Source organism: Nerophis lumbriciformis, linkage group LG12 (assembly GCF_033978685.3).
Source record: "Nerophis lumbriciformis linkage group LG12, RoL_Nlum_v2.1, whole genome shotgun sequence".
Classification (NCBI taxonomy): domain Eukaryota; kingdom Metazoa; phylum Chordata; class Actinopteri; order Syngnathiformes; family Syngnathidae; genus Nerophis; species Nerophis lumbriciformis.
Genome location: NC_084559.2, coordinates 21,119,414 through 21,191,502, shown reverse-complemented (window position 1 = coordinate 21,191,502; position 72,089 = coordinate 21,119,414).

Genomic DNA, 72,089 nt, shown 5'->3' with positions numbered 1-72,089 from the left:
TTGGGATGTATTTTAAAAGCAAAATTTACCACAGAGCAAAATGAGTCTCCTCATTGATTAATCTGTGTTTATTTTGAGTATCTAGTTGATATAAAAGCGCTATATAAATCTAATCATTATCATTATTATTATAATCATTATCATTAGAAATTTGTATTGCCATATTTTTGTGATTAATGTATGCATGTGTTCACACTTTAACTTTGAAAGCCCTGTTATAAACACATGTATAAATAAACAAAGACGACATGACTTAATAAATATTGATAAATGAATGAAATCAGGAGAAGTGTTTTTTGATGGAGCATGTATAATTGAATCATCATTATTTATATTGCACTATTCTTACCACATGAAAGTTTCTCATTCCCAAATCCTGACTTGAGTTCCAAGATGTGTCTGTCTAACATGCTACCCACCCTAAAAAATAAAAGACTCGGGTATATTTGTGGAGATAGGGAACTAACTTAAAATGATTTAGAGAGTCCGGTGGGATCTGATTGAAAGCATCAGGTGGGATTTAGTGCCCTCTGATGGCTATGAAAAGCTCCTAAGTCAATAAAGATTTGAAGCGAGCGATTGTTCTTACATGTGGTTGCATCAGAAAATAAATTAGGTTTACATTTTAGCTTGTTTCATCACCAGCAAGCTGACATTCGTGCCCCCCAACCAAAGTAGTTGCTTATATAGGTGCAACTTGATAAAAGATGCAACCACTTTTATAAAACTTGGAAGTTTAACAAACAAAATGCGCAGTGGCAAATGAACTGCTTTGGGTTTGAATACATTTTACAGCATACAGTATCCACACCCACAAAACAAACTAGTGCTGTGTGCCTACTTGAGCTCCTCCTTCCCACTGCAGCACTGTGATAACCATTGTGCTCAGGTTGCACCAGTGGGCCGTAATGCTGCTGTGGGACGCTTCAGATCCACTCATATTTCTGGTGGCCTTTCACCCTCTCATGAAGAACCAGCAACATCACAACCCTTATGGAAAACTTTGATTGACCTCAAAATATGGTCCTGAAGTTGTAACCTTTCATACTGTGTCTAAACGCCATCGCCAACTAAGAGGGTGTAAAGTGAAACCTTGTATTAGAAACACATACACACAATAAAAAATGTCGGGTTAAAAAATAACCCAATTTTAAAAAGGACGAACCCCTTATTTGAGTTATTTTAACTCAACTTTTGCATTGAATTATTGAACCAAAAAGTTGAGTTATGATAACTTCATGTTGGTTGATTCATAACCCAACTATGGGGTTGAATTTATTTAACACAAAAACTGAGTTGTGCTCACTACAATGTTGGGTTATTCCAAAAAGTCGGGATTTTTTCTTTCAAAAAATCGGGATTATTTCTGTCAAAATGTCAGGATTTTTTCTGTCAAAAAAAATCGGGATTATTTCTGTCAAAATGTCGGGATTTTTTCTGTCAAAATGTCTGGATTTTTTTCTGTCAAAAAATCTGGATTTTTTTCTGTCGAAAAATAGGGATTTTTTTCTGTCAAAAAATAGGGATTTTTTCTGTTCAAATATCTTGATTTTTTCTGTCCAAATGTCGGGATTTTTTCTGTCAAAAAGTCGGGATTTTTTTCTGTCAAAAAGTTGGGATTTTTTCTGTCAAAAATTCTGGATTTTTTTCTGTCAAAAAATTGGGATTTTTTCCGTCAAAAAATCAGGATTTTTTTTTGTCAAAAAATATGGATTTTTTTCTGTCAAAATGTCAGGATTTTTTCTGTCAAAAAAAATCTGGATTATTTCTGTCAAAATGTCGGGATTTTTTCTGTCAAAATGTCTGGATTTTTTTCTGTCAAAAAATCTGGATTTTTTTCTGTCGAAAAATAGGGATTTTTTTCTGTCGAAAAATAGGGATTTTTTCTGTTCAAATATCTTGATTTTTTCTGTCCAAATGTCGGGATTTTTTCTGTCAAAAAGTCGGGATTCTTTTCTGTCAAAAAATTGGGATTTTTTCTGTCAAAAATTCTGGATTTTTTTCTGTCAAAAAATTGGGATTTTTTCCGTCAAAAAATCAGGATTTTTTTTTGTCAAAAAATCAGGATTTTTTTCTGTCAAAATGTCGGAATTTTTTCTGTCAAAAAGTCTGGATTTTTTTCTGTCAAAAAGTCTGCATTTTTTCTGTCAAAAAGTCTGAATCTTTTCTATCAAAAAGTCTGGATTTTTTCTGTTGAAATGTCGGGATTTGTTCTGTCCAAATGTTTGCATTTTTTCCGTCAAAAAGTCAGAATTTTTTCTGTCAAAAAGTCTGGATTTTTTCTGTTGAATTGTCGGGAATTGTTCTGTCCAAATGTCGGGATTTTTTCTGTAAAAAAGTCGGGATTTTTTTCTGTCAAAAAGTTAGGATTTTTTCTGTCAAAAACTCGGGATTTTTTTCTGTCAAAAAGTCGGGTTTTTTTCCGTCAAAAAATCAAGATTTTCTTTGTCAAAAAGTATGGATTTTTTTCTGTCAAAAAGTCTGGATTTTTTTCTGTCAAAAAGTCGGGATTTTTTCTGTCAAAATGTCTGAATTTTTTCGGTCAAAATGTCAGAATTTTTTCGGTCAAAATGTCGGGATTTACAATTTAGCAATCCTTGACCCAATAGTTGGTTAAAAATGATACATTTTACTGCTTGTTTGTCCTACTCCTTTCCAACTGCTGATCAAAATTATTTTTATTCCATTAAAATATACTCAAAAACCAGATATGAGTGACTTTTTTTTTAACAACAATTTCCGTGTATGGTAACTCATATTTCTAGTGGCCTTTCACCCTCACATGAAGAAACAGCAGCATCGCAATCCTTATGGAAAACTTTGATTGACCTCAAAATATGGTCCTGAAGTTGTAACCTGTCATACTGTGTCTAAACGCCATCGCCAACTAAGAGGGTGTAAAGTCAAACCTTGTATTAGAAACACATATACACAATAAAAAATGTCGGGTTAAAAAATAACCTAATTTTAAAAAGGACGAACCCCTTATTTGAGTTATTTTAACTCAACTTTTGCGATGAATCATTGAACCAAAAAGTTGAGTTATGATAACTTCATGTTGGTTGATTCATAACCCAACTATAGGGTTGAATTTATTTAACACAAAAGCTGAGTTGTGCTCACTACAATGTTGAGTTATTCCAAAAAGTCTGGATTTTTTCTGTCACAAAGTCGGGATTTATTCTGTCACAAAATCGTGATTTAGGGATTTATTCCGTCAAAAAAATCGTGATTTATTCCGTCACAAATTCGGGTTTTATTCTGTCACAAAATCGGGATTTTTTCTGTCACAAAGTCGGGATTTGTTCTGTCGAAAAAAATCGGGATTTTTTTCCGTCAAAAAATCGGGATTTTTTTCTATCGAAATGTCTGGATTTTTTCTGTTGAAATGTTGGGATTTTTTTTATCCAAATATCGATATTTTTTCTGTCCAAATGTAGGGATTTTTCTGTTAAAAAGTCTAGATTTTTTCTGTCCAAATGTAGGGATTTTTTCCGTTAAAAAGTCTAGATTTTTTCTGTCACAAAGTCGGCATTTTTTATGTCAACAAGTCGGGATTTTTCTCTGTTAAAAACTCAGGATTTTTTCGGTCAAAATGTCGGGATTTACAATTTAGCAATCCTTGACCCAATAGTTGGTTAAAAATGATACATTTTACTGCTTGTTTGTCCTACTCCTTTCCAACTGCTGATCAAAATTATTTTTATTCCATTAAAATATACATTTTTTTTAAGAACAATTTCCGTGTATGGTCACTCATATTTCTAGTGGCCTTTCACCCTCACATGAAGAAACAGCAACATCACAACCCTTATGGAAAACTTTGATTGACCTCAAAATATGGTCCTGAAGTTGTAACCTGTCATACTGTGTCTAAACGCCATTGCCAACTAAAAGGGTGTAAAGTCAAACCTTGTATTAGAAACACATACACACACTAAACAATGTCGGGTTAAAAAATAACCCAATTTTAACCCATCTGCTGGTTCAGAAAAGGACGATCCCCTTATTTGAGTTATTTTAACTCAACATTTTGGGTTAATTTTTTCAACCCAACTTTTGCGTTTAATTATTGAACCAAAAAGTTGAGTTATGATAACTTAATGTTAGTTGATTCATAACCCAACTATTGAATTTATCTAACACAAAAGCTGAATTGTGCTCACTACATTCAATGTTGGCTTATTCCAAAAAGTCAGGATTTTTTCTGTCAAAAAATCGGGATTATTTCTGTCAAAACATCAGGATTTTTTCTGTCCAAAAAATCGGGTTTATTTCTGTCAAAATGTTGGGATTTTTTCTGTCAAAATGTCGGGATTTTTTTCTGTCAAAAAATTTGGATTTTTTTCTGTTGAAAAATAGGGATTTTTTCTGTTCAAATATCGTGATTTTTTTCTGTCCAAATGTTGGGATTTTTTCTATCAAAAAGTCTGGATTTTTTTCTGTCAAAAAGTCTGCATTTTTTCTGTCAAAAAGTCTGAATTTTTCCTGTTGAAATGTCGGGATTTGTTTTGTCCAATTGTCGGGATTTTTTCTGTCAAAAAGTCGGGATTTTTTCTGTTGAAATGTCGGGATTTGTTCTGTCCAATTGTCAGGATTTTTCTGTCAAAAAGTCGGGATTTTTTCTGTCAAAAAATTGGGATTTTTTCTGTCAAAAACTCGGGATTGTTTTCTGCCAAAAAGTCTGGATTTTTTTCTGTCAAAAAATCAGGATTTTTTTTGTCAAAAAGTCGGGATTTTTTTCTGTCAAAAAGTCTGGATTGTTTTCTGTCAAAAAATCAGGATTTATTTTGTCAAAAAGTCGGGATTTTTTTCTGTCAAAAAGTCTGGAATTTTTCTGTCAAAAAGTCTGGATTTTTTTCTGTCAAAATGTCTGAATTTATCCTGTAAAAATGTCGGGATTTTTTCTGTTTAAAAAGTCTGGATTTTTTCTGTCAAAAAGTCTGGATTTTTTCTGTCAAAACGTCGGGATTTACAATTTAGCACTCTTTGACCCAATAGTTGGTTCAATATCATCAATGTTACTGCTGGTTTGTCCTACTCCTTTCCAACTACTGATCAAAATTATTTGTATTCCATTAAAATATACTCAAAAGCAAGGTATGAGTGACAATTTTTTTTTTTTACAAGAATTGCTGTGTATGGTCATAATTGTCAAGCGGGGCCGCATTTTACTGCATGGATCGTTCCCCGAGGATGCCGACGGGACTCCAGAGGCAAGGTGCAGGTAAGGAAATGATTTATTACCCATAAATCATGCGGGATACAAACAAAAGAGCACCAGCGTGCCGAAAGCACGGAAGCTAATGGAATAGTGAACAAGAAAAGCTTTGCATGTAAACAGGCAAACAAAAAGGCAAAGCTTAGTAAGAAAGTCAGACTGAGTGTGGCGAAAAGCAGGGAATAAGTAGCTCTCTGATTAGTGCCCAGGAGCAGGTGAGCGTCCCCAACACTAATCAGAGCCAGGTGAAAACAATCTGCAGTCATGGCAGCTAAAACACAAACCCAGGGATGCTCAGAACAGGAACTGAGGAAGTCAAAAACTAAACAAACATGATGGATCATGATATTAGTAGTTCTATACAGCATGCTCAAATATGTAAATAATGATAATGAGATTAATCCTTCATAAAATTCCCTTCAAGAAAAAAGTACCTTTTTAATAAAAAAAAGCCTTTTACCCAAAAATGTGTTACTCATTGAAAAACAACCCAAAAATGGTTCAAAGTTTTGAAAACTCAGAAATTGAGTTAAAATATTACCCTCATAACCCAAAAAATGGATTGCTCTTCATAAAAATAACTCAAAAGTTTAACCCAACACTTGCAACTCATAAATTGGGTTATCACAATAACCCAGCATTTTTTTAGTGTGCACATGAAGGGAGGAGAACTTTTTTTCCTACGGGTATTCGTTTAATCTCTAATAAAGCTCACCAGGTTGTTGTCTATTTTCAGATTCACCATCTTAGATTTATTTTACAGTTTGACTGTTGGAAGCAAAGAAATACAATTCCCCCATGGCCACAAGCAAGGAAGGGAAGACAACCCGCCACCTCTGGCATCTCACAAAATGTCTGTCTTCTCCTTTTCCACAGTCTGATAAACTGTTCCAAAGAGAGCTTGGGTTGTCCATGTCCCATCTAACTCCGGTTTCTATGGTAACTGCTCCCTTTGTGTTGGGGTGGCCAAGGATGTCATCATGGCTTGTGCAACCCTTTGAGACACTTGTGATTTAGGGCTATATAAATAAACTTTGATTGATTGATTGATATTATATTAACATGTCAGGTTCAAACACCGAACTTTCTATTACACAAGACAAGAAGAAGGAATCAGGCAGAGACAGAGTTCAATTTTGCTCATGAGGAGAAAGGTCTGGGGCTGCACAGTCAGTTACAGTCTCCCACCACGCTCTGAGGGGCAGTCCCACGTGCTCCTCTATTTATTCGGGAGTTCCCTAGTTAACATCACTTAGGCTGCCTCTAAAGAGAGTGATCACACATATTATGCAAGCAGGCCCAGTATCAGAATACATCATTACTCAGAATGCAAATGTAGTTGAGCTCGAGATTTCGCCCTGGCTCTGCTTTGTCTGCGTTGAGGTATTTGAAGTCCGTAGCGGGCTGGAAGACAACTTGCAGTGGAAGATAAGTTGTGTGCCTTTGCACAGATAGAACAGTACAACTTGAACACAATAGATGATAACTATATCAATGGCCTTTAAGCATAAGAGTTGTGTGATAACTTATACATATTTATTGTAACACAACAGAGCAGTATCTCATCATCCGTGGAACACTAGTGCAACAACAACAACAACACCACTAGAAATGTGTCCCGTGACTGGAATTCTCTAAAAATAACTTAAGTTCCGTAGGTTAATTATGTAAACGCACTATACCAGTAGTTTTTAGCGCTTCCGTAGCAAACTACTGACGGATAGAAGTTATCGGGAACATTATCACAATTTCAGAAGGGTTAACACCATTAAAAATCAGTTCCCAGTGGCTTATTTTATTTTTCGAAGTTTTTTTCAAAATTCTACCCATCACGCAATATCCCTAAAAAAAAGCTTCAAAGTGCCTGATTTTAACCATCGTTATATACACCCGTCCATTTTCCTGTGACGTCACACAGTGATGCCAATACAAACAAACAGCAAGGTATAGCGACATTAGCTCGGATTCAGACTCGGATTTGGCAACAACATGCACTTTGAGAGTGCAGACAGCCCATTTCAGGCGCGCTAAGAACATATATTTTTCCACGATTTCAGCACTCAGGTTAACCATACCTAAATAGACACACAATACTGCATTACACAAGACTACCCGAATGTACTCGAATGATTGGAAAAAATAAATGTTTTTAAGCTAAATTATTGGTAAACACAGTTTATGTATAATAATTTACGTAAAACCGCGAGTAATGAATAAAGTTTTCATCAATTAATATATTCTGTAGACATACCCTCATCCGCTCTCGTTTCCTGAAAGCTGATCTGTCCAGTTTTGGAGTTGATGTCAGCAGGCCAGGGAAGCTAGGGTCGATAGGGGGTTTAGCTCGCTCGTCTGCGGGAACAAACTGCCGCCATTGCATGCCGTGCTACCGAGGCCCTTTGTCCCTGAATAGCTCACACACTCCGCCAGATTCAATGGGGGTCTGGCGGCAGATTTCTTTGACTTTATCGTTGGAAATGCATCTGCTTTGAGTGTCGCAGGATATCCACACATTCTTGCCATCTCTGTCGTAGCATAGCTTTCGTCGGTAAAGTGTGCGGAACAAACGACTGACCATTTCATCGGCTTTCCCCACACCCTCGTATTTTGAACAAATTTCGTCCAATTTCTTGCCACTTTCACATCTTTGGGTCACTGGTGCAACTTGAATCCGTCCCTGTTTGTGTTGTTACACCCTCCGACAACACACCGACGAAAGTGAGAAAATGGCAAATTGCTTCCCAATGTGATGTCACGTTGTGACGTCATCGCTCCGAGAGCGAATAATAGAAAGGCGTTTAATTCACCAAAATTCACCCATTTAGAGTTCGGAAATCGGTTGAAAAAATATGGTCTTTTTTCTGCAACATCAAGGTATATATTGACGCTTACATAGGTCTGGTGATAATGTTCCCCTTTAAAGCTAGTTTGTATTAGAAATGGCAACAGCAGAGGATGAATGCCCCACAACAAGAAGATAGAGAAAAAAGGAGCTTATTGACTACGGTGTTAGCACGGACTACGCGCATATTTTCTGGACTGCAGATCCCAAATATACATCAGCAGGAACAATAGGTAAGAAAAGTTGGTTTTGCATAATATTGCGGAACAAAACACCAGTTGATGTCTCTTAATTGGTGCCAATTTTGGGGTCCTTAAAAGTTTTGGGGCTATTGCTTGCTAACTTCATCTTGCAGTTATATGTAAAATTAAACCATGTATCAAATAAAATTGCTTCGAGGTCAGTAAGCACAACCTGAATTAATCTGTACATTCGGCGCACTGTTGATTTTTGAGAAAATTAAAGGATTTTTTGTGCGCCTTACAGCTAGAAAAATACAGTAAGCTCTGCTTCTTCCTCCTTTTTTTCAAAAATGTTTAATTTTGCAAATGTAACCAATGTAATCGAACGTATTAAACATGTCTAAAACAAACAATTTTTAACCAAGAGCATACATATGTAGTTGGTAGGTAGGTTTGTGTAAAACAATGCCTAAAATATGAATATAAAATAAATATGAAGGGTGTGTGGCAGCAACCCCGTCTCACACTCGTACACTTGCGCCACATGCCATGAAATCTCACTCCAAGATTTTCTCAGAAGGTAGAATCTCCCCAAGCTAAGAAAAAATGGGAGCCAAGGCAAAGAGAATAACTACAGATGCCAGTAATGTTGGAAGGCAATGAGTTAGACGGGTGAGCCAACAGACAAGCTGGCATCGATTGGCTTTGACCGTGGCAAGCTTTTGTCGAGGAAATCAAGCGACATTTTACAGACTTTTTCTGATTCACACGCTCATACAATAAAAAGTGTCTCCACCAGATGTGTACTTTTGTTACTAGATACCTAACAATTCTGTTGTTCAAGGAAGCCACACACTGAACAAACACAGCTCCTTAGTGTCATACTTGCCAACCTTGAGATCTCCGATTTCGGGAGGTGGGGGGGGCGATGGCGTGGTTAAGAGGGGAGGAGTTTATTTACAGCTAGAATTCACCAAGTCAAGTATTTCATATATATATATATATATATATATATATATATATATATATATATATATATACAAGAAATATTTGACTTTCAGTGAATTCTAGCTATATATATATATGTATAAATAAAATAAATACTTACATTTCAGTGTTCATTTATTTACACATATACACACACATAACACTCATCTACTCATTGTTGAGTTAAGGGTTGAATTGTCCATCCTTGTTCTATTCTCTGTCACTATTTTTCTAACCATGCTGAACACCCTCTCTGATGATGCATTGCTGTGTGGCACGCACAAAAGTGCTTTCATCAAATGCACTAGAGTCTGGAATCTTCCATCTCTCCCTAGCATGGCCCAAAACCAGTTAATCCTTGCTACCTGAAAAAGATATTCACTGCCAAGCACTTGGTACACCACTACTTCGTCCCGGAAGCTATCCAGGTCCAATCGCAGCTGCGACTTGGAACTTAGAAGCGTATTTCTTCATCTTACTCGTCGTCGGCGTCGCCATGGCTGTATCTTCCTCGTTCTTCTGCTTTGTCTCCTTGTTGTGTGCGCAGTTGTGCACTGCACTCTAGCGGACGTGAGAACAAGCTGTCGACTGTCACTCAGGTCCGCATGGAGCTGGAGAGGGCGTGGCTCCAGCTCCAGCTGAAAATCGGGAGATTTTCGGGAGAATATTTGTCCCGGGAGGTTTTCAGGAGAGGCACTGAATTTCGGGAGTCTCACGGAAAATTCCGGAGGGTTGGCAAGTATGCTTAGTGTTAAAGCTAAAGGGTCACATATAGACGAACAACCATTAAGACTCCTATTCATTGCTAAGGACAATTTAGAGTCTCCAATTAAACTAACACGCATGGAATTTTGGAATAACAAAGTGACCACCTCGGTAACCTCTGAACTGTGAAATGTTCTTCTGGAGTGAAACATCTTGTAGAATGTCATCCCTGAGAGGTGGGAACTGATGTCTATGCCAACAGACGTGCCCAATTTACTAAGATCCTAATACCACCCACTAAGCAACGAGTGCAATCTATGAAATAGCGTGTAGCGTGTGATCTACTAAGACTGCGTGTGCAAGTGAAAATTGGTGCGGACTGTCTTATTCTTATTTTAGGCTTCATATCGTGCCACACATTTTCAAGGGGAGACAGGTCTGGACTACAGGCAGGCCAGTCTAGTCCCTGCACTCTTTTACTAAGAAACCACGCTATTGTAACACTTTGCTTGGCATTGTCTTGCTGAAATAAGCAGGGGCGTCCATGATAACGTTGCCTAGATGGCAACATATGTTGCTCCAAAACCTGTATGTACCTTTCAGCATTAATGGTGCCTTCACAGATGTGTAAGTTACCCATGCCTTGGGCACTAATACACCCCCATACCATCACAGATGCTGGCTTTTGAACTTTGCGTCGATAACAATCCGGATGGTTCTTTTCCTCTTTGTTCCGGATGACACGACATCCACAGTTTCCAAAAACAATTTGAAATGTGGACTCGTCAGACCACAGAACACTTTTCCACTTTGCATCAGTCCATCTTAGAAGAGCTCGTGCCCAGCAAAGCCGGCGGCGTTTCTGGGTGTTGTTGATGAATGGCTTTGGCTTTGCATAATAGAGTTTTAACTTGCACTTACAGATGTAGCGACCAACTGTTGTTACTGACAGTGGTTTTGTGAAGTGTTCCTGAGCCCATGTGGTGATATCCTTTACACACTGATGTCAGTTTTTGATGCAGTACCGCCTGAGTGATCGAAGGTCCGTAATATCATCACTTACGTGCAGTGATTTCTCCAGATTCTCTGAAACTTTTGATGATATTACGGACCGTAAATTCCTTACAACAGCTCGTTGAGAAATGTTGGTCTTAAACAATTTGCTCACGCATTTGTTCACAATGTGGTGACCCTCGCCCCATCCTTGTTTGTGAATGACTGAGCATTTCATGGAAGCTGCTTTTATACCCAATCACGGCACCCACCTGTTCCCAATGAGCCTGTTCGCCTGTGGGATGTTCCAAATAAGTGTTTGATGAGCGTTCCTCAACTCTCTTAGTCTTTTTTGCCACTTGTGCCAGCTTTTTTGAAACATGTTGCAGGCATCAATTTCCAAATGAGCTAATATTTGCAAAAAATAACAAAGTTTTCCAGTTCGAACGTTAAGCATCTTGTCTTTGCAGTCTATTCAAATGAATATACGTTGAAAAAGATTTGCAAATCATTGTATTTTGTTTTTATTTACGATTTACACAACGTGCCAACTTCACTGGTTTTTGGGGATTGTACATTTATTTTACCGCCAAAGGTCCACCCGTTAGAGGGAGGCTACATTTACTCTCATCATGATGAAGTTGCTTTTCATATAAGGAATATTTTAATAATATATATTCTATTTGAAAAAACTAATGTCATTAAAAAAATATTAAATGACACCAAAATGCCTTAAAATTGTAATCAGCCTCTTCAATCCTCTAACAGCTATAAAATTATGAAATGATGTTGCTGAATAGATGATATGTCTATCATTTAATTCTGACCATCCAAAATGTTGACAATAGAGATGTCCGATAATATTGGACTGACGATATCATCGGCCGATAAATGCTTTAAAATGTAATATCGGAAATTATCGGTATCGGTTTCAAAAAGTAAAATGTATGACTTTTTAAAACGCCGCTGTACAGAGTGGTACACGGAGAAGTACAGAGCAGTTGCGTCTCCCAGTCACACTCCCGATTTTCCCGGGAGACTCCCAAATTTCAGTGCCCCTCCCGATAATCTCCCGGGGCAACCATTCTCCCGATTTCCACCCAGACAACAATATTGGCGGCGTGCCTTAAAGGCACTGCCTTTGCGTGCCGGTCCAGTCACATAATATCTACGGCATTTCACATACACAAGTGAATACAAAGCATACTTGGTCAACAGCCATACATGTCACACTGAGGGTGGCCGTATAAACAACTTTAACACTGTTACAAATATGCGCCACACTGTGAACCCACACCAAACAAGAATGACAAACACATTTCGGGAGAACATCCGCACCGTAACACAACATAAACACAACAGAACAAATACCCAGAACCCCTAGCAGCACTAACTCATCCGGGACGCTACAATATACACCCCCCCACCTCAACCTGCTCATGCTCTCTCAGGGAGAGCATGTCCCAAATTCCAAGCTGCTGTTTTGAGGCATGTTTAAAAAAAACAATGCACTTTGTGACTTCAATAATAAATACGGCAGTGCCATGTTGGCATTTTTTTCCATAACTTGAGTCGATTTAGTTCGGAAAACCTTGTTACATCGCTTAATGCATCCAGCGGGGCATCACAACAAAATGAGGCATAATAATGTGTTAATTCCACGACTGTATGTATCGTATCGGTTGATATCGGAATCGGTAATTAAGAGTTGGACAGTATCGGAATATCGGATATCGTCAAAAAAGCCATTATCGGACATCTCTAGTTGACACCCATGCACGTAGTATGGAGAACTCTTGTCTGTCTGTACAGCGCGAGCATGATCCTACAGCCGTGCGTGGAACTGCCAGTTTGCACGTCCCTCTGACACGTGCTAAATAAACGCTCGCAAAACGGTGATGAGTGTTGAAACATCACGTGCTAAATAATTATGGTTGCATCTTGCAATCTTGCAAAATGGATCACTTAAAGGGGAACATTATCACAATTTCAGAATGGTTAAAACCATTAAAAATCAGTTCCCAGTGGCTTATTATATTTTTCAAAGTTTTTTTCAAAATTTTACCCATCACGCAATATCCCTAAAAAAAGCTTCAAAGTGCCGGATTTTAACCACCCGTCCATTTTCCTGTGACGTCACATAGTGAAGCCAACACAAACAAACATGGCGGAAAGAACAGCAAGCTATAGCGACATTAGCTCGGATTCAGACTCGGATTTCAGCGGCTTAAGCGATTCAACAGATTACGAATGTATTGAAACGGATGGTTGTAGTGTGGAGGCAGGTAGGGAAAATGAAATTGAAGAAGAAACTGAAGCTATTGAGCCATATCGGTTTGAACCGTATGCAAGCGAAACCGACGAAAACAACACGGCAGCCAGCGCCACGGGAGAAAGCGAGGACGAATTCGGCGATCGCCTTCTAACCAACGATTGGTATGTGTTTGTTTGGCATTAAAGGAAACTAACAACTATGAACTAGGTTTACAGCATATGAAATACATTTGGCAACAACATGCACTTTGAGATTGCAGCCAGCCCAATTTTCATCAATTAATATATTCTGTAGACATACCCTCATCCGCGCTCTTTTCCTGAAAGCTGATCTGTCCAGTTTTGGAGTTGATGTCAGCAGGCCAGGGAAGCTAGGGTCGATATTCTTCTCTTGATCATCTTCGGTGGCATAAGGGACGGTGTGAGCCAAGACATCCAGGGGGTTTAGCTCGCTCGTCTGCGGGAACAAACTGCCGCTATTGCTTGCCGTGCTACCGAGGTCCTTTGTCCCTGAATTGCTCACACACTCCGGCAGATTCAATGGGGGTCTGGCGGCAGATTTCTTTGACTTTATCGTTGGAAATGCATCTGCTTTGAGTGTCGCAGGATATCCACACATTCTTGCCATCTCTGTCGTAGCATAGCTTTCGTCGGTAAAGTGTGCGGAACAAACGTCCAATTTCTTGCCACTTTCGCATCTTTGGGCCACTGGTGCAACTTGAATCCGTCCCTGTTCGTGTTGTTACACCCTCCGACAACACACCGACGAGGCATGATGTCTCCAAGGTACGGAAAACAGTCGAAAAAACGGAAAATAACAAAGCTGATTTGACTCGGTGTTTGAGAAAACGTTGTGACGTCATCGCTCCGAGAGCGAATATTAGAAAAGGCGTTTAATTCGCCAAAATTCACCCATTTAGAGTTCGGAAATCGGTTAAAAAAATATATGGTCTTTTTTCTGCAACATCAAGGTATATATTGACGCTTACATAGGTCTGGTGATAATGTTCCCCTTTAACAGACGCAGTCCACTTTGCACACGTTGAACAGATCAGCTTTGCGTGTGCACACCTCTAGTAAATTAGGCCCCAAGTCCACAGTATCGTTTTCCGTCTGCGTCCCAATGCTCTTCAAATAATGTATATTGCATGACATTCTTCTCGCTCTAATAGCTGGGAGCACAGAGAGACGTTTTTCCCTTGCCGCTGTATGCAAATAACAAAGCTCTGACCGTCTTACGGTGCAATCCGTCAAGTGAATCTTCATTAAAGTAGTGAAGGCGTGAGCAAGCGAAAGCTGTTTTTGTCACCACACGCAAGGTGAATCACTTACCAGGAGTGTCATGCTTCCTCCGTCATTTTTCACGATGGAGGAAAACAAATTTGTTTTGTTGTTTTGTGCCCTGTCTTTCCTGTGAGAAACATCCAGATCGATTTGCCGTGAAAACACACGACAAAACCTGCCAAGACTGTTATGAACACTTTAAAGGATGGCAGAACGAGTCCTAGGGATATGCACGTCAGCGCGTTGGCACTGATGGATGTGTTAGTGTAGGAAGAGCGGCCATAAACTGGTGATGAATGGGAGTGCCACAAAGAAGAGAACATGTATTTCCGATGAACATCATCCTAGACGCGTGGATGTCACGTCTGCTTAGCCACAAAATATTCTCAAATGTCCCCATTGTCATTCTCCACAAAACAAATTTAGAAAGTCAATGCAATGCAATATACATACTTAACATTTACCACACCATGCCACCTTTATTTATAGAGCCCTTGACAGACAACCCAATTTGAGAAAAAAGGGACCTTACACCACATACAATATACAGTCGTGGTCAAAAGTTGACATACACGTGTAAAGAACATAATGTCATGGCTGTTTTGAGTTTCCAATACTTTGTACAACACTTATTTTTTTGTGATTGGAGCACATGCTTGTTGGTCACAAAAAACATTCATGAAGTTTGGTTCTTTTATGAATTTATTAGGTGTCTACTGAAAATGTGACCAAATCTGCTGGGTCAAAAGCAATGTTAATATTTGGTTACATGTCCCTTGGCAAGTTTCACTGCAATAAGGCGCTTTTGGTAGCCATCCACAAGCTACTGGTTGAATTTTTTTACCACTCCTTGTTATGTTTGACTAAGGGGAGATGACGGCAACAGACACCAGGGTGTTTTATGTAGCTCCAAGATATATATATCCATCCATCCATCCATCTTCTTCCGCTTATCCGAGGGCAGCAGCTTAAGCAAGGAAGCCCAGACTTCCCTCTCCCCAGCCACTTCGTCCAGCTCCTCCCGGGGGATCCCGAGGTGTTCCCAGGCCAGCCGGGAGAGATAGTCTTCCCAGCGTGTCCTGGGTCTTCCCCCTGGCCTCCTACCGGTGGGACGTGCCCGAAACACCTTCCTAGGGAGGCGTTCGGGTGGCATCCTGACCAGATGCCCGAACCACCTCATCTGGCTCCTCTCGATGTAGAGGAGCAGCGGCTTTACTTTGAGCTCCCCCCAGATGACAGAGCTTCTCACCCTATCTCTAAGGAAGAGCCCCGCCACCCGGCGGAGGAAACCCATTTCGGCCGCTTGTACCCGTGATCTTGTCCTTTTGGTCATGACCCAAAGCTCATGACCATAGGTGACGATGGGAACGTAGATCGACCGGTAAATCGAGAGCTTTGCCTTCCGGCTCAGCTCCTTCTTCACCACAACGGATCGATACAGCGTCCGCATTACTGAAGACGCCGCACCGATCCGCCTGTCGATCTCACGATCCACTCTTCCCTCACTCGTGAACAAGACTCCGAGGTACTTGAACTCCTCCACTTGGGGCAAGATCTCCTCCCCAACCCGGAGATGGCACTCCACCCTTTTCCGGGAGATATATATATATATGTATATATATATATATATATATATATATATATATATATATATATATATATATATATATATATATATATATTAGAGATGCGCGGATAGGCAATTATTTCATCCGCAACCGCATCACAAAAGTCGTCAACCATCCGCCATCCACCCGAACCAACATTTTATCAAAACCACACCCGCCCGCCATCCGCCCGTTGTTATATATCTATATAGACGATGCAAGGCATTAGTGAGGTTATAAAGCTTTTGCCTGTTAAAGAAAGGAGACTGATCCAATGGAGCAGAGACATTCAATGCGTGCCACACATTAATATCTCTTGGCCACGCATTAGTGGCTAAGAGATATTAATGCGTGATAATATTATTTATCATTATTATAATATTATTGTCATTTCCATTAAGAAAGTGTAGACTATTGTTGCCAATGCCCTCAGATCAGGAGTGCGTTCCTCACACTTTGTGTGCGCAGTTGCAGCAAGCAGAACGAGGCTTTAAAGAAGTTTAAAAAATGTTTTAGAAAGACTAGGCCTATATTTTCGTTAGGTAAAAAAAATATTCTGAATTTATTTCAATAAATATTAACTTGTTAACGTTATAATGCTCAAATAGGGACGAGGGCGGGGTGCACAGTGAAGCAGTGCACAATTTTGCGACAAAGATGAACCTTTATTGATTGATCTACAGCCATGACAAAATATCAGACAATCTCCATTGTCAACGACAGGCAGGAAAATAAAGATAAAGAGACTGAAAGGGACACACTTTGTCCCGTATTATCGTGAAATTCCAAAATAGTTTGTGAAATGCTTTCTGAATTTGTTAGACAAACTTGTTTAAAATGTTTTCAACTAAGAGTACCATTACTTTAGAGTAATATGAGTCAAGTAAAAGTAAAACAGTCTATCTATCCATCCATCTTCTTCCGCTTATCCAAAGTCGAGTCACGGCGGCTGCAGCATGAGCAGAGAAGCCCACACTTCCCTCTTCACAGCTACTTTGTCCAGCTCTTCCTGGGGGATCCTGAGGCATAGTCTCTCCACCGTGCCCTGAGTCCGTGGTCTCCTACTGATCAGACGCGCCGTTAACATCTCTCTATGGAGATCTGGCTCCTTTCGATGTGAAGGAGCAGAACAACAGAATAACTCATTTCATCCGCTTGTAGCCTTGATCTTGTCCTTTCAGTCATAACCCAAAGCTCATAACCATAGGTGAGGATAGTAACGTAGATCGACCGGTAAATTGAGAGCTTTGCCTTCCGGCTCAGCTCCTTTTTTTAAAGATTAGGCTGTTCTAGTTTTTATTTTATTTTACTATTTATTTTACTCGTTGGGGGCAGTGATGTAGTGGAGGGAATACAACCTGTTTGAGCCCACTGTAACAAGCCAGCTATTTTGACTCCCACATTCACCCAGTGTTGTATAATTGCAACAATTATATAATAAGCTCTAAATGAAATTTGATGCATCTGTTCTACAATAACTACATATGTACATGCTCTAGACCAGGGATCCTCAACAGGCGGACCGCGGTCCATGTCCGGACCCAGCGACGTGTCCGTCCGGACCTAGCACGAATTATAGTAAAAAAAAAAAAAAAAAAAAAATTTTTTTTTTTTTTTTAAATTATTATAATTATAATTATTATAAAAAAATATAGTAATTGTATTCATCTTTGAGTTATCGCTAGCGCAAGTCAACGTTCTTTGTTGTTTTTAGTCAAATATCTCCACGTTTCGTTTACACTTCTCCTTGTCTCACTCACTCCGTCTCTCTCTTTCTCTCTCTCTCTCTCTCTCTCTCTCTCTCTCTCTCAGAGAGCGAGACGGAGTAAGAGCGAGAGAACGCCACTCTGATTGGCTGATTCCGGGGTATGGGTTGTCATCTCTATCACAACGACGCGCTGATAGGCTGTTACCACCTGGGTCATACACATGTGTACCTTTCGCTGCAGGCACACAGTTGTCTCGTATCGCTACTTCGCTAACTGTTCACTCGTCAGTCACTGAATGTGAATCAAATCACAATGGCATGCTCCAAGTTGGCTCAGGCTGGTAAAAGAAAGGTGGACAGGGAAAACCGACGTTTCAAGGAAGAATGGACAGAGCAATATGTTTCATCCTACCTACTGCAAGTACCAGACCAATGTGTCTAATATGCAACAGTACTGTTGCTCTGGTGAAAAGTGAAAATCTGAAACGTCACTATCTGAAAGAGCACCGCAAATTTGAAGAGACATTTTCTCATGATTCAGAGCTAAGAAAAAAAGAAATCACGAGGCTGAAAAAGCCATATGAAACATCAAGCAAGATTTTTGTTAAATCTATGACACAACAACAAATAGCAACATGGGTTTTGGGTAAACACAAGAAGTCATTCTCTGATGCAGAAATAATTAAATAATGCTTGACTGAAGTGATGGGTGCCATGTTTGAAGGCAAAGAAAAGGAGGAAATGACAGCTAAAATAAATCAAATCCCACTCTCTGATGCCACAGCTACCAGACGTACTGAAATACTGGCTGGTGATTTGTCCAAGCAGCTTTGTGATGATAAAAAAAACGCAGAGTGCATATCCCTAGCAGTGGATGAGTCCACTGACACCACTGACAAAATGCTCAGTTGTTGGTGTTTCTGAGGTTTTATGATGAGGAAAAGGGGGAGTTTATTGAAGATGTTTTGAGCCTGGCAAACCTCAGTGGACAAACAAGGGGAGAATACATCTATAAAGCAATATCAGAAATGCTGAATGAAAAAGGGATAAATCTGAAGAAAGTTGTGTCCATTGCTACTGATGGAGCTCCAGCCATGTTGGGGAGAGAGAAGGGACTGGTTCCGCGTCTGAGAGAACACCACCATGGCCTGATATCTTATCACTGCATAATCCACCAGTCTGTCCTTTGTGCAAGTCTTGGAGAAGTGTACTCTGAAATCATGAGTACACTTCTCATGATTTCAGAGAAGTGTACTTAATGACACTGGCCTGGATTTATTCAGTGGCAATGATCATCAAATGTTTTGTGCCAAAGTTCAAAGTCTTGGTTTCAACCCCAAGATCCCAATTCTCCCATTGAGCAGCTGTGTTTTACACAATGGGGATGTACTGTACAATAGTTATATTTGCACATGAATGAGATCTGTTGAGGTCATTTGTTTACCAGGGATAGGAGGGTTGTGTTTAAAAGTATTTATTTTTTGTTAAAACTGAAAGTTTTATTTAAGTTCTTATTTATTTTTGTTTCAAAGAAAATCTTTCATGTATTTTATTGGATATTTATTTTATTTTTGGTAATTTTAAGAAAATGTTAAACTACTACCTACTTCCTGCTACTATATAAGCTTGACCGATAATAAACGGACCCAGCTTGTTTCAAAAAAACAATTGTGGACCTTCAAGATTTGTACTTGAGGACCCCTGCTCTAGACCAGTGGTTCTCAAATGGGGGTACGCGTACCCCTGGGGGTACTTGAAGGTATGGATTTTTTTTAAATATTCTAAAAATAGCAACAATTCAAAAATCTTTTATAAATATAAATAAAAACCTATCTTTTTTTCCAAATAGTTCAAGAAAGACCACTACAAATGAGCAATATTTTTGCACTGTTATACAATTTAATAAATCAGAAATCTTACTTCTTTATCTCTTTTTTTCAACCAAAAATGCTTTGCTCTGATTAGGGGGTACTTGAATTGAACAAAAATTCACAGGGGGTACATCACTGAAAAAAGGTTGAGAACCACTGCTCTAGACATTGTAATAACAACCAAAAAAATATATAAAAGACATTTTACTTACTTGAATCTGATGAATCCAGTCCAATGAAACAAATAGATGTTGTTCGAAGCAAACCTTGAGAGGCTGGAAGGCGTGACTTATAAACAAATGTACGATCCAATAGCATTGTGAGACTGAACAATAGGACCCAATGACCATGTAAATGTGTTAAAAAATAAATATATGTAACAGATAGTTTTTTAGAATGGTTAAAGGTAATTTTACAACAAATGGTTTTACAGGGTTAACTAGTGTTTGTAATAACTGCGTTATATAAAAATGGCATTACTGAGGCTGTTACATTTACGAGTAACTATTAATGTCTTTAAATACTTTAATGTATGTTACAACGACGTTAGCAAAACACTTGATGCAAAGTGGCACGCTACTTTTGATGTGGTTGCATGTCAACATGACAGAGTCAGAAGCAGGTCAATGAAAGAAATGTCTTCTTACAAGTGAAATCAACAACAATATAGATACAATGGTTAAAATGGAAAGAGACAACATCACTCAGGAGATAACATGCCATACACCCATAAATCAGAATCAGAATCAGAATCAGAAGTACTATATTAATCCCTGAGGGAAAATTAAGATTTTCAGTACAATCCCATTCAAGATCAGACAAACATTACAGCGAGACAGAACAGGATCGCTGACGGGTCTGCCAACTTCCGGCGCCTCTTACAAAAAAAGTGAGAAACAGGTAAACGCTGGGGGGGTCTTAAACGACCATTGTGTGTGTGTGGATAAAGATATGGTTAGGTGGGATTTACCCTGGATAACCATACTTGCCAACCTTGAAACCTCCGATTTCGGGAGGTGGGGGCTGTGGGGGGCGGGGGGCGTGGTTGGGGGCGTGGTTAAGATATATATATATATATATATATATATATATATATATATATATATATATATATATATATATACAGTATATATATATATATATATATTTTTTTTTTATTATATATATATATATATATATATATATATAAATAAATAAAAGAAATACTTGAATTTCAGTGTTCATTTATTTACACATATACACACACATAACACTCATCTACTCATTGTTGAGTTAAGGGTTGAATTGTCCATTCTTGTTCTATTCTCTGTCACTATTTCAGAACACACACATTATACAAATATACATTACAAAATCAATAAGAAAACGGGAGCTCTAATTTGGGAGTCTGAATTAGGATCAGAAGTTCCTATATAAACATTGCGCACTCACGTCGCCTTTTTGTATTGATTACTGCAGCTGTGCACTGGATTCATTCACAAATACAAACTACAACTCAAAAACACTTTAGAGTTAGGCTCCACCATCAGAATGTGTACTTAAACTTATAAAGATCACATGGATATTATTCAGTGAGTTGATTCACCAAAACTAACCTGTTATACAGGAGGAAAAAGCACACAGGACGTTTCAATTGTTCACAGACTGGTCGCGCTCATTAGAATGACAAGACACTTCCGGTCTGCAGGTGATAGCATTCAATTGGGAAGAAACGCCCTACTGCCCCCTACTGACCAATTTGAATACTGATAAATGTGTAATGACAGCTCCAAAAACGAATTCAAATCACAAAATAAAATAAATAAATCAACACAAAAATGTGACACATTATGGGTGGGTCACATATGCATGTACAGTAGATGGCAGTATTGTCCTGTTTAAAAGTGTCACAACATTGCTGTTTACGGCAGACAAACTGCTTTACGGTAGACGAAAACTTGACTGCTGTTGTTGTGTGTTGTTACCGCGCTGGGAGGACGTTAATGAAACTGCCTAACAATAAACCCACATAAGAAACCAAGAACTCGCCCTCGATCATTCTACAGTTATAACGTGATTGGGCAGGCACGCTGTTTATATTGTGGGAAAGCGGACGTGAAAACAGGCTGTCGACATGTCACTCAGGTCTGCATGAATTTCGGGAGATTTTCGGGAGAAAATTTGTCCCGGGAGGTTTTCGGGAGAGGCGTTGACTTTCGGGAGTCTCCCGGAAAATCCGTGAGGGTTGGCATGTATGTGGATAACCTTAGCCCGTTTAGTGTAAAAGGGGCTTAAATAACACAGACATCCTGTGAGAGTGAGGTTAAAACAGGAGTAATGTGCTCTCTCTTACTGGTGCCAGTTAAAAGTCTGGCGGCTGCATTTTGCACCAGCTGCAAACGGCTGAGAGAGAGGACTGGCTAATTCCAAAATAAAGCGAGTTACAGTAATCCATCTGAGATGTGATGAAGGCATGGATTATTGTCTCAAATTGTTGTCCAGAAAGAAAAGGTTTTAACCTTGGCGAACTGCCGTAATTGAAAAAAAAGATGGCTTTCACCACTGTGCCAATGTGACGGTGCAATTTAAAATCACTATCTACAAGAGAAGGGGACTGGAGGGGACTCACAATTACCACTGGGTCCATATACCATCACTTAAGTCTTTTTTTTCGTTGAAGTTGAAACAGTTTAGGGCCGTCCAAGTTTTAATATTGTCAAGAGAAGCAAAAAGGCATGTTTTTTTCTTTAAAGGGGAACATTATCACCAGACCTATGAAAGCGTCAATATATACCTTGATGCTGTAGAAAAAAGACCATTATTTTTTTAACCGATTTCCGAACTCTAAGTGGGTGAATTTTGGCAAATTAAACGCCTTTCTAGTATTCGCTCTCGGAGACGTCACATCGGGAAGCAATCCGCCATTTTCTCAAACACCGAGTCAAATCAGCTGTGTTATTTTCCGTTTTTTCGACTGTTTTCCGTACCTTGGAGACATCATGCCTCGTCGGTGTGTTGTCGGAGGGTGTAACAACACGAACAGGGACGGATTCAAGTTGCACCAGTGGCCTAAAGATGCAAAAGTGGCAAGAAATTGGACGTTTGTTCCGCACACTTTACCGACGAAAGCTATGCTACGACAGAGATGGCAAGAATGTGTGGATATCCTGCGACACTCAAAGCAGATGCATTTCCAACGATAAAGTCAAAGAAATCTGCCGCCAGACCCCCTTTGAATCTGCCGGAGTGTGTGAGCAATTCAGGGACAAAGGACCTCGGTAGCACGGCAAGCAATGGCGGCAGTTTGTTCCCGCAGACGAGCGAGCTAAACCCCCTGGATGTCTTGGCTCACACCGTCCCTTATGCCACCGAAGATGATCAAGAGAAGAATATCGACCCTAGCTTCCCTGGCCTGCTGACATGAGGGTATGTCTACAGAATATATTAATTGATGAAAATTGGGCTGTCTGCACTCTCAAAGTGCATGTTGTTGCCAAATGTATGTCATATGCTGTAAACCTAGTTCATAGTTGTTAGTTTCCTTTAATGCCAAACAAACACATACCAATCGTTGGTTAGAAGGCGATCGCCAAATTCGTCCTCGCTTTCTCCCGTGTCCCTGGCTGTCGTGTCGTCGGTTTCGCTTGCATATGGTTCAAACCGATATGGCTCAATAGCTTCAGTTTCTTCTTCAATTTCGTTTTCGCTACCTGCCTCCACACTACAACCATTCGTTTCAATACATGCGTAATCTGTTGAATCGCTTAAGCCGCTGAAATCCGAGTCTGAATCCGAGCTAATGTCTGTTCTTTCCGCCATGTTTGTTTGTGTTGGCTTCACTATGTGACGTCACAGGAAAATGGACGGGTGGTTAAAATCAGGCACTTTGAAGCTTTTTTTAGGGATATTGCGGGATGGGTAAAATTTTGAAAAAAACTTCGAAAAATAAAATAAGCCACTGGGAACTGATTTTTAATGGTTTTAACCCTTCTGAAATTGTGATCATGTTCCCCTTTAAAGAAAAATTAATGAACGCAATAATACATTACACTTTCATTGCTACAGTTTGTTTGATTGATATCCTTTACAATTGTCCATCGCTACATTGCGCTTTAAATATCGCGACTTTGCTACATCGCAGATTTTTTTTGAAGTTCTTTTAAGCAAATTCTACATGTTGTTGGCCTAAATTTGTTACGTCAAGGTCACATCTTGATTGTTCTCCCAAGATGCAGATGGAACTCCGGATGCAGAGTTCAGGTAACAAAATATTAGTGCTCAGTGGCCTTGTGGTTAGAGTGTCCGCCCTGAGATCGGCAGGTCGTGAAATCAAACCCCGACTGAGTCATACCAAAGACTATAAAAATGGGACCCATTGCCTCCCTGCTTGGCACTCAGCATCAAGGCTTGGAATTGGGGGTTAAATCCCGGGCGCAGCCACCTCTCAGGTTCAAACACAGAGCTATCTACTACACAAGACAAGAAGTAGGAATCAAGCAGAGACAGAGTTGAATTGTACTCATGAGGAGAGACGTATTGGGCTGTACACGCAGTTACAGTTTCCCCCTGCGCTCTAAGGTACAGTCCCACATGCTCCTCTATTTATTCGGGAGGTCCCTAGTTAACATCACTGAGGCTGCTTCTGAAGGGAGGGGTAATGCAAGCAGCCCCAGTAGACACAATACATGATTATTCAGAATGCAAATGTGCTAACACTCGTGATTTTGCCCTGTCTCTGTTTTGTCTGCCTTGAGGTACTCGATGTCCGTCCTTGGCTGTCAGCAGGCAGGGTCTGGAAACAAATCGCTGACACTAGACAACTCGCAAACCAAGATTACAAGTTGTGCCTTTGCACAGATAGAAAAGTACAACTTCAGCACAATTGATAATAACTATAGCAACGGCCTTTGAGCATAAGAGTTGTGTGATAACTTATATATAATTATTCTGATTGGTGATTAGTTGAACACAGTTTCTATCATGACAGCGTGCGATGACAGAAGGAGTGTTTGAACTACTTTACAGTTTAATGCTGTTTATTCATTTTTACAAGCTTCACTTCTATACGCGGAAGTACGAGAGGTAAACAGACTTCAAGCAGAATACACACCAAAACAAATTAATGAATAGCTAAAAAAAAAAAAAAGAAGAAGAAAAAAGTTGCAGTGGCTCCCATAACAGTAAAATTGTACAAACAACTCAGCTCACTGAAGCAACAAAGGATTTGCGGCGATCTCGTTGTTTGAGGAAGATAAAATCACATCAAATATTCACTTTTTTGTTTGTTACGTGCTGTATCAGTAGTCATTTGTGTGGTTAGCCTCAACCCGAACTAATGCTGAGATGTGTTCGTGCTCCCATCGTCAGATAAACATTGACATTATTTTATGGATTATTATTTACAGCTGAAATGGACCAAAAAGACTTGCCTGACCCTCATGAATTAATAATTTACTGGGAGGATGATGTTCTCACTGTGGGACACTGGAAAAAAGTCTCACTTTTTATGTATGTAAAACTTGGTACACTTCTGTTTTTAAATCATATTATTTTGTATTTTATTGCTTTAATTTTATGTACTTACAACGTTAGTAGAAGTATACTGAACTACTTCCCTATACGGCATCAGCCTGATTTGTTTAAACTACCATGAATTGTGAAATGCAAGCCACTTGTTGGCTAGAAACTCAAAGTTCTTGAACTTTTGGCCGAAAAGTGACTTATGTGTAATGTACTTAAGCTTCAGGATTGCTGTGGCAGATCTGCTCAGAATTCCTCAAGGCTCTAAATGCTGTGGGGCTGCCGTGGTTGACAAAACTCTACAGCATTGGATTGGTGCCTCTGGGTTGGCAGACTGGGGTGGTGGTTCCGCTATTTAAAAATGGGTACCGGAGGGTGTGTTCCAACTATCGTGGGATCACACTCCTCAGCCTTCTCGGTAAGGTCTATTCAGGTGTACTGGAGAGGAGGCTACACCAGATAGTCAAACCTCGGATTCAGGAGGAGCAGTGTGGTTTTCATTCTGGTCGTGGATCTGTGGACCAACGCCATACTTTTGGCAGATTCCTTGAGGGTGCATGGGAGTTTGCCCAACCAGTCTATATGTGTTTTGTGGACTTGGAGAAGACATTCAACCTTGTCCCTCGGGAAGTCCTGTGGAGAGTGCTCCGAGAGTATAGGGTATCAGACTGTCTGATTGTGGCGGTCCGCTCCATGTATGATCAGTGTCAGAGCTTGGTCCGCATTGCCGACAGTAAGTCGGAACCTTTTCCAGTGAGGGTTACACCCTACCAGGGCTGCCCTTTGTCACCGATTCTGTTTACAACTTTTATGGACAGAATTTCTAGGCACAGTCAGGGCATTGAGGGGATCCGGTTTGGTGGCAGCAGGATTAGGTATTTGCTTTTTGTGTATGATATGGCCCTGCTGGTTTCATCTGGCCAGGATCTTCAGCTCTTACTGGATCGGTTCCCAGCTGAGTTTGAAGCGACTGGGAATAAAATTAGTCCTTCCAAGTCCGAGTTTATTTGACTCTCGTTCGGAAAAGGCTGGAGTGCCATCTGCGGGTTGGGAAGGAGATCCTACCCCAAAGTGGAGGAGTTCAAGTACCTTGAGGTCTTGTTCACAAATGAGAGAAGAATGGATTGTGAGATCGACAAGACGGATCAGTGCGACCCTGCATCGGTCCGTCCTGGTGTAAAAGGAGTGAAGCCGGATGGCAATGCTCTCAATTTACCGGTCGATCTACGTTACTATCCTCACCTATGGTTATGAGCTTTGGGTTATGACTGAAAGGACAAGATGAAGGCTACAAGTGGATGAAATGAGTTATTCTGTTGTTCTGCCCCTTCACATCGAAAGGAGCCAGATCTCCATAGAGAGATGTTAACGGCGCGTCTGATCAGTAGGAGACCACGGACCCAGGGCACGGTGGAGAGACTATGCCTCAGGATCCCCCAGGAAGAGCTGGATAAAGTAGCTGAGAAGAGGGAAGTCTGGGCTTCTCTGCTCATGCTGCAGCCGCCGTGACTCGACTTTGGATAAGCGGAAGAAGATGGATGGATAGATAGACTATGTTTTGCTTTTACTTGACTCATATTACTCTAAAGTAATGGTACTCTTAGTTGAAAACATTTTGAACAAGTTTGTCTAACAATTTCAGAAAGCATTTCACAAACTATTTTGGAATTTCACGATAATACGGGACAAAGTGTGTCCCTTTCAGTCTCAATATGGGACACTTTTGTTTCTAAATATGGACTGGTTGGCAACCTTATTTATCACTGTGCCTTATGAACTACAGTATGACCAGTGGATCGAATGATCTGTGGGCCAGCTTGCAAGTTTCATAATGAATAAGACATGACTCTGTGGTTTGTTACATTGCCATTGGAATATATAGTTGCAATATAAAACATTCATAAAACAGAGTAGCCTATTTAAGTTTTACTGTTCTATGGTCTACCTAAGTGGTTGGTGCTCGTTTGATCGTTCCATATAAAAAAAAAAGCTACCGGCTGGTCTAATTGTGAAGTTAACAAGGCCTTAAATAGCCTGAAAGTTCATAGTTTCAAAGTTTGCAAATGTTTTAAGTTTCAAAGTTTTTGAGTGAACGTACCAAAGAATGTGCTTGGGTTGCTCAGCTATTAAATCTCGAGGGGGTTTGTTAATATTCAACATGGAATGCAACCATGCTGTTCACCACACACCATGCAGGTCTTGCTACAAGGAAGACGAAGTTCAGGCAAATTGCACACAATTAAATAAATGAGGAAATAACAATAGAGAGAATCCAATAGGAATAGAATAACATTTGACAAGATAAACTACACCCACGAAATCTAAAGATCAAACACACGCTGCACAAACTAAACCCGCACTATGCAATTAGAGATGCTTCCACCTGCAGAACTCTATTTGTTCTTTCTCACCCACTAAACCTTAAAAACGTGTGTATCTTCCCCACACCCTAAAGAATAATGAGCTCTCGGCTTATATCACAAAGGCTCTTTTCTCACTCTTTTGTAGTATACTGTGTTCTTCGCTGAATACAACATTGATAGACACATTTTGATATGCAGGAAGCATTCTGCCTATTATCTGCACCGAGAAAATGGCTCGTACGTCCTTCACAGGCGGCAGGCAACTGGAGGTTTTTCTATTACAGCCGGCACTGCAGGCGGCTCTCCCAAACATTCGTGGCAAGCCTGCAAAAGGTTTAGAGGTGCAAAGCAGAGGACTGAACACACATAGCTTGCTCTAAACACACAAGAGTCTGATCTCTCCGTATAGTCAAGGCTTCAATGTTGAACAGGTTGGCTCCGCAGTTATATAATAATGTGTCCCTGTGAGATTTGAGTTGGAATCCTATGTGCCATACTGCTCAAACTGTTTTCCAACAATGGACATGCATCCATCCATGCGGGATTGCAGACCATTTAATTCAGTGGCAACAAGGGTTGTACGGTATACCGGTATTAGTATAGTACCGCGATACTAATGAATCATATTCATACTTGCCAACCCTCTCGGATTTTCCGGGAGACTCCCGAAATTCAGCGCCTCTCCCGAAAACCTCCCGGGGCAAATTTTCTCCCGAAAATGTCCCGAAATTCAGGCGGAGCTGGAGGCCACGCCCCCTCCAGCTTCATGCGGACCTGAGTGACGTGTTGACAGCCTGTTCACACGTCCGCTTTCCCACAGTATAAACAGCTAATGATCGAGGGCGAGTTCTTGGTTTCTTATGTGGGTTTATTGTTAGGCAGTTTCATTAACGTCCTACCAGCGCGGTAACAACACACAACAACAGCAGTCAAGTTTTCGTCTACCGTAAAGCAGTTTGTCTGCCGTAAACAGCAATGTTGTGACACTTTTAAACAGGACAATACTGCCATCTACTGTACATGCATATGTGACCCACCCATAATGTGTCACATTTTTGTGTTGATTTATTTATTTTATTTTGTGGTTTGAATTCGTTTTTGGAGCTGTCATTACACATTTATCAGTATTCACATTGGTCAGTAGGGGGCAGTAGGGCGTTTCTTCCCAATTGAATGCTATCACCTGCAGATCGGAAGTGTCTTGTCATTCTGATGAGAGCGACCAGTCTGTGAACAATCGAAACGTACCGTGTGCTTTTTCCTCCTGTATGACAGGTTAGTTTTGGTGAATCAACTCACTGAATAATATCCATGTGATCTTTATAAGTTTAAGTACACATTCTGATGGTGGAGCCTAACTCTAAAGTGTTTGTGAGTTGTAGTTTGTATTTGTGAATGAATCCAGTGCACAGCTGCAGTAATCAATACAAAAAGGCAACGTGAGTGTGCAATGTTTATATAGGAACTTCTGATCCTAATTCAGACTCCCAAATTAGAGCTCCCGTTTTCTTATTGATTTTATAATGCATATTTGTACAATGTGTGTGTTCTGAAATAGTGACAGAGAATAGAACAAGGATGAACAATTCAACCCTTAACTCAACAATGAGTAGATGAGTGTTATGTGTGTGTATATGTGTAAATAAATGAACACTGAAATTCAAGTATTTCTTTTATTTATTTATATATATACATATATATATATATAAAAAAATAAAATAAATATATATATATATATATATATATATATATATATATATGTAATAAAATATATATATATATATAGCTAGAATTCACTGAAAGTCAAGTATTTCTTATATATATATATATCTTAACCACGCTCCCAACCACGCCCCCCGCCCCACCCCCCACCACGCCCCCCACCCCCCACCTCCCGAAATCGGAGGTCTCAAGGTTGGCAAGTATGATCATATTCGATACTATACCGCCCCGGTCGTCGTCACGTCGTGTCATTGCTAGTTTTACGAGCAGACGAGCATGCTCGGTAGCGCACAATCCCGGAGTACTTACAAACAGACACAGTGTGTAGACAGAAAAGGGAGAACGGACGAATTTTGGCTTAAAAACTATCGATAAAGGTGAAATTATAACACTAAAACGCCCTCAGGAAGAGGTGCTTTCACAGCCGGCAGTGTTTTAGCTACTTCTAAATCACTAATCCTCGTATCCATGGCGACAAATAAAGTACGTTTTTTAAAAGTATCACCCCTGCAGGACGAGGAATGGCTAAACATGCTTCACTACACACCGTAGCTCACCGGCGTCAAAATGTAAACAAACGCCATTGGTGGATCTACACCTAACATTCACTGTAATGATACCAAGTACAGGAGTGTATCTAGTCATTACTACTATGATTACGTTGATATTTTTTGCATCAGAACGTCTTCTTTCGTTTTTTTGTTTTTTTTTATATTACCGGTACTGTATGTTTATAAACTCAGGAAATATTTACCTGGACACAATCATAACCGTTGTATGATCCTGTAACTACTTGGTATCGGATTAATACTGAAATTTGTGGTATCATCCAAAACTAATGTAAAGCATCCAAACAACAGAAAAATAAGTGATTATTACATTTTAACAGAAGTGTAGATAGAACATGTTAAAAGAGAAACTAAGCAGATATTAATAGTGAATGAACAAGTAGATTAATATTTCATTTTCTACCACTTGTCCTTAATAAGGTTGACAAAATAATAGAATGGAATATGACACAATATGTAACTGCATACGTCAGCAGACTAAATTAGGAGCCTTTGTTTGTTTACTTACTAATAAAAGACAAGTTGTCTTGAATGTTCACTATTTTATTTAAGGACAAAATTGCAATAAGAAACATATGATGTTTTTGTTAAAATAAAGCCAATAATGCAATTTTTTGTGGTCCCCTTTATTTAGAAAATTATCGAAAAGTATGGAAATAATTGTGGTACCAGTACCAAAATATAGGTATTGGGACAACACTAGTGGCAACAGTGACAAACTACAGTTTACCCGACAGTCTCCAATTAGCCTGCGAGGGAAAATACCTGAATCAAATTAGTTATAAATGATGATTGCTGTGTACTGTACATGCAATATTTAAGCAAGATTACTTTAAACATGACCACTGCCACTAATACAGCTCTGGAGACAGTCATTACGTAGATTGAGTGAAATTTATAGCATAAAAACTTAATCAGCACTAATGTCAACTTTTTTTTGAAAAAAAAATATATACATACAGTAAATGAAAAAAAGTATAAATAGGATTCCTGCATCCGCATCTCCACGAAAGTGGATAGTTTTATGAGTTAGTACACATTAACTATACTGTATGCTTATAGAGAGACACACTGGACTGAGAGCCGCCAAAAGGAGACGTCACACTCGGGAAATTATCCCAAAACAGCAATCTCAGGAATATATACATTGATACTATATAGGAGGAAATTACACAATGCCATCTATTTTGTTTATCTATTTTTTTAATCTATTTTCTTTATTTTTCACAGTATGACAAAAAGTTGTATGTGCTATGTGCAAAATAATTCGTACTCTTACCAGCATATCCATTGGTGCAAACTGATTGGAACAATTGAAGTTACAAGAAATATTTCTTATTTATGGTCTATGGTGCCTTAAAAAAACAACTTATTAAAGTATCGTCCAGCAAAACATTTTTTAAACCCAAAGACTTGACAGGGTATGTATAATTTGGTGTTTAACTAATAACTGTATGTATACACACTTATTTTGTAACTGAATCTCTCTTCTGTTTGCACCATAAATGACATATAAAATAAAGTGTCCTCTAAACTCTAGATCAGGGATCCTTGATTACATTTGTCCAAAAGCCAGAATATTTTTGGGCAGTCACTATGGGGGCCAGATGGTTAGTTGCCCACCAGGGCCAACTGCAGGCTACAGTGGCACGACACTGCTTCCCAGTGGCTTGTCCACAATCTTGGAACACCCTTCCAACTCACTCGTTTTACGCGGAGGGTACTAAACCGGCCTATCTTCCATGGAAGGAGAAGGTTAAATGTCTGAAGATGTAACTACGAGGTTGATTGTATGGAGGATGCATATATGTTTAAGAATTCTTTCTTTTTACATAGCCATGTTTAGATAAGCTAGTACTTTTCCTTTGTATATTCTACCAGTTTATTTCGACATTTCAGATGCCTGGTTAGTGTCTTCACCCTTGGAATGTGAAGACAACCCCCACGTCTCTCTCCTTATCAGTGTTGCGAGGGGGGAATTTGGGGGATTTCTTTGTGTGCAAGGAGTGGGTTTTTCCGTTTGAATATCACATCAAGTAGAGTAGCCGATATGAATGTAATGGTTAAGTGAACCTCCTAAAGCTTTAGTAAAACTTTAGTAAAATATTCCAATTCTGTCTTGATGGTCCTTCTTACTCAGCATATACAGGTATGTCATCGAAAGAACTTGGGATTGACCTGTAACTTAGATTCCCTGGGAGGAAGAGCTGGTCTGACGCAACAATAGTTAAAACAGACTCCTTCGAATCAAATTGCTGTTTATAGTTGATGATTCCGAGACAAGCCTACACAAAACCATAAAAAATTAGACCACCACCCACCAAAACTCTCCCTGAGGCTGAGCCGCTCACCTCTGGTTTATGTATTTCAATGGTAAGGGTTGTGGGCAGTCGTAGTAAGGGATGGGTACCGAATCCAAGGTTTCATCCCATTGGGTTGAATTTTTTCTTGCCCTGATGTGGGATCCGAGCCGAGGATGTCGTGGCTTGTGCAGCCCTTTGAGACACTCCTGATTTAGGGCTATATAAGTAAACATTGATTGATTGAATTCAATACTTTTATAGCAGTGGTTCTTAACCTGGGTTCGATCAAATCCTAAGGGTTCGGTGAGTCGGGCTCAGGGGTTCGGCGGAGGTCAAGACACACCCGACTCATTGTGTAAATAAAAACTTCTCCCTATCGGCGTATTACGGATACGGCAACAGCAGATGACAGACTGATTTGCAGGTGTATAATTTGTTGTGAGTTTATGCACTGTGTTGGTTTTGTTCTTTGAACAAGGTGATGTTCATGACAGTACCGCGTCTGAACATCCAACTCAAAGTCCTCCTGGTAAGAGTCTCTGTTGTTCCAGTTCTCCACAGGCCAATGGTAAAGCTTGACTGTCATCTTTCGGGAATGTAAACAATGAAACACCGGCTGTGTTTGCGTTGCTGCAGCCGCCCGCAATACACCGCTTCCCACCTACAGCTTTCTTCTTTGCTGTCTCCATTGTTCATTGAACAAATTGCAAAAGATTCACCAACACAGATGTCCAGAATACTGTGGAATTTTGCGATGAAAACAGATGACTTAATAGCTGGCCACCATGCTGTCCCAAAATGTCCTCTACATCATACCGAGACGTTTTCAGCAGGATATTTCGCGCAAAATTTAAAATTGCACTTTAGTAAGCCGTATTGGCATGTGTTGCAATGTTAAAATTTCATCATTGATATATAAACTATCAGACTGCGTGGTCGGTAGTAGTGGGTTTCAGTAGACCTTTAAGGTATTTTTGGGTTCATTGAGGTTAGCTAATTTTACTTGTTTTGGAAAGTCTTGACAAGCCAATTTATCTTGTTCTATTGGCAGATAATTTTGCTTAGTTCAAATAAAATACCCCTCATTTTTGTATTTTTTTTTCTTGTTTTTGAACACTGACTTTTTGCAGTGTGTGTCTCGCTGTCAGCACTGCCACGCCCCCGTCTGACGGTGCTCTGTCCTCAGCACCATGGACAGAGGCGGTGACTTTTGCTCCTGCAGGCAAGTCTGGCTACATCTTCCTCCACAAGCAGGTTGTGAAAGCTTTTGAAGGCAGGACCTCTGATCAACTTCATGTGTGCTGATTGCCTGTGATTGACTCCAGCAGGACTGACACACGAAGATGCCCTCTTGGAGGTGCAATCAGCAGAGCGCACAGATGAGCCGTGACACATTTGTCCAATAGTTTGCACAAATATTGCATCCTCTTCATCTATACCAAACTCATTCATGAAAAACACTTCTCCATGTTCAGGGTGAATACCCCACGGTGATCTGAAGAGGAAGTCAGCCTAATCGCTACTGTGTGATGTGTGTGACTTCTTTCCCTGCTGTGGTACGCATGTAATCTGCTGTTTGTGCCGCTTTAAGACCAAGAAGCAGCAAGGGTTGAAGCGGGAGACAACATGATGGGAACTGTCATGTCTGGCCCATCGATGTGTGCTGCCAGTATCCTTTTTAATCCCCGGAGTAATCCCACTACTACAACGGAGACAGAAGACACCAAGGCAGAGGCAGGATAGGACTAGATCGCGCACATAAGAGCATCTCACACTCTTAAGAGGGTGACAGCAGCCACTTCACATGAAAATTGGTGCTTATGCTTGACCGGGAATTGAATTGATGTTTACGTGACTTGAAAAAAAAAAACATGCATAAATCAAGTGGGATTGTTAGAATTTAAAATGAAATTGAGTTGCTTGATGCAATGTGGGTTTGACTTGTGCCTCTGCAGAAAAAATATATTTTTACTCAGAAGAAAACATCAAACTTTTAACTTTTCAAAGTTTTCAATGTGTTTCACTTCTTTTCTTCCGCACAGAAGGGGTGCAAAACAGGGAAATCTGATGTCACTTCTGTGTCTTCTTGCTGCTGTCTGATAGAACACTTGCAGAAGGAAAAATGTATCATTTTGTTTCAACGTTACAAACAGTTTCTCACTAAAAATGTGGTGCTTGGAATCATTTGCACCCTTGTGTTCCCTTTTGACCTTCTGTATACTTATGCCTCTAAAATAAAAGACAGCATGTATGGAAATGTAATAATATGTTTCAAGGTGCATCGTTTCCCCCATAATGATCATATTTTATTTATCGTCTTGTTAATTTTTAGTTGAATTGTCTGGAGGGGAGAATCAATGATGCAGTAGATCCGAATAATAGTATTGCAGCTCGACAGATTATATGTTTTACTTCCCCCGTTGATCTTTATTATTCATCATTTATTTCTGTATTAATATACAATAATTCACAAAAGTAAGGGTTGAGTATTTCAACTGAGTTAGGAATATACAGTCGTGGTCAAAAAGTTGGCATACACTTGTAAAGAACATAATGTCATGGCTGTCTTGAGTTTCCAATCATTTGTACAACTCTTGTTTTTTTGTGATAGAGTGATTGGAGCACATACTTGTTGGTCACAAAAAACATTCATGAAGTTTGGTTCTTTTATGAATTTATTATGGGTCTACTGAAAATGTGACCAAATCCGCTGGGTGTAAATATGAATGATAACACAAAAACCTTTTTTCCACTCATGCTTAATGGTTGTGTGAAGCTATTTATTGGCAAACAACTGTGTTTACTCTTTTTTTTTTTAATCAAAATGACAAAAGAAAGTACCCAAATGACCCTGATCAAAAGTTTACATACTACAGTGACTTTGATCTGATAACATGCACAAAAGTTGACACAAACAGGTTTGAATGGCTAATCAAGGTTCCAAGCCTCACCTGTGACATGTTTGTTTGTAATTAATGTGTGTGTATAAAAGGTCAGTGAGTTTCTGGGCTTCTGACAGACCATTGCATCTTTCATCCATTGCTGGACAGATGTTTCTGGATTCTGAGTCATGGGGAAAGCAAAATAATTGTCAAAGGATCTGCGAGAAAAGGTAATTGAACTGCATAAAACAGGAAAGGGGTATAAAAAGATATCCAAGGACTTGAGGATGCCAATCAGCAGTGTTCAAACGCTGATTAAGATGTGGAAAATGAGGGATTCAGGTAGACCAGCAAAGATTTCAGCCACAACTGCCAGGAAAATTGTTCGAGATGCAAAGAAAAATCCACAAATAACTTCAGCTGAAATACAGGACTCTCTGAAAAATTGTGGTGTGGCTGTTTCAAGATGCACAATAAGGAGGCACTTGAAGAAAAATGGGCTGCATGGTCGAGTCGCCAGAAGAAAGCTATCACTCCAAATTACTTTGTTCCAGAAGTTTTTAAGGCTTGTCTCTGTGCTGTTTGGCGTAATGTAAGCGGGATACTTTGTGACATTTACGCAGAAATGGCTTTCTTCTGGCGACTCGACCATGCAGCCCATTTTTCTTCAAGTGCCTCCTTATTGTGCATCTTGAAACAGCCACACCACAATTTTTCAGAGAGTCCGGTATTTCAGCTGAAGTTGTTTGTGGATTTTTCTTTGCATCTCTGCAGAACAGGTTTGTAGGGATGACATAGCCTCTTGTGTTTTTTCCTGACCTAACGTACGTATATTCTGCTCTACCCCGGTATTGAGCACTGTATAACAGATAAACCATATATATATATATATATATATATATATATATATATATATATATATATATATATATATATATATATATATATGGTTTATCCTCAGCCTTCCCGGTAAGGTCTATTCGGGTGTACTGGAGAGGAGGCTACGCCGGATAGTCGAACCTCGGATTCAGGAGGAACAGTGTGGTTTTCGTCCTGGTCGTGGAACTGTGGACCAGCTCTATACTCTCGGCAGGGTCCTTGAGGGTGCATGGGAGTTTGCCCAACCAGTCTACATGTGTTTTGTGGACTTGGAGAAGGCATTCGACCGTGTCCCTCGGGAAGTCCTGTGGGGAGTGCTCAGGGAGTATGGGGTATCGGACTGTCTGATTGTGGCAGTCCACTCCCCGTATGCTCAGTGTCAGAGCTTGGTCCGCATTGCCGGCAGTAAGTCGGACACGTTTCCAGTGAGGGTTGGACACCGCCAAGGCTGCCCTTTGTCACCGATTCTGTTCATAACTTTTATGGACAGAATTTCTAGGCGCAGTCAAGGCGTTGAGGGGATCTAGTTTGGTGGCTGCAGGATTAGGTCTCTGCTTTTTGTAGATGATGTGGTCCTGATGGCTTCATCTGGCCAGGATCTTCAGCTCTCGCTGGATCGGTTCGCAGCCGAGTGTGAAGCTATTGGGATGAGAATCAGCACCTCCAAGTCCATGGTTCTCGCCCGGAAAAGGGTGGAGTGCCATCTCCGGGTTGGGGAGGAGATCTTGCCCCAAGTGGAGGAGTTCAAGTACCTCGGAGTCTTGTTCACGAGTGAGGGAAGAGTGGATCGTGAGATCGACAGGCGGATCGGTGCGGCGTCTTCAGTAATGCGGACGCTGTATCGATCCGTTGTGGTGAAGAAGGAGCTGAGCCGGAAGGCAAAGCTCTCAATTTACCGGTCGATCTACGTTCCCATCCTCACCTATGGTCATGAGCTTTGGGTTATGACCGAAAGGACAAGATCACGGGTACAAGCGGCCGAAATGAGTTTCCTCCGCTGGGTGGCGGGGCTCTCCCTTAGAGATAGGGTGAGAAGCTCTGCCATCCGGGGGGCGCTCAAAGTAAAGCCGCTGCTCCTCCACATCGAGAGGAGCCAGATGAGGTGGTTCGGGCATCTGGTCAGGATGCCACCCGAGCGCATCCCTAGGGAGGTGTTTAGAGCACGTCCGACCGGTAGCAGGCCGCGGGGAAGACCCAGGACACGTTGGGAAGACTATGTCTCCCGGCTGGCCTGGGAACGCCTCGGGGTCCCACAGGAAGAGCTGGACGAAGTGGCTGGGGAGAGGGAAGTCTGGGCTTCCCTGCTTAGGCTGCTGCCCCCGCGACCCGACCTCGGATAAGCGGAAGAAGATGGATGGATGGATGGATATATATATATATATATATATATATATATATATATATATATATATATATATATATATATATATATATATATATATATCCGCATAGTTTGAAATACATAGCAACAAATGGATTTAGTGTTGGCTGCAAGTGCATGAATGTAATGTCTGGCCTTGTCTGTAAAGAAAATGAAAGGTCGATAATAACAGGTTATTTAAGTGCAAGGACACTTAAGATGGGCAGGAACGATATTATCCACTGCCACAGAGGCCCATAAAGGCCACTCAGAGGACCTATGAGGCTCATGAGGTTGATGGAGGGGTCACTATGAGTGATTTGCAACACCCCATTGGTTAAACATTAAGGTCATACTGGAATCAGACTGTCAAGGATGAGAGGTGCTGGGGGCAACTTTCAATAAAACATGAGAGCAATCTTCTCACCGGGAGTAAAAGTGCTTTGTGGTTCAACTCCGAGCAGCACAAACAGATTTCCCCTGTGAACCAACAAGGGCCGCTCTTTTTTTTTTCACCTTGACATCAGCGGCCGATGCCAAAAATAGCGCTGGATCACACAGTGTCATGTGACTCCTGACCAAGCTCATAATGCCAAGAATATAGTGCAGAGATGATCCTGTCCGTCTGCCTTCCTGCCTCATTAGCTGATATTGGCTCCGTTATCCCATCTTGTGTCACATTTTAAGGTCGGAGGCGGCACAATGGAAAAGGTTAAACTTTTTAGTAAGTGACACGACCGTGCCTGAACATCCTTTGAATATAATGAGGTAATAATATATACCTCTTCGCTTCCCTTTACTGTGCCGGATGCCTGCTGTGCAGCATGGAGGTGTGTCAATGACGGCTCCATCCCGATTTACCTCCGCAAGGCATGAAATGAGGAGACAGATGATAAGCTCCTTCGTCATGCTCCAGGTGGCATGATGGAAGGAATCTTGATGGGAAGCCCTTCCAGATACACTACAAGATAGGCTCTTATGTAGGGTTGCACGGTATACCGGTATTAGTATAGTACCGCGATACTAATGAATCATATTCGGTACCATACCGCCTCTGAAAAGTACCGGTCTTGCACCGCCACGTCGTGTCATTGCTGGTTTTACGAGCAGACGAGCATGTTCGGCAGCGCACAATCACGGAGTACTTACAAGCAGACACAGTGTGTAGACAGAAAAGGGAGAACGTGTCAGAGTTTGTAGGACACGAACCCCAAGATGTAGAGAAGGTGGAAGGCATTGTGCGGGAAAACAAGATGTAATGTTCATAAAATAAAGGAAAAAACACAAACCAGGAACTAGGAACAGGAAACAGGATGCCAGGAGAACAGGGACTGGAAGACGAGGAACAAAAAGACAGCAAGCTACAAACATCTACAATAAATAGCTTACCGCTACCGCTTACAGCTACACTGGCATCAACAAGTAGGAAAGACAATAATCCAGCACTGACTGGAGGGGAAGGCAGGTTTAAATAGCAGCTGGCTGATTGACACCAGGTGTGGCCAGGTGCCAATCAGCCACAGCTGAGGGGAAGCAGCACTCAGGGAGACAATCAGGAAATGAAGACAAAATAAAAGCGCTGACAGAAAACTAAGACAAACGCAGAGGAAAAACTACAACACAGTCAAACTGTCAGGGACAAGCCTGACAGAACGGACACATTTTTGTCATGTTTTGTTATGTTCTGTTAGATTTAGACTTCATTAGTTCCTGTTTTTGTGCACCCTTGTTTGTTTTAGTTACCATGGTTACTTATTATTTCCACCTCTCTCTGATTAGTGTTCGCCCGGTCACCTGCTTCCCGGGCACTAATCAGAGGCATTATTTAAGCCTGCCTTTGCCGGTCAGTCGGCCTGGCGTCATTGTTTGCTTCATGCAACCTGCTACGTAAGTTTTGTTTGTTCATGCCACAGTTAGTGAGTATTCCTTGTCCATAGTCCATGCTAAATAGTAGCAGTAACTCCAAGTTGTGCTTTTGCTTTGTGTTACGTTTTTTTTGTACTACTTTGATATTTTGGGGAATAAATCATGTTCCTACCTGCACGCCTTGTCCGGAGTGGTCCGCAGCAAGCTGCGAAAACCCGTCGTGACAATTTTGGCTTAAAAACCGACGATAAAGGTGAAGATATAACACTGAAACGCCCTCAGGAAGAGGTGCTTTAAGACATGGCTATCTAGCTAGCGGCTAATGTCCATCAGCCATCTGCAGTGTTTTAGCTACTTCTAAATCACTAATCCTCGCCTCCATGGCGACGAATAAAGTACGTTTCTTACAAGTATCATCCCTGTAGGACGAGGAATAGCTAAACATGTTTCACTACACACCGTAGCTCACCGGCATCAAAATGTAAACAAACGCCATTGGTGGATCTACACCTAACATCCACTGTAATGATACCAAGTACAGTAGCGTATCTAGTCGATGTTACTATGATTATGTCGATATTTTTTGGCATCACAAAATCTCCTTTCGTTTTTTAAAAATTTATATTATGTTTAAAAACTCAGGAAATATGTCCCTGGACACATGAGGGACTTTGAATATGACCAATGTAGGATCCTGTAACGACTTGGTATTGGACTGATACCCAAATTTGTGGTGTCATCCAAAACTAATGTAAAGCATTGTCAGGTTTAAACACTGATGACATCTATTAATTAGACAAGAAGCAAGGAATCAATTTAGCTCATGTGGAGAACGCATGGAGCTGCACCTTTAGTCACAGTCTCGCCCTACGCTCTAAGGTTCAGCTCCTGCGTCCCTCTATTTACTCAGGAGTTCCACAGTCAACAACACTAACCTCTAAAAGGAGTGGTCACATATATTATGCAAAGCAGGTCCAGGACGCACAATACGTGACGGAATGTGCTGGGGGCCTTGTGATTTCGCCTTGTCCCCGCTTCGTCTGTGTGTTGTCATCTTATCTTCGTTGAGGTCCTTGAAGTCTCTGCTTTGTCTGCGCGCTGTCATCTTATCTTCGTTGAGGTTGTGGAAGTCCTTGGCTCTTAGCGGGCTAAAACAAAGATAACATCTGTGGCTGAGGCCACCCCTCAGACAAGAAGTTTTGCCCTTGTATAGATTAGAAAATTCTAACTTGAGCTCAATAGCTAACAACTAAAGCAACAGACTTTAAGCATACTAAAGTTAGTGTGATAATATATACATAATTATTCTAACAAGCATTCAAACAGCAGAAGAATACGTGATTAATACATTTTAACAGAAGTGTAGAAAGAACATGTTAAAAGAGAAAATAAGCAGATATTAAAGGCCTACTGAAACCCACTACTCTGTCTGATAATTGATCTATCAATGATGAAATCTTAACATTGCAACACATGCCAATACGGCCGGGTTAGCTTACTAAAGTGCAATTTTAAATTTCGCGGGTAATATCCTGCTGAAAACGTCTCGGTATGATGACGCCTGCGTGTGACGTCACGGATTGTAGCGGACATTTTGGGACAGCATGGTGGCCAGCTATTAAGTCGTCTGTTTTCATCGCAAAATTCCACAGTATTCTGGACATCTGTGTTGATGAATCTTTTGCAATTTGTTCAATGAACAATGGAGACAACAAAGAAGAAAGCTGTAGGTGGGAAGCGGTGTATTGCGGCAGGTGTTGTGCCGGATTACGCACCCCCGCCGTAGAATGCACCCCTTGACTGGTGTGCCGGATAACACAGCCGGTGTTTCATTGTTTACATTCCCGGAAGATGACAGTCAAGCTTTACCATTGGCCTGTGGAGAACTGGGACAACAGAGACTCTCACCAGGAGGACTTTGAGTTGGATGCGCAGACGCGGTACCGTGAGTACGCATGCAACTGCAGCTTCCAAACATTTGATCGCTTGCCCGTATGTGCGTGCCGCTATGTGTATGTCACATATGTAACTTTGGGGACTTTGGGGAAATATATGTGCTGTATGAACTTTAGGAGGTGAACAGTACTTTGGGCTGTGCGATTGAGTGTGTTGTGCAGGTGTTTGAGTTGTATTGGCGGGTTATATGGATGGGAGGGGGGAGGTGTTTGTTATGCGGGATTAATTTGTGGCATATTAAATATAAGCCTGGTTGTGTTGTGGCTAATAGAGTATATATATGTCTTGTGTTTATTTACTGTTTTAGTCATTCCCAGCTGAATATCATGTCCCACCCGCCTCTCACAGCATCTTCCCTATCTGAATCGCTCCCACTGCCCTCTAGTCCTTCACTCTCACTTTCCTCATCCTCATCATGGGGAAATCATCGCTTTCTCGGTCCGAATCGCTCTCGCTGCTGGTGGCCATGATTGTAAACAATGTGCAGATGTGAGGAGCTCCACAACCTGTGACGTCACGCTACTCGTCTGCTACTTCCGGTACAGGCAAGGCTTTTTTTATCAGCGACCAAAAGTTGCGAACTTTATCGTCGATGTTCTCTACTAAATCCTATGGTAATATCGCGAAATGATCAAGTATGACACATAGAATGGACCTGCTATCCCCGTTTAAATAAGAACATTGCATTTCAGTAGGCCTTTAAAAACCATAAGAAAAACCTTAAAATTGATCCTGAAACACACGGGGAGCCAATGCATAGATTTTAAAACTGGTGTAATGTGAGCCCGCCTTCTGGTCTTCGTCAGGACACGTGCCGCTGAATTTTGGAGTAATTGTAAAAGTGCGAACTTTATCGTCGATGTTCTCTACTAAATCCTTTCAGCAAAAATATGGCAATATCGCGAAATGATCAAGTATGACACATAGAATGGACCTGCTATCCCCGTTTAAATAAGAAAATCGCATTTCAGTAGGCCTTTAACAGTAAATGAACAAGTGGATTAATATTAATTTTCTACCACTTGTCCTTAATAATTTTGACAAAATAATAGAATGGAAAATGACATAATATGTTACTGCATATGTCAGCACCTAAATTAGGAGCCTTTGTTTGTTTACTTGCTAATAAAAGACAAGTTGTCTTGTATGTTCACTATTTTATTTAAGGGAAAACTTGCAATAAGAAACATATGTTTAATGTACCTTAAGATTTTTTGTTAAAATAAAGCCAATAATGCAATTTTTTGTGGTCCCCTTTCTTTAGAAAAGTACCGAAAAGTATCAAAATACATTTTGGTAACGGGACAACACTAGTCTTATATGGATAACACATGGTCTCTCTCTAAGGACACTGGTGGTTCTGCACATGCTCACTATTTCCTGGCTGCTCCTCTGTGATAAAAGCAGGGAGAAAAAAAACATTCTCAGGGTCTCAATCCATCACATAAGACAGCAACTTAAGAAGAAAGTGATGCATATTGTAAACATCAACTTCCCCCTGCAAGGAGCCTCACGCTTTAAGCCTGGAATTACTGCCGGGGTCGAGTTCTAGGAATTACCTGCAGCAGGTGCGGAGGATTACCGGGAAGATTCTTGCTCCACAAGTCCAACATCTCTCAATGTTTGTTAACGACCGACGAGTGGATTTCAGAACACAACTTTTTGATTTATGCATATTTCTTTCACAAGCTCGCGACAGCATGGCGTGCAGGCTGAGCAGTTAGTCAGCCGTGTTATTACATTTTTCTTCTTACTGGGGGCTGTCGGAGGAGTCCAACAGTGCAGGTGAATGGACAGATATGACTCAAGTGTAATCATGTTGTGTCATACCAATGTTCAAGTCTAAATAGTCCAGCAAGGGGGAGAAAAGGCCGCAAGTGCTGCTTTGCTGCCATCTAGTGGTCAAGTTCCTAATCTGCAGTGCAACAATAAGTTATATAGTTCATCTATCCATCATTGCATGTCCATTCAAGTATGTATGTGTGTGGAACTTTCTATGGGCTCAGATTGTACAGCGGTTGTCCACAGACTTGGGGGTTCCTGGTTCGAATCCAGCATTTGCCACTGCTGTTATGTTATTGAGCAAGATACTTCACCCACCTTTCTCCCAGTGCCACCCACCACACTGGTGTAAATACCAATGATTGTCACACTAGGTGTGGTGAAATTATCCCCTGCATTTGACCCATCCCCTTGTTCCACCGCCCGGGAGGTGAGGGGAGCAGTGAGCAGCAGCGGTGGCCGCGCCCGGGATTTATTTTGGTGATTTAACCCCCCAATTCCAACCCTTGATGCTGAGTGCCAAGCAGGGAGGTGATGGGTGCCATTTTTATAGTCTTTGGTATGACTCGGCCGGGGTTTGAACTCACAACCTATCGATCACAGGGTGGAAACTCTAACCATGAGGAAGGTTTGTAGCTTGATATTAGTGTCATCCCGATACCACTATTTTGGTACCGGTACCAAAATGTATTTCGATACTTTTCGGTACTTTTCGATACTTTTCTAAATAAAGGGGACCGCAAAAAATTGCATTATTGGCTTTATTTTAACCAAAAATCTTACTGTCCATTAAACATATGTTTCTTATTGCAATAAAATAGTGAACATACAAGACAACTTGTCTTTTATTAGTAAGTAAGCAAACAAAGGCTCCTAATTTAGTCTGCTGATGTATGCAGTAACATATTGTGTCATTTATCATTCTATTATTTTGTCAAAATTATTAAGGACAAGTGGTAGAAAATGAATTATTAATCTACTTGTTCATTTACTGTTAATATCTGCTTACTTTCTATTTCAACATGTTGTATATACACTTCTGTTAAAATGTAATAATCACTTATTCTTCTGTTGTTTGATACTTTACATTAGTTTTGGATGATACCACCAATTTGCGTATCGATCCAATACCAAGTAGTTACAGGATCATACATTGGTCATATTCAAAGTCCTCATGTGTCCAGGGACATATTCCCTGAGTTTATAAACATAACATACATTTTTAAGAAAGATTTTCTGATGCTAAAAAATATTGACGTAATCATAGTAGTGTTGTCCCGATACCAGGTACTAAAATTATTTCGATACTTTTCTAACTAAGGGGGACCACAAAAAATTGGACTATTGGCTTTATTTTAACAAAAAAATCTTACGGTACATTAAACATCCATCCATTTTCTACCGCTTGTCAATGCAAGAAACGTATTGCGCCACACATTTTCAATGGGAGACAGGTCTGGACTACAGGCAGGCCAGGCTAGTACCCGCACTTTTTTACTATGAAGCCGCGTTGTTGTAACACGTGGCTTGGCATTGTCTTGCTGAAATAAGCAGGGGCGTCCATGATAACGTTGCTTGGATGGCAACATCTGTTGCTCCAAAACCTGTATGTACCTTTCAGCATTAATGGCGTCTTCACAGATGTGTAAGTTACCCATGTCTTGGGCACTAATACACCCCCATACCATCACAGATGCTGGCTTTTGAACTTTGCGCCGAGAACAATCCGGATGGTTCTTATCCTCTTTGTTCCGGAGGACACGACGTCCACAGTTTCCAAAAACCATTTGAAATGTGAACTCGTCAGACCACAGAACACTTTTACACTTTGCATCAGTCCGTCTTAGATGAGCTCGGGCCCAGCGGAGCTGACGGCGTTTCTGGGTGTTGTTGATAAATGGCTTTCGCTTTGCATAGTAGAGTTTTAACTTGCACTTACAGATGTAGCGACCGACTCTAGTTACTGACAGTGGTTTTCTGAAGTGTTCCTGAGCCCATGTGGTGATATCCTTTACACACTGACGTCCCTTTTTGGTGCAGTACAGCCTGAGGGATTGAAGGTCACGGGCTTAGCTGCTTACGTGCAGTGATTTCTCCAGATTCTCTGAACTTTTTGATGATATTACGGACTGTAGATGGTGAAATCCCTAAATTCCTTGCAATAGCTGGTTGAGAAAGGTTTTTCTTAAACTGTTCAACAATTTGCTCACGCATTTGTTGACAAAGTGGTGACCCTCGCCCCATCCTTGTTTGTGAATGACTGAGCATTTCATGGAATCTACTTTTATACCCAATCATGGCACCCACCTGTTCCCAATTTGCCTGTTCACCTGTGGGATGTTCCAAATAAGTGTTTGATGAGCATTCCTCAACTTTATCAGTATTTATTGCCACCTTTCCCAACTTCTTTGTCACGTGTTGCTGGCATCAAATTCTAAAGTTAATGATTATTTGCAAAAAAAAAAAAAAAGTTTATAATTTTGAACATCAAATATGTTGTCTTTGTAGCATATTCAACTGAATATGGGTTGAAAATGATTTGCAAATCATTGTATTCCTTTTATATTTACATCTAATTTCCCAACTCATATGGAAACGGGGTTTGTACACAAAAGTATCCACGATTTGTGCAATTTAGTACCGGTATTGATTTTTTTTTGGACATTAGAACAATTTGTAAGTGTACCAGCGTCACACAAAAAAACGTGAATACAGCGATGGCATACAGTATGATGTCATACTGTACAGGCATGCTAGTACCGTATTTTTCGGAGTATAAGTCGCACCTGCTTAAAATGCATAATAAAGAAGGAAAAAACCATTATGCAACTTTCATAAACTATGAAAAAAACTGCGACTTATAGTCCGAAAAATACGGTAATCATATTTTATAATCAGGGGCGCCGCTAGGGATTTTGGGCCCCATGAAAATAATCTTTACAGGACCCCCAACACAGTGTCATTATTTTTTCTTTATTATAATTTCATCATCATTAGGGGCCTCTCTGGGCCCCCCTCCATCATGGGCCCCTAGAATCCGTCTCCTTTACCCCACCCCCCCCCCCCCCCCCCCCTTTTCGGCGCCCCTGTTTATAATAGAACATATTAACAACGGTTGCATAAAACAACCATGCGGACTCTTTCTGCATTTACATGATTCTTGTCAGCTCCAGCGAGTCAGTGGGAGTAACAGCTTGAGATCCAGGGAAAAACATCATCTTTCCGCCTTGACTTTGATTTGTCAGCAGCACAAATAGAATCTCCTTTCAATCCTGTTGTGTTGGGAGAGCTACTTGGAAAGTGCCCGCATGCTTGGATGAACCACTTGGATTTTTTATCTGCATATGAAGCAATTTCTACTCCGAGACAAGCCGCACAAAAGGCGGCTTTAAAGAGAAAATACGACCGGGAGTGAAGTGAAAGGACGTTTACTGTTTCTGTAGGCTATGAATGCAGCCTGTAATCTATAAAACATGTATGACATCCTCATAAGTATCATTTATGTGTATGCTTCTGGAGCCTGACAGTCCAATATAGTTACAACTATTGACTATTTGGAGACAATATCGTTGGCGGTGGAATTTGTTTCATTATGGGCTCAGAGGTATAGCACACGTTTTAGGGCTTCTTCACTGTCTTCTAGAACAAAAAAAGTTGGCGTGCAAGAAGCCTCTTCTAGACTCTTAGTTTTCACTTGTCATTCAAATTACTCTTATCTAGGGATGTCCGATAATGGCTTTTTGCCAATATCCGATATTCCGATATTGTCCAACTCTTTAATTACCGATACCGATATCAACCGATATATACAGTCGTGGAATTAACTCATTATTATGCCTAATTTGGACAACCAGGTATGGTGAAGATAAAGTACTTTTTAAAAAAAAATTAGAATTAGATAAATACATTAAAAACATTTTCTTGAATAAAAAAGAAAGTAAAACAATATAAAAACAGTTACCGTATTTTCCGCACTATTAGCCGCACCTAAAAACCACAAATTTACTCAAAAGCTGACAGTGCGGCTTATAACCCGGTGCGCTTTATATATGGATTAATATTAAGATTCATTTTCATAAAGTTTCAGTCTCGCAACTACGGTAAACAGCCGCCATCTTTTTTCCCCGTAGAAGAGGAAGTGCTTCTTCTTCTACGCAAGCAACCGCCAAGGTAAGCACCCGCCCCCATAGAAGAGGAAGCGCTTCTTCTTCTACTGTAAGCAACCACCCGCCCCCGTAGAAGAAGAAGAAGCGCGCGGATATTACGTTTCATTTCCTTTGTGTGTTTACATCTGTAAAGACCACAAAATGGCTCCTACTAAGCGACAGGTTTCCGGTTCATGAAAAGACGCAATCTCTCCATCCGCACACGGACTACTATTTCACAGCAACTGCCTAAAGACTTTCAAGAAAAGCTGGCTACTTTCCGTGCATATTGTAAAAACAAGATAGCTGAAAAAAAGATCCGTCCAGAGAACATTATCAACATGGACGAGGTTCCACTGACTTTTGATATTCCTGTGAACCGCACTGTGGATACAACGGGAGCACGTACGGTGAATATTCGCACCACAGGGAATGAGAAGTCATCCTTCACTGTGGTTCTAGCTTGCCATGCTAATGGCCAGAAACTTCCACCCATGGTGATATTCAAAAGGAAGACCTTGCCAAAAGAGACCTTTCCAGCCGGCGTCATCATAAAAGCTAACTCGAAGGGATGGATGGATGAAGAAAAGATGAGCGAGTGGTTAAGGTAAGTTTACGCGAAGAGGCCGGGTGGCTTTTTTCACGCAGCTCCGTCCATGTTGATATACGACTCCATGCGCACCCACATCACGCTGGTTTTTAATATATTATTAAAGTTTGACTGACCTATCTGACTGTTTTTTTGACATTCCTTTAGCGCAGTTAGATGCGGCTTATAACACAGGGCGGCTTATAGGTGGACAAAGTTTTGAAATATGCCGTTCATTGAAGGCGCGGCTTATAACCCAGGGCGGCTTATGGTGCGGAAAATACGGTACATAGAAACTAGTAATGAATGAAAATGAGTAAAATTACTGTTAAAGGTTAGTACTATTAGTGGACCAGCAGCTCGCACAATCATGTGTGCTTACGGACTGTATCCCTTGCAGACTGTATTGATATATATTGATATATAATGTAGGAACCAGAATATTAATAACAGAAAGAAACAACCCTTTTGTGTGAATGAGTGTAAATGGGGGAGGAAGGTTTTTTTGGGTTGGTGCACTAATTGTAAGTGTATCTTGTGTTTTTTATGTTGATTTAATAAAAAAATTTAAAAAAAACAAAAAATTAAAAAAAAAAAAAAAAAAAAAACGATACCGATAATAAAAAACCGATACCGATAATTTCCGATATTACATTTTAACGCATTTATCGGCCGATAATATCGTATATGTATGGCTAAATAGCTCATTTCCATCTGCAGTCCCTGGTTATCTAAATTAAAGAGATACAAAAATCATGCAATAAAATCATGGTAATACTTTATTTTAAGGTACACATATTCACCATTAATTAGTCGCTTATTAACATGCAAATTAGTAACATAATGGCTCTTAATTAATCATTATTAAGTACTTATTAATGCCTTATTCTGCATGGTCTTATCATACAAACAGTAAGCCATTAACAAAGAGTCTTCTCTAAACCTAACCCTAGCCTTAACCCTAACTAGGGATGTACGATAATGGCTTTTTGCCGATATCCGATATTCCGATATTGTCCAACTCTTTAATTACCGATACCGATATCAACCGATACCGATATCAACAGATATATGCAGGTGTGGAATTAACACATTATTATGCCTAATTTGGACAACCAGGTATGGTGAAGATAAGGTTGTTTTTTTTTTTAATTAATAAAATAAGATAAATAAATTAAAAACATTTTCTTGAATAAAAAAGAAAGTAAAACAATATAAAAACAGTTAACTAATAATTAATGAAAATGAGTAAAATTAACTGTTAAAAGTTAGTACTATTAGTGGACCAGCAGCACAATCATGTGTGCTTACGGACTGTATCCCTTGCAGACTGTATTGATATATATTGATATATAATGTAGGAACCAGAATATTAATAACAGAAAGAAACAACCCTTTTGTGTGAATGAGTGTGAATGAGTATAAATAGGGGAGGGAGGTTTTTTGGGTTGGTGCACTAATTGTAAATGTATCTTGTGTTTTTTATGTTGATTTAATTAAAAAATACCAAAAAAAAAAAACGATACCAATAATAAAATACCAATACCGATAATTTCCGATATTGCATTTTAATGCATTTAACCCTGAACGTACATTGAAAATACATGCAACTCTAACCCTAACCCTAACCCTAACCCTAACCCTAACCCTAACCCTAACCCCTAACCCTAACCCTAACCTTAACCCTATTATCGGACATCTCTACTCTCATCCCATTGCTGCTACCCTCACAATAGTGTGTGTTGTGACCGCCTTGAAATAACATATTTTTGCACACATCTGCTATTGCATTGACAAATCTCCGTTTAGAATTACGTTTTTTTTTTGTTTTTTTTATTCAGGCAATTTCACCTCATTTTGATTTGCAGACTGTAAATGAGGCAGGTTATATCATGTAGTCTCAAGACAGAAGGACAAAAATATGAGGATTAGCGTTTTCCGATCCGATGTTGATATCGGATACCGTGTCTGATATAGTTAGTTAGTTTAGTCTTTATTTGAAGGGACAATGCACAGAAACATTAAGCTCAAAGACAGATATGTTATGGTATGTATAGCTAAATAGCTCATTTCCATCTGAAGTGCTTGGTTATCTAAATTAAAGAGATACAAAAATCATGCAATAAAATCATGGTAACACTTTTTTTTAAGGTACACATATTCACCATTAATTAGTTGCTTATTAACATGCAAATTAGTAACATAATGGCTCTTAATTAATCATTATTAAGTACTTATTAATGCCTTATTCCGCATGGTCTTATCATACAAACAAGCCATTAACTAAGAGTCTTCTCTAAAGCTAACCCTAGCCTTAACCCTAACCCTATCCCAACCCTTACCCCTAACCCTAACCGCAACCGCAACCGTAACCGTAACCCTAACCCCAACCCCAACCCCAACCCTAATCCTAACCCTAACCCTAACCTCAACCCTAACCCTTATTCTGCATGGCCTTATTATACAACCAGTAAGCCATTAACTAAGTCTAACTAACCCTAGCCTTAACTCTAACCCTAACCCCAACCCCCACCCCTAACCCAAACCGTATCTCTAACCCCAACCCCAACCCTAATCCTAACCCTAACCCCAACCCCAAAACTAATCCTAACCCTAACCCCAACCCTAACCCTAACCCTAACCCCAAACCTAACCCTAACCCTAACCCTAGCCTTAACTCTAACTCTAACCCTAACCCCAACCCCCACCCCTAACCCAAACCATGAACCTAACCCCAACCCCAACCCTAATCCTAACCCTAACCCCAACCCCAACCCTAATCCTAACCCTAACCCCAACCCTAACCCTATCCCTAACCCTAACCCCAACCCCAACCCTAATCCTAACCCTAACCCCAACCCCAAAACTAATCCTAACCCTAACCCTAACCCCAACCCCAACCCTAACCCTAACCCTAACCCTAGCCTTAACTCTAACCCTAACCCTAACCCCAACCCCCACTCCTAACCCAAACCATGAACCTAACCCCAACCCCAACCCCAACCCTAATCCTAACCCTAACCCCAACCCTAACCCTAACCCTATCTCTAACCCTAACCCCAACCCCAACCCTAATCCTAACCCTAACCCCAACCCCAAAACTAATCCTAACCCTAACCCTAACCCCAACCCCAACCCTAACCCTAACCCTAACCCTAGCCTTAACTCTAACTCTAACCCTAACCCCAATCCCCACCCCTAACCCAAACCATAAACCTAACCCCAACCCCAACCCTAATCCTAACCCTAACCCCAACCCCAACCCTAATCCTAACCCTAACCCCTACCCTAACCCTATCCCTAACCCTAACCCCAACCCCAACCCTAATCCTAACCCTAACCCCAACCCCAACCCTAATCCTAACCCTAACCCCAACCCTAACCCTAACCCTAACCCCAACCCCAACTCTAACCCTATGTTAATAAACAACTAATTAATGGTGAATATGTTCCCCATACTAAAGTGTTACCAAAATTAAAAATGAAATCATACTATAGCATGTAATCAAATTAAGAAAAGTCATTAAATGCCCTTTCATTGACACATACATAGCAGTATGGGACTACTTTTGAAATCTCAGATAAAGCTCGGATCCAAGAAGTCCTGCAGCGTGTTTACTTGTGCAAAGTTAGACAGATAGTTAACATCTACCGACCCAGTCACATAATATAAACGGCTTTTCACACACACAAGTGAATGTAAAGCATAGTTGGTCAACAGCCATGCAGGTCACACTGAGGGTGGCCGTATAAACAACCTTAACACTGTTACAAATATGCACCACACCGTGAACCCACACCAAACAAGAATGACAAACACATTTCGGGAGAACATCCGCACGCTATAGCAAGCCCCCAAATCCAGCTCATATTTAACAACTGTTTCTGCGTTGTGGCTTTCTTCAACAGGGGGCATCTTTTTCCACTCACAATTAAGTGAGAGGCTGGGAGGCTGTGGATTTGATTTGAAAAATGAGTGAAATGACAAAAGATGAAATATTTGATTTAGCGCTTATTACAGCCACATAAATGAACGTCAAATAACTTTCCTGTCTCACGAAGGTCCTGGGTTCGATCTTGGGCTCGGCATCTTTCTGTGTGGAGTTTGCATGTTCTCCCCGTGACTGTGTGGGTTCCCCCCGGGTACTCCGGCCATACTTGCCAACCCTCCCGATTTTCCCGGGAGACTCCCGAATTTCAGTGCCCCTCCCGAAAATCTCCCGGGGCAACAATTCTCCCGAATTTCTCCCGATTTCCACCCGGACAACAATATTGGGGGCGTGCCTTAAAGGCACTGCCTTTAGCGTCCTCTACAACCTGTCGTCACGTCTGCTTTTCCTCCATACAAACAGCATGCCGGCCCAGTCACATAATATATGCGGCTTTTACACACACATAAGTGAATGCAAGGCATACTTGATCAACAGCCATACAGGTCACACTGAGGGTGGCCGTATAAACAACTTTAACACTGTTACAAATATGCGCCACACTGCGAACCCACACCAAACAAGAAAGACAAACACATTTCGGGAGAACATCCGCACCGTAACACAACATAAACACAACAGAACAAATACCCAGAACCTCTTGCAGCACTAACTCTTCCGGGACGCTACAATATACGACGCTACCCCCCTCCCCAACCCCGCCCACCTCAACCTCCTCATACTCTCTCAGGGAGAGCATGTCCCAAATTCCAAGCTGCTGTTTTGAGGCATGCTAAAAAAAAATAATGCACTTTGTGACTTCAAAAATAAATATGACAGTGCCATGTTGGCACTTTTTTTCCATAGCTTGAGTTGATTTATTTTGGAAAACCTTGTTACATTGTTTAATGCATCCAGCGGGGCATCACAACAAAATTAGGCATAATAATGTGTTAATTCCACAACTGTATATATCGGTATCGGTTGATATCGGAATCGGTAATTAAGAGTTGGACTATCGGCAAAAAAGCCATTATCGGACATTCCTACTTAATAGGTGTCCCTAATCGAACAATTAAAGATGTATACGCTACTTTACATTTTATTTGTAGGTTGTTTCTCTCATTATAATACAAAAGTGCAATGACTGAGGGGACACAAACGCTGACACACTATTAAAAACATCCTCCAACCATCACTCACGCTAATGAAGCTCTTTTCAATCATTTTTCCTGCAAAGTGCAACTCAGCTGTTGAATGTGCAGCCTGGGAGCTCATGTGGGCGAGCTGAGGAAGGCCCAGTGCACTCGGTGAAGATGACACAGGCCTGCCTCTAATTCAATGTGATTTATTCCCACGCCGCGCCATAGGACACGGCCGGCGTATCTACGGGTCAATCTGGTTTCGGCGCCGAGAGGGAGAGAGAAGCATCTGATTGATAGGGAAGAGTGATCCGTGCTCCCTACGTTCCACCCCAAATCCTCTCCCCCGCCTTCGGGGCCGCCGCTACAGCCGATTAATCCTCCCAGAGCAGAGGCACTGGCATAGGCTTCATGTACCATCTCTGACCCCGGAACGCCAGTCTGGAAGCGACCTACCAATCTGCTTGGCCTTAGCGTGCACGCGTCTTCTTAGGCTGAACGTTTGGAAATATTGCTGCAGGATTTAATCCAAGAGCGTGATTATGCAGAATGCAAGACATGTGAAAATGTTGGTAAAAATATATATTTCACCACTAGATGGCAACATCCCATTTTATTTGTCAAATCTCCATCATGTCCTTAACAGAGGTGGACTAACATTAGTTAAGTATGTCTTGCTGTGGTTTCCATTGGCAAAGCATGATGCAGTTTATTTTGAAACACATTTAAAATGTATATTTTTTTTAATTAAAAACATTGGAATTCAATCATTTGATGAATTTGCAAAAAGGTAACATATTGCAAGAATAAGTCCAAAAATGTACAGCAATTCTTCTCAACAGAAGAGGAGGGATATGACATTGATTGATTGATTGATTGATTGATTGATTGATTGATTGAAACTGTTATTAGTAGATTGCACAGTACAGTACATATCCCGTACAATTGACCACTAAATGGTAACACCTGAATAAGTTTTTCAACTTGTTTAAATCGGGGTCCACGTTAATCAATTCATGGTATTAGGGAACATTTGAACTTAAAACTTGTACATGTATGTACAACACTTACAACCTTTAGTACAGGGGTGTCCACGGTGCGGCCGTGGGCCCATTTGCGGCCTGCAGCTAATTTGGTAAAAAAAAAAAAAAAATCAATAAAAAGACGTGGAATAAAAGAGCAAACAGGTGAAATGTTAAGAAAAAAATTTGCAATGTTGATTCTAATAACACAAAGTTGCCATGCAGGCTGATTTTTTTTTTGTTTGTTTGTTTTTTTTCATAAAAGCTGTCATTGCTCAAAACATAATAATGAATCAAAATCAATGCTGTTATAAATTATTGACCTAATCAAGGCTCAAATTATTTTAAATCAATTATTCGACTTTGAAATATTTCGGGGGGGGGGAATATTTTGTGTTGGCTATATAAAAATCGAAGTTTTCTTTGACAAAAAGGGCATAAAACAAACAAATAAAAATATAAAAGTAATAATATTTTTATATTTTTATTTGTTTGTTTTATGAAAAAAAAAATTAAAAAGAAAAAAGAAAAGCGCAAACAGGTGAAATGTAACGAGAAAAAGTTGTAATGTTGACTCTAATAACACAAAGCTGCCATGCAAGCTGTTTTTTTGTTAGTTTTTTCATAAAAGCTGTCATTGCTCAAAATATAATAATGAATCAAAATCAATGTTGTTAAATTATTGACCTAATCAAGGCTTAAATTGCTTTAAATTAATTATTTGACTTTGAAATATTTCGGGGGGAAATATTTTGTGTTGGCTATATAAAAATCAAAGTTTTCTTTGACAAAAAGGGCATAAAACAAACAACGAACAATATAAAAGTAATAATATGTTTATATTTTTATTTGTTTGTTTTATGAAATAAATAATTAGAAAAGTTAAAAAAAATTAAAAATATGTATAATCGACGGATAAATCCAAAGTTGTTCTCGAAAATTAAGCGTTGAAAAAATACAAATAAAATATGTATGACTTATTTTTAACACTATTATGAGTGTTGATCCACAATATTTGTTGTGGGATTTTTTTTTCTAAAAGTGCTCAAAAAAAATAATAATGAATTCAAATCAATATTTTTATAAAATATTGACCTATTTAAGGCTCCAATTACTTTACATTCAATATTCCACTTTGACATTTTTTGGGGGGAAAATATTGGAGATTTTATGTTTTTGAAATAAAAAAAAAAGGGTTTTCTTTGACAGAAATGATATAAAACATGATTATTTTTTGTTTTTTTTTACTTTAAATCGACAGATGGTCCTGAAGATGATCTTGAACAGTGGTTTGAGAATCACTGCTTCTTGTGGTAAGAATCACTTGATTTAAGTACAGTCTTTTATGTTCCTATTCAAACACAGTGTTACTGTTCAAACTGTGTGTGATGTTACAGTGGCAAAACATAATACATATACTTGTTAAACAAAATATCTGCCTTGTTTTTAATGAATAGTTAGGCCTATTATGCAACTTTATTTTAATATTGGTCATTAAGATGATACTTGAAGGGCCACGTCTTTCTGAGTTGGTACTTGGTGAAAAATGTTTGAGAACCACTGATCTAGAGATTTAAGCGTTGAATAATAGTAATAATAAAAATAATTATTATTATTATACTAATTATAATAATAATAATTATTATTATTATTATTATTATTAAAATAATAATAATAATAATAATAATAACAATAATAATAACAAAATACCAATAAAATAATAATAATAATAATAATAAAGAAATAACAATAATATATGACTTAATTAGAAAAATGTTATGACTGAGACCTTTGCAGGTCTTGAAGGGTTAAAAAAGTTTAAAAAATATATATATATTTATTGTATTGGTTTTGAAAAATATCAAAATGACCGACGCATGCTTTAATTTTTAAGTGTGCGGCCCTCAGCTGAAAAAGTTTGGACACCCCTGCTTTTGTATATCAGTATTTGGATTTAAATTATGGAATGAATTGAACTAATAAGTCAAACAATATACCAATAAAATCCGGTCTAAGAAACTGTTCAAAATAAAAGTGTTTACAAAGTACAAGGAAGAGGAATTCTGATACACATCTTGAACCTTATTAAAAATGAGGCATAATCTATCATCAAATCTAACAAATTATGTTAACCACAATTTATTTCTTCATGTAAACTGTATTGATATTTATTCATGTATTGGGTTGTGTTCTTCCAGATTGAGACAAGACGGTGAACAAAGTGCTTCGAAACGAGAAAAAGGGGTCAAATTTAATAAGCTCTGCTTTTTGTCTTCTTATTTTCAGACATGTTGTACTTTGAACCGATTTGCTTCAAAAAATCAAGGATGCATCCACATTTTTACATTGTGTTCATTGATTCGTCTTGCAAAGATTTAGGCATGTGAAATGGGAAAAAAACTGTTTAACACAAATAATGTTTTCGATCTTCAATGAATAAATTAACACGTGGCTAATGTTTGAATCTCAGATAAAAGTCACACTGTGGATTTTGCACGTTTTCCTTGTACTCGCATAGGTTTTTACCAGGTACTTTTTAATTTTATACTTATGGTTGCATTACTTTGAAGTCTTTACACCAGGGGTAGTGAATGAGATTTATTTTATTTCCAAGGGAACATTTGACATGTACTCGTATTTTTCGGAGTATAAGTCGCACCGGAGTATAAGTCGCACCTGCCGAAAATGCATAATAAAGAAGGAAAAAAACATATATAAGTCACACTGGAGTATAAGTTGCATTTTTGGGGGAAATGTATTTGATAAATGCCAACACCAAGAATAGACATTTGAAAGGCAATTTAAAATAAATAAAGAATAGTGAACAACAGGCTGAATAAGTGTACGTTATATGAGGCATAAATAACCAACTGAGAACGTGCCTGGTATGTTAACGTAACATATTATGGTAAGAGTCATTCAAATAACTATAACATATAGAATATGCTATACGTTTACCAAACAATCTCTCACTCCTAATCGCTAAATCCCATGAAATCTTATACGTCTAGTCTCTTACGTGAATGAGCTAAGTAATGTTATTTGATATTTTACGGTAATGTGTTAATAATTTCACACATAAGTCGCTCCTGAGTATAAGTCGCACCCCCGACCAAACTATGAAAAAAACTGCGACTTATAGTCCAAAAAATACGGTAAATATGTGAGATTATAGGCAAACTTGCGTGCCATTTGCGGACCACAGGGTCCATATTTCGTGGCGTCATAGTTAAGTGTAAACGTGCACCCTGGGAATACATTGTGCGGCCCAGTTTGAGACCCCTGTGTTATGATTCGCTGCCCGGATCATAGTCCGTTTGCGTTTTCCATTCACTTGTGTTTTCAGAACCTTTGAGTTTGTTTATTCTTCTGTTGTTTGATACTTTACATTAGTTTTTGATGATACCACAAATTTGGGTATCAATCGGATACCAAGTAGTAACAGGATCATACATTGGTCATATTCAAAGTCCTCAAGTCCAGGGACATATTCCCTGAGTTTATAAACATAGTACAGTGTTTCCCACAGGACAGGCATCTATTTGTGGTGGTGTGGTCAGGGGGTGGCGGCGGCAGCGGCGATGACCAAGAAGAACGCGGAGTTGGAATATAATTACAACATTTTATGTACATATTTATATACAGATTTGAACAATTAGTGATTCACTGAAATATATTTATTAATTGTGGTTCTTACAAAAAAATATATCTTATAAAATATAAAGCTAAAATGTCTCTTAAAGCTCTGCCCCTTTAATTAGTGAATACTAAATAATTTAACTTTAGCCTACTACTACAACCATATTATTTACCAGCAACATGAAGTGAAACAGAGGCAGAGGTGTCCTGCCACAGTCAGTCAACCTCCTCCTCCTCCTCCTGCTGCTGCTGAACAGGTCGCACCTGTGGTCCGGACTGTAAGCCTACCTCCTCTCCAAGTCGAGCCCTTTTCAGCCGTTGAAAATATTTTTCTATACTCATCTGTGTGAAGGAGTGAACATCCAACATTAGAATTTGTTACTAACGAGCAGAACCGCTCTATGTACAGTGCCGTCTAACCTTAAGCGGCAGCAGCTCAACACATGCAGGGTTCAACGTTAAGGTTTTTTTCTACTTGCCCGACTTCTCAAATCTACTTGCCCCAATATTTTTACTTGTCCTGCCTAGGTTTTTTTCTGGCTGTGTGGTGCTCATGGCTTCTATCTTACTAAAATCCTTCCCGTTTACTATTTACAACACTACACAGTATTTATTATTATTATTATTATTATTATTATTATTATTATTATTATTATCTATAATTACATTTAAATGGCATTGCATACATGTAAAATTAAATGCTATTTCACATTATTTGACCAGTAGCAGTTACACTCATCTGAACAGGTCAGCCACCTGTTTAAATTATTATTATTATTAGCCTTTATTTAACCAGGTAAAATCCCATTGAGATCAAAGATCTCTTTTCCAAGGGAGACCTGGCCAAGAGGGCAGCAGCAAGGTTACATTAAAAACAGTAAACAAATACATAAAACATCACATTTACAACATTAATACTTGCTCACATGACACATGTGCATACAGACAAGGTAGACTGCAGTCCTTTCACAGAAGCTTTAAACTCATTCAGCGTAACTAGGGTTTGAAGTTTAATGTTCGATTGTAGGTTATTCCAAGCCTTCGGTGCTGAAAACCTAAATGCTTTCTTGCCCAGTTCAGTTCTTACTTTGGGGACAACAAATTGCAGAACATCCATTGAACGAAGATTGTGACTTCCTTGTTTCTTTGTTAAAAGACAAGACAGATAAGATGGAGTGATACCCAGAATGGTTTTGTAGATGAAAACATACCAATGATTGAGGCGTCGAGCACATAAAGATGTCCAGTTAACCATTGAGTATAACAAACAATGGTGAGTAAGGGGAGCGATCACAGTTGAAATCTTGAAATGAAGGGCTTTTAATGGCCAAAACATTAACCTGGACAACATTTTAACAGCTGGTTGGCTCAGATTTTATTCTTTTCATTGCATTCACATGCTGCAGTGGACAGTGGACAATTTAGCTTCAGTCCATGTGTGTTTATTGACAACAGGGTTATAACCTGGACACGTTAGCTCGTCGGTATGAAAACAGGTGACTGTTACTACATGCGTCTGCCCCGGACCCCGAGTCAAACAGCGGCGGTGTTAATGAAGCAGCGTCAGGCTGCTCACCATCAGTGAAACGCTCGGTGAAATCGCGGATTAACGTTAAATATATGACGAGCCGCGAGCGATGCAGCTATAACCTATCTACCTATAACCTATATTACCCTCGTATTTTGATCCGGTCGGTCCGTTCTTCTTTTACTTCGTCGTCTTCTTCGTCTTCTTCTTCGTCTTCTTCTTCTTCTTCTTCTTCTGGCCCACCAGGTGAATTAAGTGCTATTGGCGGAGTTACAATGCATAGTAGGCTACCACCACCTACTGCACCGGAGTTGTAACTACAAGCAACATTCACAGACAGAGTCTCATTGCTTTTATGAGCGGTCCAGCGAGTCAAAAGCCGAAAAATCCATTTGTGGCGGACGTAATTCTTTCGTGGCGGGCCGCCACAAATAAATGAATGTGTGGGAAACACTGTAGTACACCTTTTATTTTAAACTAAAGAAGATTTTGTGATGTTAAAGAATATCAAAGTAATAATAGCAGTATCGACTAGATACACTATTGTACATGGTATCATTACAGCGGATGTTAGGTGTAGATCCACCAATGGTGTTTGTTTATATTGTAGCGTCCCAGAAGAGTTGGTGCTGCGGGGAATTCTGGGAATTTGTTCTGTAGTGTTTATGTTGTGTTGGGGTGCAAAATGTGTTTGTCATTGTTGTTTAGTGTGGTTTCACTATATGGCACATATTTATGACAGTGTTGGCATTGTTCATACTGCCACCCTTAGTGTGACATGTATGGCTATTGAGTAAGTATGCAGTCATTCGCTCGTGTGCAGAGCGTTCAGAGTCAAGATGTGTGTGTCATTAGTTCATTATCGGGCATAATGAAATCTTGGTTAGGCTTTGTTGATTATAGACTATATGATTTATGACTGTTTGATTATGTAAAACGGACTAAGCTCGCCACAAAGTCAACAACAAGAAGATTGTTTTCTCCAAAATTATTTTGAAGATTGAAAGTTGTTGTCAATCCCACGTGGTCCGTGGGTGTTCGGGTCCCGAAGCACCCACGGGATCGGCACCTGTGGTAGTGACTGGACAGAAAATGGATGCTTGGTTGGAGGTTTATTGAAGACTATGCTGGTTATTCATCACGTGATACATACCTGCCAACTACTCCGGTTTTCCCGTAATTAGTACGGTTTTCATCAACCTATTCCGGGTTACGGTTGCAGTGATAAAAAATACTGTTTTTCATTAATTAAAAAAAAAATTTTTTTTAAGTTTTATTCACAAAATCGCGTAACAACAATGACAATCGACACTGCTTCCCGTAACTTCCTATCGAGCCATTCCGAATGCCATGCGCGAGGCTATTTATAGCACCGCTGCCAAGCACGAGGCACCAGTTACCATTGTTTCCAAACGAGCGAACGATCATGGAATCAGCCAGAGAAAAATCGCAAACGAGTCTTAAACCGAAAAGAAAACTGCAATCATTCCGTGAAGAATATTCAAAAGCCTATCCGGGAATAATTATCCGTTCCAAAAAGGGTGAAAACTACGCGAATTGCACCTTGTGCAGACAAGATTTTTCGATCGGACACGGAGGAATTAGCGATGTAAAAGACCACGTTGGGACAAAAAAACACAAGTCTAATGCCGTTGCTAGCGAGACAAGTGGAAAACTTTCAACGTTTTTCGTCGCCCAAACAGATTCTTTGGATGTGATAAATGCCAAAGTTTTATTTACGGAGGCAATAATTGAGCATGGACTAGAATAAATTTGGATTTTAGCCACAAAAAGGTAATGACACCAATGTTATCTATTGGAATTGTTTAGTACTGTTATACTGTTAAAAGTGTTTATACTATTTATGCTTTCAAGTCCAAGTTGAAGAAATCGTGTTAAATGTTGACAGCATAACTACCAAAATACAGAAGTATGTCCTTAATATTTTTGCAGTGCTATTTATGTTGAAAAGTTAAAATGATTACATTAGAGATGTGATGTGCCACTTTTCAAGTGTCTGATGGCTTAAATTAATTTTCATTAATTTTTCATATTTTGAATTCTTTTGCAAGGCTTACAAAAAAACTACATTTGAATTGTAATTCCATGCTATTGACAGGACTATTAATTTTAATGAAGTTAGCTTACCATGTTTACAGTATGATAATTGTGATAGAAATGTGAATTTTAGGCACAGAATATTTTTTACAATTGAACAAGGCAGTAGATTATACAAGCTTGGACAGAAAGTTAATAATGACACCAATTTTTTTTTTAATGGAATTGTTTAGTACTGTTTTACCATTTGTTTACTGTAAAAAGTGTTTATACTGTTTATACTTTCAATTAACAAATTGAAGTCTTGTGAAAGGTTGACAGGATAACTGGCATTAACTGTCAAAATAATTTCAAACTATTGAAGTTAGCTTACAGAATAAACATGTCAATCAACCCACATGATTTTTGCTGTAATATTTTTGTTTTGAAAAGTCACTGTGACTGATAGAAAAGTGATGGTTTTAGCAACATTTTAACCTGTCTGAATGCTAATAATCATTTTGCGTTTCTGATTTAAAAAGTTGGCAGGTATGCGTGATATGTCAACTTTACTGTGCTTTTAAACAGCTAATAAAAGTTGTGCTTCCTTGACCGTACAAGAGACGGCACGCCAGCGTCGCTTGCTGACTTCACTGCTTTCCCTCCTGGAGTTTTCCTCCTGGCGCTCGCCAGCGCCTGACGGTGTTCGGTGAAACGTAACAGCCTCTCACATCTTCAAGGTTGGCTTTGGTCAAAGCGTTGCCCGATATAACCCTAACCCAGTATCTGGCCCAGGCCTAGAAACTCCCGGAAGGGTTTTTATCCCTTTCTCTCAGGCATGAGATCAGAGTTGTTGCTCACGATTGAGGTGAGAGTTTGGATCACTTGTATCAGATATCTATTGAAGCATATCTCTCTTCCTCCTCTTTGGCTTTGCTGGTCCTCCAAAAGACGTTTTATCTTGCCTTCCCCTCCTCTCTCCAAGAAGATGAGTGACACATCAGAGATAGCCTTCAACTAATCCTATCCTTTATGCTCGGTGAGAGTAAGCTGTGAGCCTGTCGCCCTTTCACACTTTATTTGCTGCCGTTTGAAATCATACGAAATGTCATGCTCAGCATCAGATGAGGAGCTCGGGGCCTTTTTTTAAAGTTCACTTTGCCAGAAACAGAAGAAACATAGAAATCGTAGACAGACAAAAAAAAAAGGGGGATTCTTGCAGTTACGTTGTTATTGTTCCAGGTTCCTCTACGACAGGGGTGGGCAAACTACGATCCGAGGATCTTTTTAATTCCGGCCCTTTAAATATTAGAACAAAAAAAAGCAAAGATCTGTTTTGAGAATTTGAGAACAAAACTGATTTTAGACTTGGCAACAACAAAAAAAGACTGCTCCCACTGAAAGCCGGATAACCCCGTAAACAAATAATTATTTAGCCTAAGCCCTGTTTCGGGCACAATAATTCGTCGTTTAAGGTCCCCGTCCTCGGATCATTTTTTACACTGGTAAGTGCGCCGTGTATTTCTTGAATCTCCGGCTCTTAACTTTGTATGGACTCATTGATCGTTTACAAACTGAGTTCGGAGAGGAAGTGACGCCTGAAAGGCCAGACCACAGCCAGCTTCATAATAATTCGTAACTCGGAACTAACCACTGGAAATATGGAGGCGAGTCATCCAGACATGCCCGTGTTTCTCCTTCCGTCTCTACAGACGCTTGTGGAAATCACACATGAATACCTTAAGAGAAAGCGATTGCAGCTATTTGGGATACAACACTTCTCAGACGGCAAGAGAACTTTCGAATGTCCAGGTCAGCTGTGATTCTACTCACTGAAAAACTTTGTCCATTTGTCGAAGGAGAGACAACGAGAATGCGGGCTCCTGTGGATGTGATTAAAAAAAAGGTAGCGTTTGCTTTATATTACCTGGCCATCGAGGGAAGACTACGGAAAACGGCGAATGCAAAGCAGACTGTATCAGTTATTGTCCGCCATGTATGTGGCGGACTCAACGTCTAGGTCCAGAGTATATAAAGTCACCAAAAATGAATGGACAATGAAGGTGAAAGCTAAAGAGTGAGGAGTGTCCTGACCAGATATCTAGATCCCTAGGATTCATTGTTGTAAAATGTTCTTTATCACATTGTTTACTTAACTCACATTAAAGATTTTATTAATTTATGATGTCTCAGGTTTGATTCACTACAATAAGACCCCACAGCACACTGGATTCCAGTTAGTTGAAATACCACAACACTGGATACTGTTCAGATAAGTTACATTTAAGAACTTGCACACAAAGCAACACTGGAGGTGACTATGACGAGCGCATTTTCCGCACATGCATACTAGGTCGCGTTGCCCTGGCGGACAGACGGACGGGAGGGGTCTTAAATGACCATTGTGTGTGTGTGTGTGTGTGTGGACAAGGATACGGTTAGGTGGGATTTACCCTGGACAATCTTAGCCGGCTTAGTGTAGAAGGGGCCTTAACCAGTTAATCAGTGGCCTCGATACTGAACAGTGCGCACTGACTGGTTTGGTCTGATCTCGTGGCCAATACTACTGTAGTATTGTCATTTTCACTCCATCTCGCCGTTGTTATGTTTGAAAATGCTTATTTTAGTGTGTGTTCCATAACTGTCTGTGATGTGGCGAGGGACGGCTGTAAAGGCAGGGGCTAATTTTTATAGAAAATGTTATTGGGGTGCAAATGAGTGAATTTTGAGGTTCCATGAACATGCATATTTTGATCAGTTTGCATGCTCATTAGGGCCCCTAAAATGTAGTACGCATGCGCGGACAATGCGCACGTCATAGTCACCTCCAGTGTTGCTTTGTGTGCAAGTTCTTAAATGTAACTTATCTGAACAATATCCAGTGTTGTGGTATTTCAATTAACTGGAATCCAGTGTGCTCTGGGGCCCTATTGTAGTGAATCACACCTGAGCCATCATAAATTAATCAAATATTTAATGGACATGTGAAAGTAAACAATGTGATAAATAACATTTTACATCAATCAATCTAGGGATCTAGATATCTAGTAAGGACACTCCTCACTCTTGTGCCTTCACCTTCATTGATCATTCGTTTTTGGTGACTTTATCTACTCTGGACCTAGATGTTGAGTCCGCGACATACATGACGGAAAATAACTGATACACTCTGCTTTGCCAGTCCAAATGCTATTTTCCGTAGTCTTCCCTCATTGGCCAGGTAATACAAAGTACACGCTACCTTTTTCATTACATCCACGGGAGCCCGCATTCTCGTTGTCTTCTCTTCAACAAATGGACAACATTTTTCAGTAAGTAGAATCATAGCTGACCTGGACATTCGAAACTTCTCTTGCCGTCTGAGAAGTGTTGTATCCCAAATAGCTGCACTCGCTCATTTCCTTCTCTTAAGGTATTCATGTGTGATTTCCACAAGCGTCTGTACATGTACAAGAATGAGGAACACCGGCATGTCTGGATGACTCGCCTGCATATTTCCAGTGGTTAGCTCCAGTTGTTATGAAGCTGGCTGTGGCGCGGTCTTTCTGGCGTCACTTCCTCTCTGAACTCAGTTTGTAAACGATCAATGAGTCCATACAAAGCTAAGAGTCGGAGATTCAAGAAATACACGGCGCACTTACCCGTGTAAAAAATTATCGAAGGAGGGTTACCTTAAACGATGGGTTGGTGTGGCTGAAACGGGGCTTAGGCTAAATAATTATCGGTTTAAGGAGTTATCCGGTTTAATGTAGACAGGGCCTCCAACAGCATTATCAATCAATCAATGTTTACTTATATAGCCCTAAATCACGAGTGTCTCAAAGGGCTGCACAAGCCACAACGACATCCTCGGTTCAGATCCCATTACCATATCAGCTTAAAGGGGAACATTATCACAATTTCAGAAGGGTTAAAACCATTAAAAATCAGTTCCCAGTGGCTTATTTTATTTTTCGAAGTTTTTTTCAAAATTTTACCCATCACGCAATATCCCTAAAAAAAAGCTTCAAAGTGCCTGATTTTAACCATCGTTATATACACCCGTCCATTTTCCTGTGACGTCACATAGTGATGCCAACTCAAACAAACATGGCGCATAGAACAGCAAGCTATAGCGACATTAGCTCGGATTCAGACTCGGATTTCAGCGGCTTAAGCGATTCAACAGATTACGCATGTATTGAAACGGATGGTTGTAGTGTGGAGGCAGGTAGCGAAAACGAAATTGAAGAAGAAACTGAAGCTATTGAGCCATTACGGTTTGAACCGTATGCAAGCGAAACCGACAAAAACGACACGACAGCCAGCGACACGGGAGAAAGCGAGGATGAATTTGGCGATCGCCTTCTAACCAAAGATTGGTATGTGTTTGTTTGGCATTAAAGGAAACTAACAACTATGAACTAGGTTTACAGCATATGAAATACATTTGGCAACAACATGCACTTTGAGAGTACAGACAGCCCAATTTTCATCAATTAATATATTCTGTAGACATACCCTCATCCGCGCTCTTTTCCTGAAAGCTGATCCGTCCCGTTTTGGAGTTGATGTCAGCAGGCCAGGGAAGCTAGGGTCGATATTCTTCTCTTGATCATCTTCGGTGGCATAAGGGACGGTGTGAGCCAAGACATCCAGGGGGTTTAGCTCGCTCGTCTGCGGGAACAAACTGCCGCCATTGCTTGCCGTGCTACCGAGGCCCTTTGTCCCTGAATTGCTCACACACTCCGGCAGATTCAATGGGGGTCTGGCGGCAGATATCTTTGACTTTATCGTTGGAAATGCATCTGCTTTGAGTGTCGCAGGATATCCACACATTTTTGCCATCTCTGTCATAGCATAGCTTTCGTCGGTAAAGTGTGCAGAACAAACGTCCAATTTCTTGCCACTTTCGCATCTTTGGGCCACTGGTGCAACTTGAATCCGTCCCTGTTCGTGTTGTTACACCCTCCGACAACAGACCGACGAGGCATGATGTCTCCAAGGTACGGAAAACATTCGAAAAAAAGGAAAATAACAGAGCTGATTTGACTCGGTGTTTGAGAAAATGGCGGATTGCTTCCCGATGTGACGTCACGTTGTGACGTCATCGCTCCGAGAGCGAATAATAGAAAGGCGTTTAATTCGCCAAAATTCACCCATTTAGAGTTGGGAAATCGGTTAAAAAAATATATGGTCTTTTTTCTGCAACATCAAGGTATATATTGACGCTTACATAGGTCTGGTGATAATGTTCCCCTTTAACACAGTGTAAAGGTGACTCAAGAGTGTTATTTTATGCCTAAAGTGGCTCTCTTAATTGTGTGTTGTTCGGGTCTGTGGGACCCGTTTTTATTTTTTTATTTTGTGGCTTTTAATGCCTCACAATCAAACACTTGTATGTTAAAATACTGAACAGATGTTTATTGGGATAAGGTAAACATCTGTTCAGTATCTTAACTTAAAAGTGTTTGATTGTGAGGCATTAAAAGCCACAAAATAAAAAAGGAAAATGGGTCCCACAGACCCGAAGACCACACAAATGTATTTAGAAGGTCGTTAGCAGTTGGTTTACGTTCCAGCTATGAAAATATTTGGTTTATAATTAATGATTCCTACTTCGCGGAAATTAATTCACCACTGTCATTTACGTAACCAGTTACCAGCAAACGAGAGCCTTTCCATTCAGCTTAAAAAGCTTAGATTGTCCCCCAATGGTTTCCTAAGTATGGTGGAAAATACCTAGAGACCTTTTCTTAAATCCTTGATTCCTTGAAAAAACGGTTTAAATTGGGCAGAGATTTATTATTATTATTATTATTATTAATATTATTATTATTATTATTATTTTATAATATTATCATTATTTTTTTTGTAACTGATGACTAATTTTATTTTTGAAATGATGATTATTTGTTTACCTGGTCATTTATTTATTTTGAATTTACTTCTGTTTTGTTTTGATTGACTAGTGTTGTGTGTGTCTGACTGAAGGTGTTATTGTGAGGGCCCTCTTGTGGGAGCAAAATGTGGGAACAATGTTACAATGGAAGTACTGTAATGTCATATCACATGCTTGTGTTGTGACCGCTGAAAGATCTTCAAATAAAAATATTTATAAGGCCAAATCCTAACCACGGAGTCCAAACAAATGGCAACATTGTTATTTATTTTGATTAGTGTTAAATCAGGGCTCAGTTGTTAGAGCCCCGGCTTTCACCATCCTAGTCATGCCCGTTGTGTCCTTGAGCAAGACACTTCACCCTTGCCACTGATGGGTTGTGGTTAGGGCCTTGCATGGAATCTCCCGCCATAAATGTGTGAATGGGTGAATGTGGAAATAGTGTCAAAAGGCTTTAAGTGCCTTGAAGGTAGAAAAGCGCTATACAGGTATAATCCATTTACCATTTTGGGTGTGCAGGTATTTTTAGGAATTCTAAAAATATATATCTCATAGGCAGCTGAGCTAAACATGCCATGGTTAGTTTCCTCCAGCAGGTGGTACTGCTAAGATAAAGATTGACAATAGTGAGCATGAACATCTGCAGAGCTTCACCTGACCTTCCATTTCCCTTTGCTGCACACACCTTGTCAGCAGGTCGGGCCTTATATTCCCCCTCGGACTGAACCCAGCCATTCACACTTGACCTTGTTCATTATCGTGTACCAGACTTTGTTTTCACCAGCCCCCCTCCGCCTTTTGTGTCCTCCCCAACTTTCCTTTTTCTACACTATTTGAACAAAGATAAGAACAGCGTCTGTTTACACGGCCCCTGTCAGACACACACTCTCACACACACTCTCACACACACTCTCACGCTCTCTCTCCTTTGTTTACCAAGGGAGATTTTAGCCATGACCTTCTAGGTATTATGCCCAATATTAAACACTGTATACTATATATATATATATATATATATATATATATATATATATATATATATATATATATATATATATATATATATATATGTATATATATATATATATATATATATATATATATATATATATATATATATATATATATATATATATATAAAACACTGTATACTATATATATATATATATATATATATATATATATATATATATTTATTTATTTCTATTCTTTTTTGGATGCCATGTTCACTCACTCACTTCCCTTATTGTCATTTATTTGATTATTTAAAAAGGCCTTATCTATATCAGGCATGATCGTTATTCAATGAATATATATATATATATATATATATATATATATATATATATATATATATATATATATATATATTTCTATTCTTTTATGGATGCCATGTTCACTCACTCACTTTCCTTATTGTTATTTATTTGATTGTTTAAAAAGGCCTTATCTATATCAGGCATGATCGTTATTCAATGAATATATATATATATATATATATATATATATATATATATATATATATATTTATTTATTTCTATTATTTTTTGGATGCCATTTTCACTCACTCACTTTCCTTATTGTCATTTATTTGATTATTTAAAAAGGCCTTATCTATATCAGGCATGATCATTATTCAATGAATATATATATATATATATATATATATATATATATATATATATATATATATATATATATATATATATATATATATATATATATATATATATATATATATATATATATACATACATACATACATACATATATATATATATATATATATATATATATATATATATATATATATACATACATACATATATATATATATATATATATTTAATTTTTAATTTTTTTTCTATTCTTTTATGGATGTCATGTTCACTCACTCACTTTCCTTATTGTTATTTATTTGATTATTTAAAAAGGCCTTATCTATATCAGGCATGATCGTTATTCAATGAATATATATATATATATATATATATATATATATATATATATATATATATATATATATATATATATATATATATATATATATATATATATATATATACATACATATATATATATATGTCCCCTCGGGATTATTAAAGTATTTCTGATTCTGATTCTGAAACGACACTGCCGTAGTTTATACACTACTGCCATCTAACGTCTTGGAATTGCAACTGCATGCAAAGCCGACTAAATAATATTTGCAAATGGGACTCAGAAGTAGGGATGATGCTCGAAACCGGTTTTCCCGGTTGTTCGATAAGAAAAGAACCGAGTTCTCGGACTCGAATCCCTTTTTGAGAACCAGTACCCATTATCGAGACCACTATAGTAAAGAAAAATAGTTGGTTCTTTATTCGAATCCCTGGGAAAAAATCCCAAATGGGCAATGTTATGCCCATTTGATTGTAGACTCTTACTGACACCTTGTGGGGATATGAAAATACTACGCGTCATTAGTTTGGGCACTTCCGGGTTGGCGAGTCAGTTCAGTTCATGAGACAATTGAGAAGTAGACAAGTTGTGTTAGCTCTTACAAGCCTTGGACAAGATAAGTCTGTAAGTAAACTGTTTAACTTGTTTATGTAACTCAATATTAAGGTGGAAAGTGGTTAAATTTAAAACTAAGATGTTTATTGAAAAACGATTTTTGTGCTTTCTGTTTCAGTGGATGTTTTAAAGACTTTAAATGGCTGCCAGTCGTGTATTTCCACCATCGAAATAGTTTCAACACTCAGAAGTATTTGTTTGATGATAGTACTGTATATTTGTGTGAAGCTAATATTTACATATTGTGTATTAAATTTCAGTATGTTATTTGAATCACATAGCTTATACATTTGTCATTGTGTGTATTTCAGTTTAAAAAAAATATAAAAAATAACAGTCCAGTGCAAGACAAAAGTAAAGATAGGAAAAGACAAAGCAAGATCAACAACAATAAAGAGCCTAAATGGATTAATCTGCTTTGGAACTTTATTAGACGTCTTGGATTGTTTGTTAGCTGTCTGCCTGTGTGTGTAGTTAATATGTTCCAATAGCAGCAGAAGTGCACTTTTTGGAAAGCTGTAAGGGACTGATTTTATTTAACACTATATTATTATTTATACACCTATAGTGATCACAGAGACAGGTTGTTTTTGTGTTACTGTATATATTTGTTTTTCTGAAAAATCCCACTTAATATACTTTGGGTAACAACAGTCAATATTTTTTTTTTTTTTTTTTTAGGGGGTTAACAGTCAATATTTTTTTATTTATTTTATTTTATTTTTTTCTTATAAAATAAAAGTGAGCTTTGGTTAAACCAACTATTGTGTTTTTTTTCCATATACATCAACCTATCTGGATTCGATAAGAGAATCGATTAGGAATCGGTTCGATAAGAGGATTCGATAATAGGCTCGAACTCGATAATTTCTTATCAAACATCATCCCTACTCAGAAGTGTAAGAAATCAAGAAATAACAAAAGGACAGCACAGTTATCATGATCAGCTCACTATTAAATATTAAATAAAACATTTGATTTCATTATTAAATCAAATTAATATTTATTAACACACGGAAGTACTGAAAATTGGTACCGCTGAACACTGGTATTGATTGATAGGCACCTGTATCTGTCGAATGTGAAAGGTCCCCATTCCTAACAGACCTTAGACACCTACGCCTGGGATTCTTTAAATTGATGTCATCTTTAAATCCTATATTGTTAAAAGTGGTTGTTCGCTGAAGAAAAGGCCAGTTTTGTGTTTGTTCTGTTTCATTCCTATTGCTGCATATTACAGTGTCAGTTTAAAAAAAAAACATACACAGCATGTATCACGACATTGGTAGTGAATTGTGTGTCTAGCACCCTTTTGGTAGTGTACACCATTTATTTTGACAACCTTCACAACCTCACACGTGAACAGCACTGCGTGGTGTAAACAGCTGCAAGAAACCTGAACGCTGCTGTGAGTGTTTACATTTCTTTTTTTTTTAAGGTGTGCTTTCAAATCTGCTCTTTTCACTTACATTTCTCCGGCAAACAATGCGGCTGAAAGTGAGCGCAGCATTTATGTATTATAAGTGTAGGTACACACAGCTGTGCACACCACAGGTATCGCACTAGTTGTTGATATAACACACACGTATAAATCAGCCTGCACCTTTCAGCGATGCACAAATGTGCCCAAATGCTAAAGAATAACCAAACACAATGTACACAATGCAATCTTGAAGTTGTTATTGGGGGATTCGTATAACAAGAAAGTGGTGGCAAAAGTTTTGTGGACTCAGAATAAGAATCAGAGTCAGAAATACTTTAATAATCCCCGAGGGGAAATTAAGATTTTCAACACAATCCCATTCAAGATCAGACAAACATTACAGGGAGACAGAACAGGATCGCTGACTTACAAAAAATGAACTGTAATTGGGATTGTACTTTCTTAAATGTTTATTATTGGAGCAATATTATTGTTTAAGTTTGGGATTTCTGATTGCTTGTGAGTGCACCAAAGGGGATTCTGTGAGTGAGCTTGTGTTGGCAGAGCCTTACAAAAAAAGTGAGAAACAGGTAAACGCTTAGGGGGGGGGGGGGTTTGTAGTGAGAAAAAAAAAAATTCAGTCTAAGCCTGGGCCCCTGGAGAGGGGGTCCCTACTGAGGCCAAGGAAGAAAAAAAACTTTATAGCCATAGCACACATAAACATGTGTGTAAGAAGGAAACACAAAGGACATTCAAGACATTAAAAGAGCAGAGCTGATGCAACCAGCCACTTCTACACACAACCACAACAGTTAAAAAAAAACAAAAAAAAACATATACACTGTGGTGGCCTCTGCTGTGTTCTGGGAAGGCTGTCCACAAGGTTGCGGAGTGTGTTTATAGGAATGTTCGGCCAATTCATTGGACCTTGCTTTGTGCACTGCAAGGTCCATAAAGACACGGATGACAGAGTCAGGTGTGGATGAACTTGACTGGCCTGCACAGAGTCCTGACCTGAACCCCAAACAACAGTGGTCCCCAACCTTTTTGTAACTGCGAACCGGTCAACGCTAGAAAATTTGCACCACGGACCGGGGGGGGGGGGGGGGGTGTATGGTATTTTTTTTTTTGTCATAAAAAAATACAGTCATGTGTGCTTACGGACTGTATCCCTGCAGACTGTATTGATCTCTATTGATATATAATGTAGGAACCAGAATATTAATAACAGAAAGAAACAACCTTTTTATGCGAATGAGTGTAAAAGGGGGAGGGAGTTTTTTTGGGTTAGTGCACTAATTGTAAGTGTATCTTGTGTTTTTTTATGTTGATTTAATAAAAAC